Source organism: Gigantopelta aegis, chromosome 3 (genome assembly GCF_016097555.1).
Source record: "Gigantopelta aegis isolate Gae_Host chromosome 3, Gae_host_genome, whole genome shotgun sequence".
NCBI lineage: Eukaryota > Metazoa > Mollusca > Gastropoda > Neomphalida > Peltospiridae > Gigantopelta > Gigantopelta aegis.
In genome coordinates, this window is record NC_054701.1 from 4,251,498 (window position 1) to 4,323,586 (window position 72,089).

The 72,089-nt window shown below is 36.0% G+C and overlaps 2 protein-coding genes across 4 annotated transcripts; one reads left to right on the plus strand and one right to left on the minus strand.

The window, feature by feature from the left end:
• Positions 1-5,720: 5,720 nt before the first annotated feature.
• Positions 5,721-30,191, minus strand: LOC121367411 (zinc finger protein 250-like). Of its 3 annotated transcripts, XR_005957378.1 has the most exons (5): positions 29,898-30,191; positions 28,614-28,718; positions 26,857-27,402; positions 16,376-19,107; positions 15,372-15,873 (listed from the first exon to the last, which is right to left on the minus strand). XR_005957378.1 is itself a non-coding variant. In XM_041491566.1 (4 exons), the coding sequence occupies exons 1-4, from the start codon at positions 30,092-30,094 to the stop codon at positions 6,021-6,023; spliced, it is 1,473 nt and encodes a 490-aa protein (XP_041347500.1). In that variant the 5' UTR covers positions 30,095-30,191; the 3' UTR covers positions 5,721-6,020. The 3 variants fall into 3 exon arrangements, 2 of the variants coding, with proteins under 2 accessions (XP_041347500.1, XP_041347501.1); XM_041491566.1 differs by lacking the exons at positions 15,372-15,873; positions 16,376-19,107 and adding an exon at positions 5,721-6,645; XM_041491567.1 differs by lacking the exons at positions 15,372-15,873; positions 16,376-19,107 and adding an exon at positions 10,319-12,306.
• A 5,786-nt stretch (positions 30,192-35,977) lies between these two features.
• Positions 35,978-54,649, plus strand: LOC121367413 (protein pelota-like). The gene is made up of 12 exons (XM_041491568.1): positions 35,978-36,127; positions 38,347-38,439; positions 39,338-39,488; positions 41,153-41,243; positions 42,139-42,302; positions 43,897-43,957; positions 46,117-46,157; positions 46,634-46,754; positions 48,209-48,329; positions 50,524-50,595; positions 51,561-51,667; positions 52,707-54,649. Exons 1-12 carry the CDS (start codon positions 36,087-36,089, stop codon positions 52,781-52,783), a joined length of 1,140 nt encoding a protein of 379 aa, XP_041347502.1. The 5' UTR covers positions 35,978-36,086; the 3' UTR covers positions 52,784-54,649.
• The last annotated feature ends 17,440 nt before the right edge of the window (positions 54,650-72,089 follow it).

Sequence of the window (72,089 nt, forward strand, 5' to 3'; positions counted from 1 at the left end):
CTCCTACTGTAGTGCGTTTTCCAGTTCTCTAAGGTTATTCATTTGTGGACGACGTGAGATGTGTTGACCAAGGTAATCCCAAAGGGTCTCTATTGGCGATAAATCAGGTGACAGTGCTGGCCATTCAAGCAAAGGGACATTATTGTTCACTAGATACTGTGTTGTAACATGTGCTGTGTACACTCAGGCGTTGTCTTGCTGAAATGTGTGCATATCCCGATGATGATGAAAGAAGGGAATGACATGATTTTGCAAGACGTTATCCCAGTAGTAAATGGCATTCATTCTGCAAGGGCAAACATGAAGTGCTGTTCGGTGATGATAACTGATCCCGTCCCACACCATGACACTCCCTCCACCCCATCGATCCGTCTGCACAAGGCAGTCATTGTGGTAACATTCTTCGCGCCTACGCCACACTCACAACCGACCATCAGCATTCCTTAAATGGAAATGAGATTCGTTAGAGAATACGGCGACGCACAGTGTCTGCGCTGATTTAACCCTTCGTCGACCTTGAACAGTTGGTGCAGTCCTGGCAGCTGGCAGCGTTCGATCACGAATATGGAGGCGAACAATATAGCGATGTTGTTGTGTCGTAACACGTCGTTGGCCTGGACGTGGATGGCCCCTGTCTGCTGGTATCTACTGTGGAGTCTAATAGTGGCATCCAAACTGCTGTGTGATGACTACTTTAAATGCTGACTTGGAAGCATGCCTAAGGCACGTTCATGTTCCTCAGCTGTCAACCTTGTCATCACTTGTTTAACATTCCCTTAAAGAAAGAAAGAAATGTTTTATTTAACGACGCACTCAACACATTTTATTTACGGTTATATGGCATCAGACATATGGTTAAGGACCACACAGATATATAGAGAGGAAACCCGCTGTCGCCATTACATGGGCTACTCTTTCCGATTAGCAGCAAGGGATCTTTTATTTGCACTTCCCACAGACAGGATAGCACAAACCATGGCCTTTATTGAACCAGTTATGGATCACTGGTCAGTGCAAGTGGTTTACACCTACCCATTGAGCCTTGCGGAGCACTTGCTCAGGGTTTGGAGTCGGTATCTGGATTAAAAATCCCATGCCTCGACTGGGATCCGAACCCAGCACCTACCAGCCTGTAGACCGATGGCCTAACCACTACACCACCGAGGCCGGTCAACATTCCCTTAAAGACTACATCTTTTATAGCCCCAATCAGAATGATTTGCACATTCAATTTACGTTTTTCATGTTATGAATGCAGTGTTGTTTTGGTGTTGTTTTTCATGGAGTGTTCAGGCAATCGTGGTCATGCATGGTCTATAAGGTAGTTCATTGATATTTTTAATGCTGATATACGCCCCATTCACATTTGTTATCAACTGGTGGTGTATTTTCATTGCTGTTCAGTATATTATGGGTTGTGTTGGTTTTATGAGTTGTGGTATGATGGGTATTGCTAGTCGAGTGATGGGTTGTGGTGTCTGCATGGTGGGTTGTGATGGCTATACAATAGGTTGTTGTGGTCGTGTGAGGAATTGTGATGTCTCAATAATGGGTATTGGTAGTTGTGTCATGGGTTGTGGTGGCTGTGTGATGGCTGTGATGGCTGCGATATGGGTTGTGATGTCTCTATAATGGGTATTGGTAGTTGTGTCATGGGTTGTGGCTATGTAATGGCTGTGATGGCTCCATGCTGGGTATTGGTACTTGTATGATAGGTTGTGATAGGGGTTGTGATGTCTCCATGTGTATTGGTAGTTATGTGATAGGTTATGGTGGCTGTATGATGGGCATTGATGGATTGTGGTGGCTGCATGATGGGTATTGGTGGTTGTTTGATGGATTGTGGTGGCTGCATGATGGGTATTGGTGGTTGTTTGATGGATTGTGGTGGCTGCATGATGGGTATTGGTGGTTGTGGTGGCTGTGTGATGGTGATATGGAGGTGAACAGTGATGCTGTTCACATCAGTTTCATTCATTTTACCCGAGTTGGAGCAGAATTTACCCCATAGTCGAGTTCTCACTTCAAGTACTATGGGTCACAGGATTAATCACCCATGATGCCACTTGTGTTCCTTTCTCTAGAACCAACCAATACAGACACAACAGGTATATGAAACGTTGTGGTATGTTCTGTCTTATCTATGGGAATATGTGCTCAAAAAAGTTCCCTTCCTAATTTTTGAATAGGTCTAACCTGTGTGGAATCAGAAAGTTTTCTCTCAACTTTGGCCAAAATGTTGAAATAACCAGATAGACACACACCAAATAGCCAGTTTAAAATATGCCAACATATCTATAAACAAATATTCCTTTCCTTTCTTGAAGGACCATCAAACTAAGATACCACTGCTAGATCTGACACATTATGAGCACCATGACAGCACCTTCCATAAGTAACCTGGGAGGCAGACCGACCCAGATACTATAGTGGATATGTTACTGACACCAGTCACAGATATGATGTGTTTTTAGCACCAAGAAGAGACTTGGAAACAGTTTAGTTTGTTGATCTTATAGTGGATGTGTTACCGACACCAGTCACAGATATGATGTTTTTTAGCACCAAGAAGAGACTTGGAAACAGTTTAGTTTGTTGATCTTATAGTGGATGTGTTACCGACACCAGTCACAGATATGATGTGTTTTTAGCACCAAGAAGAGACTTGGAAACAGTTTAGTTTGTTGATCTTATAGTGGATGTGTTACCGACACCAGTCACAGATATGATGTTTTTTAGCACCAAGAAGAGACTTGGAAACAGTTTAGTTTGTTGATCTTATAGTGGATGTGTTACCGACACCAGTCACAGATATGATGTTTTTTAGCACCAAGAAGAGACTTGGAAACAGTTTAGTTTGTTGATCTTATAGTGGATGTGTTACCGACACCAGTCACAGATATGATGTTTTTTTAGCACCAAGAAGAGACTTGGAAACAGTTTAGTTTGTTGATCTTATAGTGGATGTGTTACCGACACCAGTCACAGATATGATGTTTTTTAGCACCAAGAAGAGACTTGGAAACAGTTTAGTTTGTTGATCTTATAGTGGATGTGTTACCGACACCAGTCACAGATATGATGTTTTTTAGCACCAAGAAGAGACTTGGAAACAGTTTAGTTTGTTGATCTTATAGTGGATGTGTTACCGACACCAGTCACAGATATGATGTTTTTTAGCACCAAGAAGAGACTTGGAAACAGTTTAGTTTGTTGATCTTATAGTGGATGTGTTACCGACACCAGTCACAGATATGATGTTTTTTAGCACCAAGAAGAGACTTGGAAACAGTTTAGTTTGTTGATCTTATAGTGGATGTGTTACCGACACCAGTCACAGATATGATGTTTTTTAGCACCAAGAAGAGACTTGGAAACAGTTTAGTTTGTTGATCTTATAGTGGATGTGTTACCGACACCAGTCACAGATATGATGTGTTTTTAGCACCAAGAATAGACTTGGAAACAGTTTAGTTTGTTGATCTTATAGTGGATGTGTTACCGACACCAGTCACAGATATGATGTTTTTTAGCACCAAGAAGAGACTTGGAAACAGTTTAGTTTGTTGATCTTATAGTGGATGTGTTACCGACACCAGTCACAGATATGATGTGTTTTTAGCACCAAGAAGAGACTTGGAAACAGTTTAGTTTGTTGATCTTATAAAGGATTCTTCATTCAACAGGGGGCGGGACGTAGCCCAGTGGTACAGTGTTCGCTTGATGCACGGTTGGTCCAGGATCGATCCGTTGGTGAACCCACTGGGCTATTTCTCGTTCCAACCAGTGCACCACGACTGGTATATCACAGACTGTGGTATGTGCTATCCTGTCTGTGGGATGGTGCATATAAAAGATCCCTTGCTACTAATGGAAAAATGTAGCGGGTTTCCTCTCCATGACTCTTATGTCAGAATTACCAAGTGTTTGACATCCAATAGCCAATGATTAATAAATCAATGTGATCTAGTGCAACTTTTTTTCCCCCACTGCAAAACATGATGGTATGTCCTGCTGCATTTTAGGATCAGAAAATCATAACATAATTTTTACAAAGTCAATTTTTAAGGTAGCCGTATACCAAATAGTATCCGAGTGGGTCAAAGTTTGAGCTGCACCCCAACTGTTCATCCTACAGTTGAGGAGACTGCCAGTCCTGCCTTTGGTGATAAACGATAGTTTATTGTGATAAAAGGTTGTTTCATCTGGCCAGTAAATTCTTGCAATTGAATTGCCAAGTGTCAATGTACCAACTACCAATACCAACTAAAAATAGCATGACAATTTTTGTGTAAAACTAGGGTAGTCATAGACTCTACCCGTTATGTCTGAAATGAGCAACTTAATCCCAATTTTTGTTCTGATTTACTCAAAGGGTAAAGGGTGGTAGGCCTATTTATATGCATGGTATATTGACTGTAGGAGTTTTAGCCACATGTTACTATTGTTTGCTTTGCTTTACCATCATACATGTAGTACATGTAACTTGTTCTTTCATACAACATGACTCTTTTTGTTTGTATACTTACATATTGCTTTACAGTAACCTAGCCTCGTAAAACCATGAATTTCACCAACTTGGAATAAAGCTGTCATCATGGTTCTCACTTAGGAAGGTGAAAATGCAAGTGTTTGATTGGTGATTATTATCTGTTCCCTATTTTGAATGCCTTCCTTTATAGTACCATATTTGACCAAAATTAGCCTTTGAATAAGCCCCTATTTTTTGACAGTATTTAAGAAATTAGGCCCTTATTCATAAATAAGCCCGATGTCTATTTCTGAAACCACACTGGGGCCACTGTTAATGCTAATTAGGCAAATACTTTATTCTGATTGGCTACAGACAATTGCAATGACCTAGATTGACAACTGTAGCTAGCTGTAAGCTGTCTGTCTGTGTCAGAAACAAAACATGTATACAATAATGCCAGTTTGCGGTTAATTGCTGTTGTTGTAAGTCTTCTCAGCATTAAATTTTGAATGTAAATAAACAGCACTGGTAAGTAACTGTAACAAAGAAGGTGTGTTTCTGATAATTAGATATTAGTAAAAAAAAAAAAAAAAAATTATTATTATTTATTAATAACAAATGAAACACTGTAATTAATAGATGTGGTACTGAATGTTTTTTCTTTTTAAGATTCCTGGTTCATTTAATTATTATTCGTTATTATTTGTTTTTTAATTATTTTTTTTTTAATAAATGAAACATAATGTAGATACATTTGGTCTGCTATTGCTTTCAGTACCTTGTTCTACAAATTTGTACCAGGTTATTGTCTACTATAACAAAACACAGAATTATGAGCTGCTTTAAATAACTCTTACAAAATAACTATGTCCATTTCTCAGTTTCATGGTTTTGGTGTACCTATTTTCCATTTTCCATCTCACTAGCATTTCTCAGTTTGGTAAAGGTAGTCTATATCAAAATGTCTGCCGATTTTCATAACTCTATCTTGTAAACGTTTCCAATAGGAGGCATCTGAAAATAGATTCAGGATGTGATTTTTGGTGCTCTACCACGTCAAACAAGCCCAGATTTGTTTCAAAGAAGCTACTTAAAATTTAAGTAATTCTTACATGTCAACATTTTATCTTTGGTTGATTTGACATCAAATGACCATTTAAAATTACCTTGGTTACTGCATAGATTAATTTTAATTAAGTATTGTGTCGAACGAATAAACTTAACATACAAACTTGAAACAGTCTTGTGTGGTATCACAAAGGTACAGATTCAATTTAATTTTTATTGAAGTATTGCTTCAAACAAATAAACTTAACATACAGGCTTAACATGATGCCATATGATATCTCATTAATGCAATTACAAATTGATGTTCATGTCAAACAAATAAAATTAACATACAGGCATCACACAGTCTCATGTGGTATCACAGAGTCATTTCAGTGAAGTAAAGTATCACAGAAATAAAATTAACATACACGCTTAACATGATCTCATGTGGTGTCACACACATGCAGGTACAGATTAATTTGAGTAATGTTATGAGTCACACAAATAAAATTAACATGCAGGCTTGACACGATCTCATGTGGTATCTGAGAGAGGTGCGGTAGGTGAACAGTTTCCCACAGCCGTGACACTTGAATGCTGGAGGTTTGTGAAGCAACTCGTGCTGATCGAGCAGTCTTCTCGTCTTGAACGCCTTGCCACAGGACCCACACTTGAACGTGAACCCTTCTCGGGCCTTCAGTCTCTTCACACAGACGTTCATCTCGTGGAACTGCAGGCTCTTCCGGAATCGAAACTCCGCTCCACACCTGCTACACAGAAAAGACTTCACACAGTGATTCAACTTATGTCCACAGAGTCCATTGTGGTCTTTGAAACTGGCCTTGCAGTGATTACAGTGGAAGTCTTTTGTGCCGGCGTGAGATTGTCTGAAGTGTCGTTTCAGAGACTTGGCCCAGTTGAAGCTCTTGCCACACACGGTACAGAGGAAGCAGTCGGTGTGGGATTCAATGTGCTGCTGCAGCTCCCAGCGAGCAAAGAACTTCTTAAAGCAGACGTGACACTCCAACTTGGCGCCCTCGTGATGTTTCACATGTCTCGTCAGTGATTTCTTGTTGTGGTACGATTTCGGACATAGATGGCAAAACCACGGCTGCTCTGGTCTGAAAAACAAAATAAAATATTGTTAAATATACTGCAGTTTTTTTTATTGTTTATTTTTATTTCTATTATTATTTTTTGTTTTTGTTAAGTTTTTCATTCTAGGAAGCTGTTCACAATTTTGAACTTCACTGAATTACATGTAGTTGAATAGCTCTGCATTGATCAACAGCTGTTCTGAATAGCATTTGTTAAACAATATTGTTTGGTTTGAGGATGCAATGAAAGTTGAATGAGTTTCTATTGAGGTCACTCTGTCACCTTCTTGGACAGGATGTAGCCCAGTGGTAAAGCACTCGCTTGATGCATGGTCAGTCTGGGATCGATCTCCGTCAGTTGGCCCATTGGGGTATTTATTGTTCAAGCCAGCACTCCAACTGGTGTAACAAAGGCCCATGGTATGTACTATCCTGTCTGTGGGATATAGAGGATACTCCCTGAGTGTCTTGTGATATAATTTATCAGCACGAGTTGATAAAAGTATAAAATCCGAGGCTTACCATGAAGTTTTATACTTTTATCAACGAGTGCTGATAAATTATAATATCACAAGACACAAGGGGCTATTCTTTTAATCATCCATTATCTTTCTTTTCATTTGCGACAATTGTAAACAATGTCAGTAATGTGGGTTGAATGTCACTATATTCGACGGCAGTCGACTCGTTAACTAGCAGAACGACAGTGGCATCACTAATGATAGATTTAGAGCTAAAACATACACAGTGATGTAACAGAAGAAGCGATATCTCCTAGGAGAATATCGCAGGAGATATTGCCAATTATAGTGCCAGCGATATCTCCTACAAAAGCCTTTAATGGATGATAAACAGCATATATAAAAAATCCTTTACTGCTAATCAGAGAGAGTAACCCATTGCATAGAGGTACTGGGTATCCTTTCTCATTAACCGTGTGGTCCGTAACCATACATGTGTATGTTTGACGTCATATAATCATAATTAAAATGTGTTGGGTGTGTGCGTCATTAAATAAAACCTTCCTTCCTTTCTACCTCTGTCACTTTCTAGTGAGACATTCGTTTGGTATGAGCATGCAATTAATACTGAATAAAGCTGGGATTCCATGTGCATGATTACAGCAAGCTTATGCGGCATGCATGGTATACAGTAAGCTAAGTATTTTTATATTCATTTTGTGCCAAGTTCTAAACATGGCTCCAAACGTGTTCAAGTTGTAAATGGATCAATATTGTTATTTGAGCAAGCATTAATCATTATAGCCACTGCATATAAAGTATTACAGCTCACGCACCAATTTTATTAACTTTTCCACCTCTGCAGGTGAAGATTGTAATTCCAGCTCTATTTTGTTTTACCTCGTAAGGAAACGAATGAATGAATATAAAATTTTACAACCATTGTTTTTCTTTTCTTTGCCTATATGATGACATGAGCATGCGATGCATGTGCTTATCCGACATGAATCCCTACAGGGTACGATCAAACTTTCCGCATGAGCAACGTTACCATGTAAGTCTCTGAACATATCCATCTATTTCAAATATTTAATTTTTTTTCGACATTATGTGTAAGTCTGCCACACAAGTTTGCTGTACTCATGCTTTAGTTGATAGTCTTGTCACTCTGTCTAGGAGGATTGTGCAGGGTTCATACAGGCTTGAGAAAATAAAATTCAAGGACTTTCAAGGACTTTTTAAAGTACTTAAATTAATTTTTTACGAACACAAAAACATGTTTTAAATAAATTTACCTAGTAATAAAAAGTAGACTGTCAATGCACATATAATTATACACCGCTTCAAGCCTTAATTTAACACAGAAGTCCTTTTGAATACAGGGGGTAAGTACATTTATTGACGATATTTAAGATATTTATAACAGATGTCACAGATACTAATAGTGTATTACAAATGATGCACTACTTATTTCATACAAACCAATTTTACAGCTTTGCCCTCCAGTTTTAATTCTAAAAACGATATTTTAATGCTTAGGTGTGCCGGTTTACCGGACATCACCGTATACATATCGAGCTCGGCTTGTCTGCATCTTGAGCGCAGGCATCGCTGAACTAATCTGTGACGTCATTTCCCCCAAGAGCGCTATGGCTGTTTGCCTATTATAGCTCACCAGTAAACCCCAGTCACAAAATGTATCAAGTTGCAAAATACTAACGCACATCATTAAATATGTTAAACTTGCCTGAGAAACAAAACAAAGTACACACCTGATCATTTATTCAAACTACAGACAGACTTCGTAACGCTGCCTCGCCCATGCTTGCTACACTGAATGCTTTAGAGCATAGTCTGCATCACGCTTTGTGTCCATCATCGGGCACACACAAAAGCCAGTCCTTGTAATCCTCAGTTTGCAACCAGGTATCGTTTAATTTACACTTGCCTGGCATGTTAAAGATTTCACGGTCCATTTAACAATCAAACAATGGCGTCTTCCAATGATGCATGTCCGCATGTGCAAATACTTTGACCCAATCAGAGAGCACTATTTGTGAATATTTAATTTCCATGGACAGCCGAAGCACATATTTGGCGGGAATGACAAAGAAGTTTTGGATTGACGCGTAAATAAACCTACGGAAGCGATTCAATTTTTTTTACTGAAGCTAGGAAAGGCATGTTTTCTATTTTTTCAGGAGGGGAAAATAAAATTCAAGGACTTTTCAAAGATTTTTCAAGGTTTTCAAGGCCTTGAAAATACATTAACAAAATTCAAGTACTTTCAAGCACTTTAAGTACCTGTGCGAACCCTGATTGTGTAAACCTGCAGAACACTCACCCTAGGTGCAGTGATTAAAGCTATATCTTTCTTGGTGACGGCATTATATTTAGTTAGAGCCTCACAACAGATATTAGAGCTGGGCAGTATTGAAATTTGAAGTTCGGTACCGATATCGATATTTTGGGCGTTTTTTACCTCGATATCGGTACAGTATTCAGTATTGACTCAATATCAATACTGATATCAAACAGTATTTTCGGTATACTCGGCTTTAAATGCATGTCTGAGTTAAGGCTCACCCACTAATTTCATCTAAATAAAATTAAATTCCAGACACAAGGCTCTCGTCCGATTTATACCCAACCCATTTTGTGTTCATTACATATATTGTTAGTGCTTTACCTAAATGGCATGAAAAAAATGTCAATATCGAAATTTTTGTATTTTTAAATTTGCTTGGTACGGTAAATCAGTATTGTCATGATACTGGTACCGAAAGGTATATACCGTATACTGCCCAGCTCTAACAGATGATGTAAAAGGCAGGGGTATATGCTCTCCTGTCTGTTGGAAAGTGTATATAAAAGATAACTTTCTGCCATTAGGTAGGGATAGCCAGTGTCACAGAAACCACACATTTATGTCAAACACCAAACAATTTTTAAAATATGCTGAGATGTCAACAACCACAAAATCATTGTTTCGATCTGCTCTTCGGTTATCACAGTTACATGATCTTCGTGTCAACATGTAAAGCTAGCAGGGAATATATAGTTTTCAAAATCTTCATTTGTCATATTTCTAGTCAACTGAAAATTGATTAATGTCTTAAATTGTGTAGCGATTTCTGAAACTTGTGTAGTAAATCGGGACGAGATACTGAACAAAATGCTCCCTGGCTAGCATATTAATTTGTAATAAATCGAGAATTTATTTGGTTAACGCTTTCTGTTTGCATGTACTGTTTAATACATGTATATCATTACATATAATACATTTTCATACAAATGTTAAAAAATGTTTCTTGTAAAGAGAGAAGACTAAATGTTAATAAATATCAACACAAAACATAGGTGAATGAAAATACATCAACAAATACTCAAATGCTTCACTTAAAAGTAACAATGTTCCAAAAAAGGCTGGATAGCTCTGAATGATACTGTTAAATATACTTAAATTACAATGCTAAAAAAAGCATTTTATGACAATGTAAATGATAGCTGAAGGTTATGTATCAGCCACCACCAGTAGAAAGGCAAATTAATGTATAAACTGCTGGAAAACAAACAAGAATCACAAAAATAGTAACACTCAACAATAATGTCAAGAAGTTAGCCTGTACGTGTTACTAAATAACATTACATTCAATCCCACATTACTGACAATAAATCTCTTTCTTACACATCCATTTAAGAGATGACCTGTTATAGATCTACATACAGCAAAATAACCTTTCAGTCGAGCTTATTTACTGCAAAAGTCTTTTTAAAAATATTGCTGTGGACAGGCTTTAAATTGGTGTCGGTGGCTGCTTCACCCACGCCAAGTTTGTGTTTAAATTGCTGTGGGAGACAAATGCATAAATTCAATCCCTACAGCAATCATTCAAATCTGTTCATGATTCTGTTCATACTGAGAATTCAAAACAGTGTATGGAGTAGATGGATAAACACAATGCATTTATAATAGGTTTAAAGCTGTGATCGTGTACAAGTTACAAACATATAGTGAAATCATTTCACTTAATGGTTAATGTTATAATAAAATTATGAACCATGAGTTATATAGCTTAAATTTATTTTACTGCATGTATACTTTGAATACAAAATAATGAGTAAAACATGTTATTCCTATTTGAGCTTTCTTGTAAGTTTAGTTTTGACGACTCATTTTGTGTTTGGTAACCAGTTTATCACGTGAACACAACAAACACATAAATAATTGTTTGCATATATAATGTGTGTACCAAAATCAAAGGTTTTGACTATGGTATCTGCAACAAATCTACTTTTGGAGATTTTACACAGCTTCATGGTATCTGCCATGCTTCTACTTTTGGAGATTTCTGCACAGCTCCATAGTATTTGCAACACATCTACTTTTGGAGATTTTACACCACTCCACGGTATCTGCAACACATCTACTTTTGGAGATTTTTGGACAGGTCCAGGGTATCTGCAACACATCTACTTTTGGAGATTTTTGCACAGGTCCATGGTATCTGCAACACATCTACTTTTGGAGATTTTTGCACAGGTCCATGGTATCTGCAACACATCTACTTTTGGAGATTTTTGCACATGTCCATGGTATCTGCAACACATCTACTTTTGGAGATTTTACACAGCGATGTGCACTGGGAGTCGCCTTTACTGTGTCAGACTTATGCACAAAATGGAAAAATTCCAAATGGCCAAACTATATTTATGTATGTACTGCAGTATGTACTGCACGTTCCAGTATTCTGTGACTCTGAAACATCCTACATTGCTCAACTGCTGTTACTTGTGCATCTGCCAACGTTTATGATTCCACTTGACGAACATGAGTTCCTGTCGAATGGCACGATTGATTGTCGGTTGAGATACCTCGACATTCAAATCCTGCTTCAGTCTCCGCTTTATTTCCATTTCCGTTATGTTAGGATTGCCCGTCCTCAGCCCAGCGATGAACTCGAGCTCAGGCTTAGAGATTTTCTTCTTCATCCTCGACCGGGCCCTCATCTGGCTGCTGGCAGACAAGCTTCTTGAATACACAAATTTGTACCACAGATCCTCAATGACTCGAGGTGACTCATTCATGTGGCTGCCCACACGGCCAAATGTTCCCTGCGGGACCAGCCCAGAGTACACATCCCCGCCACTGTTAATAATCTCCTCCATTATCAAGTGTTTGAAACCTTCACTCATAGCACTCGGAGAGGCCGTGCACAATTTTCTGTTGTAGAAAATAAAAAATAGACACTGTTACCATCAACAATTACATGTACTGCATCATCTGAATATGGTACTGAAGATTAACCTATGATTTTTTTAAAATAAATTACATGGAACTAATACATGAATATCCTATTTGGGAGGTTTCAAAACCAATTTGATAATCAGTTTATTTGATAATCAGTTTATCCAATTTCCTTTTAGAATGTTGATTCCTGCAGCTTTCAGTTCCATACATGATATATTCCCTTGTTTTTCAAAGCTGATGATTACCTTGCTTTCATACCTGATGAACATGTATCTGTGTATCCATACACCTGGTAAGAATGTTTACTGTTATTATTTTGTTTTATATTGCAGCTCTAGACTTTTGATTCAAAACACTGCACATGTGTATCTAACAAAAAGAAAGGAAAGGAATGTTTAATGACACATTAGTATATATATATTATCAGAGTTTCCTCCAGAGGGTAAAATGGGTATGGCGCCATACCCAAATGTTTTGGCAGATATTTCTTTTTAAGTTAACCTTTTGATAAAATGAATTACTCTTTATCATTACTGTATGATTTTCTTAACCCTAACCCTAATCGTAACCCATTTTCTTTCTGGAGGAAGCTCCCCATGCCCCATTGACTTTGGTTGCATTCAGTTCCATAGCGCCATACCCAAAAATTTCTTTCTGACAGAAACATTGTTATACAATGTATATCTTTACATACTATAAAAACAGAAAGGAATCTTTCATATGTGCAGAAGAGTGCACACCATAGTGTTTGGCATGCTAGTCATGGAGCACTAGCTGGGATAGAGGGAATATATCAGTCCACCAAGGACTGTGGATCCTGCAACTCTGGTGAGGCTCTACCACTTGCCTACATCCCACTTCTGTACCTAACGACAAACAACTGTACCTAACGACAAACAACTGTACCTAACGACAAACAACTGTACCTATTACAGCCAATATTGCTGTATGGTCGTGTAAGTTATGTAATAAATAAGCACTGTTTTACGCTTTAGATAAAAGCCAACATTATATGAACTTTAGACTATGGTCAATGATACTCTTATTTAAATTTACTCCCTACGAAAGCAGGCCTTCACTAAATGTGTGTGTTTTGGGTCAATTACTAGTACATGTATTTCATTTTGGCTTGAGGTAAAAAGAAACGGAAAAGTGTTTTGGAAATAACAAAAAAGTTCAGTTTGTATATGCATATGCAAACAATTGGGTCAAGATGTAAATTAACCGGTAGTACTCAGCTGAGGAATATCATCTGATCATGGATTTTGAAATTATATTTCCTTCACTAAATCATTATTTGATTATTCTTTTGTTAATTATGTTTCTCTATTTGCTCGAGATCCATTTTGTATATGTGTAAGATATAAAAATGGAGAAAGAATAATTTTGAAGTCCATAAGTAGACAATATTCTTCACTATACATGTAGGTTAGGTGAGAATTGTTGTTACATTAAAAACCATTTTTTTATATCTTGACCAATGTTTTAAAAAATTGCACCAAAAAAATACACGTAAAACATTTTTGTTATTTCCAAAATAGTTTTCCTTTCTTTTAGGAAACCGACCCGGAGTTCTACATGTATGAATGAGCTGAGTAGCAAGTGTTTAACAAGGTGTGTTTGGTAACACGGTGTGTTTGGTAACAAGGTGTGTTTGGTAATACGGTGTGTTTGGTAACACGGTGTGTTTGGTAACACGGTGTGTTTGGTAACAAGGTGTGTTTGTTAACACAGTGTGTTTGTTAACACGGTGTGTTTGTTAACATGGTGTGTGTTTGGTAACATGGTGTGTTTGTTAACAAGGTGTGTTTGTTAACAAGGTGTGTTTGTTAACAAGGTGTGTTTATTAACACGGTGTGTTTATTAACACGGTGTGTTTGTTAACAAGGTGTGTTTGTTAACAAGGTGTGTTTGTTAACAAGGTGTGTTTGTTAACAAGGTGTGTTTATTAACACGGTGTGTTTGTTAACAAGGTGTGTTTGTTAACACGGTGTGTTTATTAACACGGTGTGTTTATTAACACGGTGTGTTTGTTAACAAGGTGTGTTTGTTAACAAGGTGTGTTTGTTAACAAGGTGTGTTTGTTAACACGGTGTGTTTGTTAACACGGTGTGTTTGTTAACACGGTGTGTTTGTTAACAAGGTGTGTTTGTTAACAAGGTGTGTTTGTTAACAAGGTGTGTTTGTTAACAAGGTGTGTTTGTTAACAAGGTGTGTTTGTTAACAAGGTGTGTTTGTTAACACGGTGTGTTTGTTAACAAGGTGTGTTTGTTAACAAGGTGTGTTTGTTAACAAGGTGTGTTTGTTAACACGGTGTGTTTGTTAACACGGTGTGTTTGTTAACAAGGTGTGTTTGTTAACACGGTGTGTTTGTTAACAAGGTGTGTTTGTTAACAAGGTGTGTTTGTTAACACGGTGTGTTTGTTAACAAGGTGTGTTTGACAGTGGTCCATCCACAAATCATCATGACTGACACCAGAGAAGAAATTCAAAGTAAAACAAGATTTGGACAAATACTAAATCCAAGGGCTCCACCAAGAAATGAATAATATCATAAAACTGTAGAAAAGATGTCAAAAAGAAGATTAAGTAGATGTTGAAAATGTAGATACACATATTAGTATCACTACATATAGTAGTATGTAAAGTACTAAAGGAATAAAAACAAAACTAAAAATATTTTATTGAATTCATAAATTTAACAAATTTATGTCTTTAATGGGAAAACACCAATGCCATATAACCGTTAAATAAAACATTTCCTTCCTTAATGGGAAAACACCAATGCCATATAACCGTTAAATAAAACAGTTCCTTCCTTAATGGGAAAACACCAATGCCATATAACCGTTAAATAAAACAGTTCCTTCCTTAATGGGAAAACACCAATGCCATATAACCGTTAAATAAAACATTTCCTTCCTTAATGGGAAAACACCAATGCCATATAACCGTTAAATAAAACAGTTCCTTCCTTAATGGGAAAACAATGGAAAGCAGGCACAAGACGTACATGTATTATAAAGACAAACACAAAATACAAACTTTTAATTTAATACAAATTAAGAATATAGAACTACTAGAAGCCATATTTCATTATATATGTACAATTACATAAATCAATATGATCCCATCATCCATCCATTTTCAGGAAATGTAAAAACACAGCTAGCCAAATAACTGGGTGAAATGTCCACAAATGAGGGAGATCCACAAGAGATTAGTTGATGGACAACACTCTCTGGCCACAGAATAAACATCATACTTTGCTGCTACCTTACTGACTCGACAAACATAGGCCAAAATAAAAGCTTTTGAACATGTTGAATATACATAATTAAATTTTAATGTAATTATAAATATAGAAAACTATATTTGTACATGCCAGTTGTTTCACATGTTATTTATTGTATGGGTTTATAGCGTGCAAGAATATGATACCTTGAGACCGTGTGTAGCAGTTGAGGTACAGTGGAACCTCGTTAGTCCGGACAGTATGGTTATTAAAAAAAACGTCCGGATTAACGAATTTCCGGATTACTGAAATGTACGTGATGAGTAATCTCCCTTGATTCACAAACAAACTAAAAACGACACATTTGATTTTTTGAACCAGACATTTCTTCAACCAGTTTTGTGTCTACTATTCAGTAGTGTACTGCCAGGTGCTTGTCTTAAACTTAGAAAATGCGATTAAATAAAATGAAATACTATTTAAGACATGTTACATTATTGATACTAAATGTTTGATTACTAGCGACAACAAGTTTTTAATTTTATTAGTCGTACCGGTTAATGTTGTAAATCTAGGCCACGTGGTTGAGTTCATTTCCACGAAGTGGGTACGTTGTTGAGGAATGCATATTGTTTCTCACTTGTATACAATCATTATTAGTTTAAAGTTTTTACGTTTACAGATTATATTTTAAACATATAAAATGGCGAAATTATAATTCATTTCTGCTATATCTACTGATATAATACTAGCGCTGACATGATACATCCCTCCGCCCCTAGCACAGAAATATAACTCTCTCAAAACCGGTGTGAAACTGAATGAGCATTGTTCCACTTGCGAGTCGCGAGCCTGTGTTTTGATAGCAATAACATATAAAGATGTTTCCTTTGTCTTTATTTTGGGTGACTGGCAATACTCTTGAGTTGGACACCAAAACAATTATGAACAGTATTCAGTAATAAATCATACAGGTAAGTTAGGAGGGTAGTTACAAAACGAGGTCATGGGGTACCATAGGGTATGATCAAGAGTTACCCACTTTTAAAAATAAAATACTCTTCTTTTTTTTCATAAAATAAAACAGCCAGTCTGGTCACAGATCAAAGAAATTATATTTAAAAAAACATCAAACACTTGTGAACACTTGTGCTCTATCTGACTAACACTAAACAGACACAGGTGAATGGTTAAATAAACTGCGGTGTGAAATCCTGTGCAGCCATTTTATCTCTGTCGATTCCTTAAGCGTTAATTGGCGGATTACTTTTATGTTCAATCAGCGGCGACCGGTCAAACGAAGCAATTTGCCTTTACTTTTTACATTTGGTTCAGAATTATGACCATCCGGTTCCGGAAGCTGAATATCCGGATTAACGAATAACTTTACTGGGTAGTCGTTTCGTTTTGTGATAAAACCGTCCGTAAGGTGAGGTTTCCGGAGTAATGGAGTCCGGACTAACGAGGTTCCACTGTACATGTATAAATCTTATGCATTATAAACAAGTGCAATAAATAACATACAAAAACAAATGGTATGTGGTTTTGTATTTATTACATACCACTTTCATATATTATGATTAACAAAAGTTTAATTAAATAACATCACTTACATTCTTTGGAAAGTTGGTTGAATTTTGTGGAATTGACAGAACACAGAGTATCCTAGCTACAGATTTTTGAAGCTATTTTAGTGCTATGATATTGTAAAATCAGAGACTGATACGTTATAGCCTACGATGGTTTTAGGATATTGTATGGCTAAAACTGAAAAAAAATATGGGCATCACTAGGGGCATGGGCTATGTATGCGAGATTTTGTATTACACATATATTCAATAAATTTTTGTATTGCACTGTTGGAATGGTCTTTATTATTATCAGGGATTTATTCAGGATTTTTCACCAGGATCTCAGGTCTGATGTGATTGGGAAAACTAGCATAATTTAATCATTATTGGTATGTTTGTTAACACTGTTAAATTAATTTATTAGAGCAGACATAACTACACAAATATTCACATCAAATTGGGAATTTTCAGTGCCACTTGCTTTTGGGAAGGGGCCTATGTTCGGTACCAAAGAATGCCTGGATTAAACCCCGACTATAGTAAGATTAAATGGGTGTGTAATAAACCCTATAAATTATCCTATTCACTTGTAGGTAGCTACTTTTTACCATAAAATATTATTCATTTCATTAGATCAATTAAATTGGTTTTGTGGAGCATAGTTTTCCTGGGTAACAGCCACCTAAATGTACTTTCAACAAAAAACAAATAAACAAAGCATTACTGTTTTTATAAAAGTTCATGTTACAGTGAGAATTCACATGAGCCATGTGAAGATAAGTTACCACTGTTTTTCTTCAATTTTTAAAGATTTTGTTAGCCAAAGTGGAAGGATTTTGTCGATTTATTTTGCTTTCTGTGGAGTTCTGTCACATTTCTTCAAGAAGTACATTGGTTAACAGGGCTCGAAACGGACTGTGGCCAGGTCACTAAATGCAAGCAATATCCTGTTTGGGCAACTTAAATATTAAAAAAATAATGGCGTTAGTCGCCCAAATAATATTATCTTTTTTAGAGCTGTAACACATGAGTCACTATTAATATTTGTATTCCACATTAACATCTTGCTCGTGGATCGCTTACCATAATTTGCCAACATGTATTATTATTTCTTGGGCCACCATATTTTTTGGTGAGTTTTGAACCCTGGGCTAACAGACAGCATGCAATAATGAATCATAGCAGCTTAAAACACACATGTATACAGACTTTTAGACAGTTTGGTCTACAAATAACAAATTAATATATGAAATGTCTTAATTAACCTACACAAATATTGCATGTATACAATTTTTCTTGTGACGATTTAATGAATATGCATAAGAGAACACCTTCCCACAGTTGCACAAAAAATCATCAGTACGGAAGTGTTTGAGTTTCAAATGTTTCGCCAGATATCTTTTTTCTCTGAAGAAAACCATACACTGGTCGCAGGAGAACTTCCTGACTCTTCCCCCCGGACATTTGAGCACATGTGACGCCATATTCTTGAACGTCTGTGAGCACTTGGGACAAGCTGATTTGTGTTGGTCGTGTTTCTTCATGTGTCTCGACAAGGAGTACTGGTCTCTGCAGGCATACCCACAAGTAGTGCACACGACGGCCCTGTGTTTGTGTTTGAAACGCTGGTGATTGGACAGGGTGTTGTGGGACTTGAAGTGCAGCCCACAGTCGTGACACAGCAGCGAAGGAGTGTCCGTGTGTTTGGCCTTGACGTGCTCCTTCAGGTAGCGTTTTTCACGGAACTCCTTGCCGCAGTGCACACACTGAAAGCTCTTGTTGGAGTCTTGGTGCTGAGATAGATGTCTCCGCAGAGAGTTTTCATGTCGGTACTCATTGCCACACAAATGACAGATGTACACACGCTTCTTGGTCTCTTTCTTGTCTGTTGATGCACTATTGTCCTTGTCGAAGGAAGCCAATGTTGTCAAAAGACAAGAATATTTCTTGCTTGGTCCAAGATGGTTGCTAAAAAGAAAACAGTAGATACAGGTAAACAGACATGTTACTGAACTTTTGCGACAGAAACATGAATTAGGGCTTGAATTACTGTATTACTGGCCACAGCTCTGTGGTAAATTACTCTTTGGATCTTCATACAGACAAATATAATTTTCAATCCCCATGGTGAACTGATTGGGCCACATGAATTTTCCCATTCCAACCAGTGTTCTGTGACCCATAATGTGCTGTCCTATGAACACTGACATAAACCATCTTTTACTGTCTGCAAACCATCAGGAGTAGGAGGTAGCACCAGATGGTTTTATTTTCTACATCTTATTCTAGATCAAATGACACAATTAAGTATTTGCCTGACATTTAATAGCCACTAAATATACATGTAGCTGGGTTCAAATTTTGATATGCAAATATAATGATTTCTTCTTTAAAACTTATTGTCAATAAATAAACACTGTGTGATATGAAATATTCATCTCTAAGTTGAGATTTCCCATTTAATTAAAAACCCTGAATAACACCAGACTCATCAAGTCATTTCAGCACTTGGGAATACATGTACATACACAGAGTTTGTGCCACAAAGAAATGTCTGGGTATGGCGCTATGGATTTGAATGCAACCACAGTCAACAGAGGGTATGCAAGCCTAGCCCAGAAAGAAAATGGGTTAAGTTTAGTGTTAGGGTTAAGAAAATCATACAGTAACGATAAGAGTAATTAATTTTGTCAAAAGGTTAACTTAAACAAAAACAAAGCAAACATTTCTGGGTATGGTGCCATACCCATTTTACCCTCAGGCAGAAACCCTGAATTACAGTGGCTGGACTATAAATACTACATAATGCACCGGTACCTTCAGATATCTCACACTTAACACAAAGACAGATGTTGTAGCATAGATCAACCAATTTAAATTATTACGACACGGTTTTAAAGCAACATACATGCACTTGCAAGTCACTGCCTGTAACAAATTTATATTTTCTAAAATACAGAAATTTTCAAATATACATGTATATACACACTTGTAAATATACCTTAGCAGCGCTAGCTCTGGGTAAGCAAAACAGTTCGCCAAATTGTCTATTAAACTTCAAAAACTGCAGAAATAGACAGTTATTTTGAAGAAAAAAGTCAATTATTACATTAAATTGTTTTGCCAAATGCTTTCAAAATTCACAACTGGCAAATGTGGTGAGTGCCAGAGCTAGCCCTGCTTAGTGACAGTGAAGTACGCATGTATCAGAGCTAGCCCTGCTTAGTGACAGTGAAGTACGCATGTATCAGAGCTAGCCCTGCTTAGTGACAGTGAAGTACACATGTATCAGAGCTAGCCCTGCTTAGTGACAGTGAAGTACGCATGTATCAGAGCTAGCCCTGCTTAGTGACAGTGAAGTACGCATGTATCAGAGCTAGCCCAGCTTAGTGACAGTGAAGTACACATGTATCAGAGCTAGCCCAGCTTAGTGACAGTGAAGTACGCATGTATCAGAGCTAGCCCAGCTTAGTGACAGTGAAGTACGCATGTATCAGAGCTAGCCCTGCTTAGTGACAGTGAAGTACGCATGTATCAGAGCTAGCCCTGCTTAGTGACAGTGAAGTACGCATGTATCAGAGCTAGCCCTGCTTAGTGACAGTGAAGTACGCATGTATCAGAGCTAGCCCTGCTTAGTGACAGTGAAGTACGCATGTATCAGAGCTAGCCCTGCTTAGTGACAGTGAAGTACGCATGTATCAGAGCTAGCCCTGCTTAGTGACAGTGAAGTACGCATGTATCAGAGCTAGCCCTGCTTAGTGACAGTGAAGTACGCATGTATCAGAGCTAGCCCAGCTTAGTGACAGTGAAGTACACATGTATCAGAGCTAGCCCAGCTTAGTGACAGTGAAGTACACATGTATCAGAGCTAGCCCAGCTTAGTGACAGTGAAGTACGAATGTATCAGAGCTAGCCCAGCTTAGTGACAGTGAAGTACGAATGTATCAGAGCTAGCCCTGCTTAGTGACAGTGAAGTACGCATGTATCAGAGCTAGCCCTGCTTAGTGACAGTGAAGTACGCATGTATCAGAGCTAGCCCTGCTTAGTGACAGTGAAGTACGCATGTATCAGAGCTAGCCCTGCTTAGTGACAGTGAAGTACGCATGTATCAGAGCTAGCCCTGCTTAGTGACAGTGAAGTACGCATGTATCAGAGCTAGCCCAGCTTAGTGACAGTGAAGTACGCATGTATCAGAGCTAGCCCAGCTTAGTGACAGTGAAGTACGCATGTATCAGAGCTAGCCCTGCTTAGTGACAGTGAAGTACGCATGTATCAGAGCTAGCCCTGCTTAGTGACAGTGAAGTACGCATGTATCAGAGCTAGCCCTGCTTAGTGACAGTGAAGTACGCATGTATCAGAGCTAGCCCTGCTTAGTGACAGTGAAGTACACATGTATCAGAGCTAGCCCAGCTTAGTGACAGTGAAGTACGCATGTATCAGAGCTAGCCCTGCTTAGTGACAGTGAAGTACGCATGTATCAGAGCTAGCCCTGCTTAGTGACAGTGAAGTACGCATGTATCAGAGCTAGCCCTGCTTAGTGACAGTGAAGTACGCATGTATCAGAGCTAGCCCTGCTTAGTGACAGTGAAGTACGCATGTATCAGAGCTAGCCCTGCTTAGTGACAGTGAAGTACGCATGTATCAGAGCTAGCCCTGCTTAGTGACAGTGAAGTACGCATGTATCAGAGCTAGCCCAGCTTAGTGACAGTGAAGTGCGCATGTATCAGAGCTAGCCCTGCTTAGTGACAGTGAAGTGCGCATGTATCAGAGCTAGCCCTGCTTAGTGACAGTGAAGTACGCATGTATCAGAGCTAGCCCTGCTTAGTGACAGTGAAGTACACATGTATCGGAGCTAGCCCTGCTTAGTGACAGAGAAGTACGCATGTATCAGAGCTAGCCCTGCTTAGTGACAGTGAAGTGCGCATGTATCAGAGCTAGCCCTGCTTAGTGACAGTGAAGTACGCATGTATCAGAGCTAGCCCAGCTTAGTGACAGTGAAGTACGCATGTATCAGAGCTAGCCCAGCTTAGTGACAGTGAAGTACGCATGTATCAGAGCTAGCCCTGCTTAGTGACAGTGAAGTACGCATGTATCAGAGCTAGCCCTGCTTAGTGACAGTGAAGTACGCATGTATCAGAGCTAGCCCTGCTTAGTGACAGTGAAGTACGCATGTATCAGAGCTAGCCCTGCTTAGTGACAGTGAAGTACGCATGTATCAGAGCTAGCCCTGCTTAGTGACAGTGAAGTACACATGTATTCAGTTTACGTTATGATGAAGAAATAACCCAGCTTAGTGACAGTGAAGTACACATGTATCAGAGCTAGCCCTGCTTAGTGACAGTGAAGTACACATGTATTCAGTTTACGTTATGATGAAGAAATAACCCAGCTTAGTGACAGTGAAGTACACATGTATTCATTTTACATTATGATGAAGAAATAACCCAGCTTAGTGACAGTGAAGTACACATGTATCAGAGCTAGCCCTGCTTAGTGACAGTGAAGTACACATGTATTCATTTTACGTTATGATGAAGAAATAACCCAGCTTAGTGACAGTGAAGTACACATGTATTCATTTTACGTTATGATGAAGAAATAACCCAGCTTAGTGACAGTGAAGTACACATGTATCAGAGCTAGCCCTGCTTAGTGACAGTGAAGTACACATGTATTCAGTTTACGTTATGATGAAGAAATAACCCAGCTTAGTGACAGTGAAGTACACATGTATTCATTTTACGTTATGATGAAGAAATAACCCAGCTTAGTGACAGTGAAGTACACATGTATTCATTTTACGTTATGATGAAGAAATAACCCAGCTTAGTGACAGTGAAGTACACATGTATTCATTTTACGTTATGATGAAGAAATAACCAAGCTTTATATGATAAACCTTTTACATGCTTAATCATAAAATATTTAAAGGTTTATCATATAAAGCTTGGTTATTTCTTCATCATAACTTAAAATGTATTTCTTTTTAAAAACATGTACATTTACAAAAGTAAAATATTCCTTACCTTGCAAGTTTTGTCGCTTGAAAACCGTAACCCGAAATGCCACATGCAGTACATGTAGCCTTCCCCTGACTTGTGGGGATGTACTCTGTATATAGTTAGAGCACAGCTGAATTTCTAGTCCAATGGGAGCTTCATATTTGGTCACGTGAAGTACATTTATATCCCGATAAAGTACTTCAGACATTCACTTTATAAGCGGTATTGCTGCACGTGCAGTCATAACGACTTTGGCTCTGCTCTAAGACAGTTAGAGGACCAGTAACAATACTTTATCGGCGTATAAAGGTAGTGTCGCACGAGAAAACGCTCGGCTAACGCCTCGCCTTTGTCTCGTGCGACACTACCTTTATACGCCGATAAAGTATCGTTACTCGTCCTCTAACTATTACTAGGCAGACATAGCTCTTCAAAACAACTGTCCACTTTTCATTAAACTAAACAAACTACCGTACTGTAGCTGTCAAACATTGCACACATGTTCAATCTACAATCTGAGTTTCAGTTATCTTATATAACCAAACCAGAATACACCATCCATGTTATTTCACTGTTACAAAGTATCAAAAACACAAGACACTTGCATGTTGTATGAATGTAGCCAGCAAACACATGTTTATTAAAACTGTACTTGTTTTTGTATTTTGCATTAGTTAATGATGTTATATAACATGGCGAGGTGAGATCAAATGTATTAAAACTGTACGTGTGTTTGTATTTTGCATTAGTTAATGATGTTACATAATATGGTGAGGTGAGATCGAATTTATAAAACTGTATGTGTGTTTGTATTTTGCATTAGTTAATGATGTTATATAATATGGTGAGGTGAGATCGAGTTCATTAAAACTACTTGTGTTTGTATTTTGCATTAGTTAATGATGTTATATGATATGGTGAGGTGAGATCGAGTTTATTAAAACTACTTGTGTTTGTATTTTGCATTAGTTAATGATGTTATATGATATGGTGAGGTGAGATCGAGTTTATTAAAACTGTACTTGTGTTTGTATTTTTCTTGGACAACCAAATGAATAAATTTCTGATACCACTTATTTCCTATTTGTATATATTCCTGGCTGGGTGTTGTCTACCACATACATAAACTACTCTAGTACTCATTACAAAACAGAAAAATACACATAAAATGTAGTCTATAGATGTATAATTATGGGTTAACGTTCAAAATTAATAGTATTTTAAAGCAGTTGACCATAGTTTGTGAGGTATGTACCTTTGTTATTTTGTATAAATTATCATAACTAAGAATTAAACATAACGTTTAGTCTGTTTGCTTCAAAATGGAACCAATGAACTGACCTGTAACTGTTATAGTGAATTTGAAGTTAAAATTCATATAAAAAGTGTTTACATATTATTAAATTTTAAATCCACACCAACTCCAGTAAAAAAAAAAAAAAAAATTTAGGGTAAATAAAAGTTTGTTTACAAATTATCATCAAATTGGATATAGGTTAAATGTTATTTTGCAGTACAGGTATGAACACATCTGATGGAAAAGGCACTGTAAAGCAAACACTATTCCACCTTTAGTCATGTGTATTGCATTGTCAATTACTTTGATAAAAAATGCATCTAAGGCTGTCCTAGCATTATGTCTTCACCTGTATTAAAATAATTAAATTAATCTATATAATTTGAAGATAATTTATTAAGAAACTTTCTTATTTACATAGAAAGTTTTAGTAAAAAATATATTTTTTGAGTTGGTATGGGTTTAAAACTCAGTAAAACAGTCATACAGAGTTATGCAATAGCCAGAAGTATTTTACACTGCCTAACAACTAGGGTCAGTGGTTTTCACTCATCAAGTGGTTTTATACTTTTAATGTAAAGCTCAATATACATGAAGTCTATATATTTACAAACACATTACACTATTTCAATATGCGACAGTACACTATATCATTATACCACGGTGTTTTTCAATAAATACTTTTGTGTACCTGGAATTATATACTGAATATAAAAGAAAATAACAAACAAAAATAGCCAAGTAATAAATAGAATATTAAACTCAGTACCAATTATTATCAAATTTATTACCCACATAAATAATTTACAAGTTTATTATTTATATTTTTGCCTTTAACATCTGGCATAATTACGGTATCCAGCATTTGTATTATTAATAGAGATTACTATACGAGTGGCCAATAGAAATAGATACCATTTATCTTACAACATGTTATTACAAATGATATCTAATAAGCAAAAATGAACACATAAATTTGTTTTAAAAAAAAAAAGGATAGAAATCTCCAGTAAAGGATCTCCTCATGAGTGGCTGTCCTCCTATAGAATATGCACATTAGAGATTAATGGAATCAACCACTATTTTGCCAAATGTCCATTCAAATTTGCATTGTACATAGATACAGTCCGGACCATGTATTAGTTTTATTTATCAGATTTAATATGTTTTAATTTTTAACAAGTTGCAAGATAAATGGTATATATCGGACATGAATGTAGTAAATATTCTATTTCTTACATATCCCCAAAAGCAGGTTGAAAACAAATTGAAACATCTTTTTCAACTAAAACTTAGTTATAGTGCTTGTTATTGCAGTTAACTAATTATGCATTGTAGGTCACAGAACAATCATTTTGATTGTGCTTATTTCATTGAAAGGTACAGCTGTGGCGACCTAGGAGTAGCCAGTTGCAGGCATCGAAATAAGCATTGTGTCTGATAACCCATTTACAGGTTACCACAAAATATAGCCTGGTAACCCATAGGTTAGCACAACTATATGAAAGTTAGAACTGAATTCCTATTACTACTACTTTTAACGCCCTTGTATGTGTGCCAGATGATTATTGTAGTATACATGTATTTATGATTCATTCTTTATCTTATCACTGTTCTTAATGTATTACATATAATTCTTTACAAGTATGTGACTCATATTTAATAACTGAACAAATGAATAAATAAATTGATGAAAATAAAAATGTTCTGTTTTCTATTTTCTCGTATTTTTATCATACAACAATGAAAGATAATAATAATTCTGAAATTGTATCGGTATGCGCGAACGTCGGTACGAGAAATGAAATCCGGAAGTAAATTTATCTAGTGGGCGCTGCTTAAACGCGGAAACAGAAACTGATATGTATTAACTTGCTCATATACAACTGATGTTTTGAGCATGTCTGTCGCGGGTCCGGTCTCTAGATAGCCAGTGGCCTGACCCGCGACAGAAGCTTAATCGTGGATTGCCGAAACTGCTTGCAATTGCACAAGTGCGCACAAACATCGGTGCAATTTCGTACGAGAAAACTAAACGCGGAAGTAAATTCATCTAGTGGACGCTGCTTAAACTATAATTGCTTGCGGACATCGATGCAATTCCTTTACGAGAATATGAAACGCAGAAGACCGGAATACACTGTCTGGTTTACGTTCAGAAACTAAACTAACGTTAACGCTGAAATTTTTGTCGAGAACGAAACACCGTTCTCGACTTTTCTTACATGTGGTAACCTCCCGGTAACCTGAACGACCGTTCTCGACTTATTTCGATGCCTGCAGTTGTACATCTTTAAATCAATTTGCCATGTGATACAATAAATAACGAATGATGTTCTCATCAAAGGTTGTGTAAGAAAACTTAATAATAACTGGAACCTCATTTATTATCCTCTATCTTCACAAACTGGGTCATACCTGTCAGTTGTAAGCTGTTGTCTTTGTAAATTATGTCCTGGCGTTTCTCCCGCACTGGTTGTCATTCCTGGAATATGACTTACTCTAGGGACATCATCAGACTCATCCGGTTCAGAATCAATAGCAATTGGTTCAGCTTTGACACGCAAATCACTGTCAGCTGGTCTGTATAAAGTAGCCAATGCACTATCCGATTGTTCAGGCATATTTTCAGATTGGAATACATAAGCAGGCTGTGTAGGTGCATGAGGACTCCCAATGGATACTGATATGATGGGAGAATAGCCTGATGTTTGGGGACTGGTGAGTTTATCTGGAAGTACAGAATGCTCCCGTGGCGGTAGTGTTGGTTCATTGACGTATGCCTCGTTGACTGGTGGAGATGACGAGTCATCAAACGTGTCACGTGGTCTGCTCAGTGTCTCTACTTTAGACTCATGCTGCTGGTCAGACGACCGGTTGCCTGGATCAACACTATTACTGACATCACTGGTTTCCTGTTTCTGGGAAAAGCCAGGTGTATCAGGGGTGCTGCTGTTTGAAAATCTGTAACAACAAGAAGAAGAATATGAAAATAAAGTTTTAATTCAAAACAAAATTCTACCTAAAAATAATGATGCTTATATGCAGTGACATTATTTTCCTTAATAATGCAGTGCATAAATTTGTAACCCCACAATTAAGAACTTAAAACCCTTAGCAAATAAAGCATTTTATTTTCAGCGAGCTAATTTGCAATGTTCAAAGTAACATTATTTCCAAGTCAACCTCCTATAGTTTTGTGTTCCTGATGAAAGAATAGTACATATATATGCCATTTTAAGCCCATTAAAACAACTAAAATTTTAATCGAAGGAGTGGGGAGCAAAACAATGCACGTTTACTAATTCTCCTTATAATTATATAGTGATGGAAAGAAATAAAGACACTGGCTGCAACCAAAACCTTCATCCACGGTATCATGAAGTAAACCGTGTTGTAAGTTAGTGGCAATCAATCCCACAGTACCGACATTCAATCCCACAGTACCGACATTCAATCCCACAGTACCGACATCCAATCCCACTGTACTGACATTCAACGCACAGTACTGACATTCAATCACAGATTATATCTGTGTATTTTACATAGAGATAACACTCTAGTAGTGAATTCAATTTGGTCTCAAATACCAAGTGTTCCCTTATTTCTTTCCATCACTACAAGCCCCAATCTAGCCAGTGAAATGAATGTTTTATTCACAGAAATTCAGCTCAAGTCGCCAAGTTATGAGCAGTAGTGAGAAGTCGAAGCCTCATAATATTTTGTACCTAATCTGATTTCAAAAACAAAATCACACAACAGACATCAAGACTCTGATTTGGCACCTTGTCGGTACGTGTTTTTGCTTTGGCATCAGACTGTACATTGACGCATGTCGCGCAATTTGCAATGACCAGACAAGCGTTGTTAATTCTCAGACACATTAATTTCAGTAATGTCAGAAAATACTAATTATTAAGTATTAATATTTAACTTGAATAAATGTTACGAAATGTACCAATGAATGTTCACTTCGCCTATTTTTATTAAACTTCCCTTTTTTCACTTCTCATATTTTTTCAATTCTATGTTAGTACAGGTCTGCACAATACCGGTATATATCATTTTAAAATGAAAATACTATATGCAAACTGTGCAACCTAGTTTTACAAAAAATGCTCAATTGAACTTTAATTACCAACATACATGTATGATTATTGTGTATATGTTTTAACCTGTCTATAACTTCATCTGTTTCTTGTGAATGCTTGGAATACTCAGACACATCATATGAACCAACCAGATCACCATCTCGAACTGTGGATTCAGATTCTTCAAATCTGCAAATACACAGGCATACATGTGATACACATGAATTCAGTTATGTATTTTACATGATTTCAGTTATATATTTCACATTTTAAAATACTATGTAATAGGAATGACTAGTGAATTCTTCTGGGTCAAGCTTAAATGGTAGCAATGTTCCAATGATCGATTATATTATAATAAAAAAATTATAAGTTTAGCTCTATCAATGTGATAATGGATAATAAATATCCATAATCCACTGAAGAAAAAAAAAGTCACAAGCACACAGCAAATTTATAAGTGAGAATCTTTCCAAATTGATGTTAAAAAGTTTGTTTCTTTTGTTTAATGACACCACTGGAGAACATTGATTAATTAATCATCGGCTATTGGATGTTATACATTTGGTAAATATGACTCGTAGTCAACAGAGGAAACCTGCTACATTTTTCCCAATGCAGCAAGGGATCTTTTATACGCACCATCCCACAGACAGGATGGCACTGCCTGGGACGAGAAATAGCCCAATGGGTCCACCAACAGGGATCGATCACAAACCAACTGCACAGCAAGTGAGCATGTTACAAATGGGCTATGTCCCTCCTCCCCTGAATTAATGCCGAACATAATGAAACATTACAATATGTACTCATTATAAATGTTCACCTTGCCTAGATTTGTTTTATCTAACTTCTCTTTCTCTTTTAGTTCTAGATTAGTCTGTATATCATAGTCACTACTATATATCAGTTTTCGTCAACAAAATCCAATTCTTAGTTCTTACCAGGGCTCACACTTGTACAAATTTCGGTTTATCCAATTTTCTGATATATGGAATATTTCCTTGAAAACTATTAAAAAGTGGTTAATTTAAGGAATATTTTATTAGTCAAACACAAAATGTTGTAGTTCATCAAGATTAACGTTGATTGTATGTCAGTGTCATGTTAATCTTGATGAACTAAAAATGTTGTAGCCACAATGTATAAAAAATAACAAATGGTTAATTTGGCAATGGATTGGGTGAGTAGAATGCTGGTCAACTTGCCCCCTACAAACTCGAGTTGACCTGCTCCCTGTTCATAACACTTTCTAAATTATTCAATTTATTCAATGCAATAAATATAATTATATCCATATTTTTACCAACATCATGAACATGTTGGGGAGGACGACTTGTTGCTAAAGGAATACAGATGATGACTTACCGACAAAAGCAATACTGATCATGAATTTCCATCAAATGAAATGCCAAACCAGGATCTGTGTCTGCCCTTTTGTCTCGAAGAGATTTCCAACTCTCAAAAATCACTCCAAGATCAACCTTCCTTTGATGCAGCCATTTGTCTGCGGCGTGTCCCGCATGTCGGACATACTGCAATTTCCTCATCTGCCGTGACTGCATTGTTGGACTAACTGTACAGCATTAGAATAATCCAAAAATAATATAAACTAGATTTCAAACAAATAATTCAATGCAAATATGTTGACAGGTAGACATCTTTTTTATTCTCTGTTCATGTTTCCACCAATAATAAAAAGCGCCTCACTTGATTACCCCCTCCCCCTCTTTTGTATTGAACAACAAACTGTCCTCCTGAGTCAAAACTGTATGCATTTATTCATATATGAACATGGAAATAAAGTTATTGTATTGTATTGTATTGTATTTTATTGTATTGTATTGTATTCACAGTATTGTATCTCTGCACAAGGTAGTCGAAAGATATTTCGGTAAAGTCGCGATTGCAACAATGAATCACTACCTGGTCACCGTGGCAGCCTGGTATAGTCTATGACTATGACTGCAACTCCCCAGATGCTTTGCATCATTCTTGTAGAAGGACTGCCAGTTCAAGATTCAATAAATTAAAGTTTGCATAGGACGGGATTCAGTGGAGTGTGTGTAATACTATTGACTTGTGGATATTTGTATATAATTATTGTTTTATATTAATGCATTGGTCCTATTTGTTTTCATGTAATTCATCATTTTATTTCCACAAACAGGTAATGAATTATAACAGAGTGTGTACCTTTAATTATTTTATTCTAGTAATATAATAATGACAGGCTGATTACTATTTTCAGGTAAATTGCACAAGCATGTATGACACCTTGCACAACTTAGCAACAATAGCACTATCACCCATGTCTGTCCTATTGTTTCCAGCTTGGGTACATGTGCATTGTAAGCTGATGTTGTTTTAGTTTTTTGTCTGAAGTGATAGCTTACGGTATGCGGTCAAAACGGCCCCATGATGAAACGGCCCGTCAGAACGGCCAATAGGTACTATCACGTTAAATTAATTCCCATTAGTAATAATTAGTAATCAATATAGCCTATATCACAGGCAGTTCAAAAATATGTATAAAAACAACCAAAACAAAGGAATCACTGGTAACAATTTATTAGCCTACACAACGCAATTTACTATTGTAATTAAGACCACCAATTAACATTTTATTTAACAACACTGATAGACCGACCCGGCCGTGCCCCCCGGACGAGTTCCATGGGGCGCTACTCGTCGGGGTGTCGTGCGTGCCTGCTCTATAATTCATTATTTTAATAATTCAATCTCAGAAAGGGAAGGGTTGGGGTGGGTGGGTGGGTTGGGGGTTCGTGGACCATCTAGGCTTTCCGGGTGAGTGCGTATCGTCTGAACGAGTTCCTAGTGGCGCTGCTCACCCGGGGACCACAACGGGCCTGTTCCCCAATATACTAATATAATTAAGACCACCAATTGACCTTGTATTTGAAAAGACCGATAGACCGATCTTTGATACCGTCATGATCAACACACATCCTTATTTTGAAGGACGCATTAAGACTCTCCTGCATTTCTCGACACTTGTGTAGATGAAATACATGTTTAAAGCATTATATCTAAGGCCGTCTTGATTTTTTTCAAGGGCTATTATGACGTTTTAACTTTGGCCGTTTTGACTTTTGTTAAGGGCCGTTTTGACTTTTTCACTTTGGCCGTTTTGACTTTTTTAGGGCCGTTTTGACCAATTATTGTTAAGGTCGTTTAGTACTGGGGCCGTTATGACTACGATCCATAGCTTACTATAGTTCACTGTTTGCTCAAATACTGGTGTACGTCGGGTGTTGTGTTCCATATCATACATTGCTCTTCTAGAGTTATGATAAAATATTGGGTTTTCTAGAATTAACACTTCATGTTTGCCTGATTAATTGAACATATCCCGAGAGAAGATTTAAGATACGTCAATCCTTTAAGTGTCGACCAGTTCCATTACTGCTTAAGTAGTTTATTATTTGCCAAAAAATATACATTTTATAGGCATACAAACATATTTACAATAAAATAATACATTGTACACATTGCGGGGAATGGTGAGGTCTACAGGATAGACCTATTAAAAGTTATCACAGTCGATAGTAAAATGCAGTAATGAAATAAATACATAAATAAAAACATACTCATAAATCATGGTTGTCTGTTCTATGTGTGGTAGCAGTTATCAAGTATTTACACAGTTTAATTAACTCTCTTGAGTTATCGGTGGACAGTAGTTGTGTTAATTTCAGAGTTGATGGTTTATTATAATAATAAGTTTTAATATATTTATCTCTTATAGTATAGTAGAACGGACAAACTAGAACAAAGTGATATTCGTCTTCTAGTACATTCATGTTGCAGAGATTACATATCCTATTGCTTCTATCGATATGATGGTATCTGCCCGTTTCTATGGAGAGAATATGTGCAGAAAGTCTGAATTTACTCAAAATACGTTTATATTTCAGGGCGATAGGTTTCTGAAGGTAAGGTCGTAGACAAAAATTATTAACAATGAATTTGTATAGGAGACACTTTGGAGAATTATTAAATACAGCAAACATAGCCTGAATAAATTGATCTGTCATTCTCTGCTTGAATAATGCTATTTTCTACATTTTGATTGTACCATATATGGCCAAAACCATTAGTGAGAAGGAGGTCTCGTACTTGACTAACCCAGTTGATGGTACGTGGTTTTCTTATGCACTCGTCACTCTTTTAAAATACAGTTATCTGTATTCAACAACTTTATCCAATATTTTACAATTCGTATATTCCTACTTATATACAGAGGTGATCGGCCTAATTCATAATACACCATCATATTAGTAGTGCTCCGTTTCACGCCTAAAATACGTTTACAAAATTGCAAATGTAATTAAACCCTGGTGTCACATACTTGGGTGAAAAAAATGGAAACTATTATTAGCTATTAAAGAGCCATTTGACCCGAAACATTGATGTTGTTGTCAATCATTCAGAACGATGATGCAACTACATGTGTCTAAGTGTGTGTGTGTGTATGTGTGTGTGTGTGTGTGTGTGTGTGTGTGTGGGGGGGGGGGGGGGTTGCTGGGATCGCATCCACCCTTTTAAAGTTCAAAATCGTAAAGAACCTCTTTATCCAATGGCACGTACATAAAGTAACAGTAACAGTAAAATTCAAACTCGTGCTTGAGATACTTCCTGCGTGTAGGAAAGTATACTCACAACGCGGCTGTAAACGGTGATATTGGGTGGACTCGTTTAATGGTGTCTCGGTGGAAAGCTGTATTGGCTGGCTGGGTCAGTGGAGAAGCTGGACAGCTGATTGGGTCAGTGAAAGGTTGGTTAATATGAATAATGACATATTGAATAGAAACGTTTTTATCTTGGCTGAAAAAAAGCAATCACGTCAATGTAAAAACTCTATTTACTCACCTATAAATAGTCCAGTACCTATTCCATTTGTTACCAATGTTTTAGATAGGTAGGTCTATGCTAGTCATCTGAATGTTTCTTAGACTAATAGCATTGCTAATAATGTTGGAGAATAACGTACTTATCGCTTGTTTAAAAATGTATATAGCACAGAACATTATGTTAATATAAATATTTAAAATAATTGCAGGAGTGCTTTTACAAAATTTAGATGCGGTGTTGCCCCGATACATATCAAAACGGGGCGTTATGAGAACCTTCATGCTGAGCTGGGAATCTGCCTTATGTGCAGTAATATATATGTGTCGAATATGAAGTCCATGTTTTAATCAAATGCGTAATAAATACTGACTTACTTTTTAATTTAACATGTTCAGCAGGGTTGGGGTTTTTTAAACAGAAGATATGTTTTAAACACTGTTCAAAAATTAGTTTTTTAATGCCTAGTTTGTAATACTGCTAAACCCTAACACGTCGCCGAACACTTTTATACTCTTAATTCACGTGGTGTTATGCGTCCTTTAATTTTTTTTGTAATTTATTATTATTTATAATACAAATTTGATGATAATAGTTTGAAACTTTTATGTATATGTATCTTTTACGTGTGTTATGTATATATATGTAGTACATTAATTTTTATATTTTTATTTTCTATGTGGCTTTAATCCTACGGGACATTTACAAATTCAATAGCATCAAAACCAGCCCTCGCCCGCTACCAACCCTCGCCCGCTACCAACCCTGGCCGGGCTGCTGCACATACCAGGGCGGGCGACGCCCTCTCCTACCCACCCAAAACCGTTTCCTGTCCTGGACGGAGGAGCCTGCGAAAGTCGACACCTGCGTAAATTGTCAATTTTCTGTAAATTTATTATGAATACTTTTAAATGGCGGCTAAAATGAATATGTATTTTATGTATGTATTTTATATATTTTTTGTATGTATGTATGTATGTATGTATGTATGTGTATGTATGTATGTATGTATGTATGTATGTATGTATGTATGTATTTCTTTGTTTCTTTCTTTCTTTATTTATGTGAAATATTTCTACGTTTGCCATCATATATGATGTAAAAATATATGTATAAATGTATTGTGAACCTCATATGCCATGGTTTAGGTCAGGTCAGGTCATAGGGATTTTCGTGCACATTCAGAACAAGCTGTTGTAGCGCACGCCTGTCATGGGCTCCTCCGTCCATGACAGGAAAGGTGGGGGGGGGGGGCCGCAAGGGAGCAGCAGCAGCCCGACCAAGGCCGGTAGCAGGCGGTGTGTGTGTGTGTGTGTGTGTGTGTGTGTGTGTGTGTGTGTGTGTGTGTGTGTGTGTGTGTGTGCGTGTGCGCTATGGAATTTTGAATGGAGCAATTAATATGCCAAAGAGAAAAGGTGCGCAATTTTGATTGAGGAAATTTGGCGCAATATTGAACGGTCGGTCAAAAAGTAAATGGCACCATGGTTTAAGGCCTGAGAGTAAATAAAGTCCAGTTCAGTTCAGCCCATGATAGGTGTGTGCTACAACAGCTTATTCTTAATGTGTGCGTTTAAACCTATGATCTGACCTGATAAATGGTCATAGATGAAGCATATAGGTCTGACAGGGATTCATATTGTTTTGAGATATTTTATTGATCAAAAAAGAATCAAAAGGATTGCACAACAGGCAGAGCCTATATAAGTCTCTCCTAAACAAGATGGACATCAGACAATATTCATAATAACTGCTGAACCAATTAAGAAGATTATCACAGATACCATATTTCATTAGTTTAAAAATTAAACCTTTATGCCATAACCTATCAAAGGCTTTAGTAATATCACAGAATACAAATCTTATGTCCTTGCCATTATATAGGTTTTTTCATTATAGTATCATAAATAATTAGTAGCTGATTAGTTGTAGAATCTTTTTATCTGAAGCCTGATTGATTATTAGTAAGAATATAATGATCATTGATATAATTATGAAGGTTTTTAAATATATTTTTTTCTAAAATTTTGCCAAAGCAATTTGTTACAGAAATTGGTCTATAATTTGAGGGTCTCTTAATATCACCTTTACCTTTATATATGGCTGTAACATTGGCACACTTCCAGTCCCGTGGCACACAACCTAGTGAGAGAGATTTAAAAAAACTTTTAGTGGTGTTACAAGGGACTGACAAATGGGTTTTATTAACTTAGGTGACATATTGTCAGGTCCCGGCGGTTTGTCGACATTAAGGGTTTTAATCTGATCAAAAACATCTTGTTCTGAGATTACAATATTAGATAATTTATATGGGGACAGTAGATTGATGTTGGGTAGATTTGGTTCGTTTTCGATTCTTGATGTGGAGGCAAAATAATCATTTAGCGCATTTGCTTTATCTCTTGGATTCATCTGTGCTAGCTGTAAAGATTATGTTAAAGCATGATTTTACTTTATATTTTGCGAAAAGTCTCAGTTTTTATATTTCTGTTTTTAGCCACTTGACTAATGGTAAGTACTGTAGATGATAGAGGAATTTAGAAAACAAAACAAAAAATTTGGAGAAGATAACTCTAGAATGGAAGGTGATGACGAAATTACATTGCGCATTTGTTGTAACATATTTCCTCGAAGAAACGACAGAAAAGATCCAGGAATTCTTAATTATTTAAAATATATAGCACAAAAATGAAGCTAGTAAATAGAGAAATTGACAAAAACGGCACTGGGTAAGTTGATCTTTAATAGTTTTTCGAGGTGATGAGTACTTACCTCCCTTAGGCTTAGCTTCATCGATTTCAGTAAAACACCTCCCGATCAACCCCACTAACCCTCACCCCCCTCCCCTTATTAAAAGATTCAAAACGCCTCTTGTCAAAAAGTATATATTTTAAATTATTATTCAAACATCACATTTTATTTAGCAATTAAAGATAAACAGATTGAGGTGCTTCCATCTTAGGATCGAACCACCTTACTGTCCTCAGGCTCAGGGGACTCATTCTCTGATTTGGTTTTTCCTCGTAACAACCGGTGTACCACAACTGGTATATCAAAGGTTGTGGTATGTGCCATCCTGTGTGTGGGAAAGTGCATATATATATATATATATATATATATATATATATATATATATATATATATATATATATATATATATATATATATATATAAAAGATCCCTTGCTATTAATGTAAAAATGTAAGTACTAACAGGTTTCCTCTAAGACTACTCTGAACCAAAATGTTAACAACTCCATAAATTGGTCTGCCACCTTTATTTTTTGTTAACTTTTACCCACAATTTGTCCAGACAGAAATCTTGAAAAAACCATTTAATCCATTACAATGACACATATTCCACATACTAGATGATAACTATGTCACCTATATCAACTTTGCTGAGATCTAATAGGGCAAAAATCACGTAATTTTGTGCAGGCTGCCATTTTGTCCTTTTATGGAATACTCTCCAAGAGGGGTGAAAGGATATGACTTCATCTAACAACAGGTGCAGGCAGAATATGAAAGTGGGGCAGTAAAACGCAATAGCAGGGCAGCCTGCCTCGCTTAAATGAATGAGCAAGAACACTGATATATTAACATATTAAACAATTTAGTCTGATTTTGTAGCTGTATACAGTTTTCTCCCATCCCTAACCATGCAAGACAGACCCATTCTATGACGTCTTGCAAGGGCTATGACTGATTGAATTTAACACAGCGTTAGTAATATATGACATATCAATGCGAGTTGGTTAGTTTTAGATTGATATATTGTTATTAAAACCTTCATTATATATAGGTATCTTGTAAATTTGTAGTTGTAAAGTAAAAAAAATAACACATGAAACAGACACAGCAAATATGATGTAGTTTATTTATGATAAAACGGTCAAATAAAGAAGTTACTTTTTTAGCCATCTTTGTTTGTTCGTGTAAAATAATGGTTTATTTATCGAATGGATGGGAGAAAAAGACTCCCATCATATGCAGTCATGTGGGATAGAAAAGGTACACCCTTGGTGGTTGAAATTTCAACCCTGGGACTCGGCAAGCCTCGTCCCGGGTTGAAATTTCCAACACCTCGGGTATACCTTTTCTATCCCACATGACCTCATATGATGGAGTCTATTAGTACAATTTGCATGTTGCCACATCCATAACAGACACAATATTGTAGATATCTATGTCCATAATTATTTACAATATAAAAGAAATGATTCAATACATCAAGTACCACTATTACTAACTTTTATATAAACAATGAAATTTATAAAGTTCCATCATCATTATGACTTTATTATCAAAGCAGAGTTTTAGATATGTGTTACATTTGGGTCAGAACATTCCATAGCATCCCACATCCATAAAATTATTACTAACAAATCATATTCAGTACTTATTAATTAGTATGTACAGTAATGAAATAAACTAATATTTTGTGCAAAGTGCAAAATCCATAATGCAGGAATTACCCATAAATGTTTTGATTATTTTCATTGTCAGTGTTCTCATACAAGTACAGCTAGTCCTGTTTGAACTTTTACGTTGTGTAGTGGTTTTGGATACATGTGTTCTTAGAATTTGTGAAACTTCACAGTATGTAACTTGGGTAACATTAACTTTTGTGCATCATTTCCATCTTTGAGCCAGGCAAGAATCCTACCTCTATCTTCTGATGTCATGTTTGAGGCATACAGAATTTTAAACTTGTATCAAGCTAATGTGTTAACCATATATTGAGTGACAGATGTGCACAATAATAAAATATATTGTATTAGCAAAAGCTATGGGTTAGAATCTAGGCCACAAATGGAGGGGTGTAGGTAAAAAAAATTTCTTTCAGTAGTCTTATGGCTTGGTGATCATGAAGTTTTTGTGTATAAGAGACAGTGTTTTTTTTTTTATTCTTCAGTAATATGTACATGTATGTATTCTACTTGTAGGTCTGTTACCTTGATAGCAGAGGAAGCTGAAGACATGTGGCATGCCTACAATTTGGTCCAAGTAGGAGACGCTCTAAAATCTACCACCATAAGGTACAGTACACATGTATGTGTATCCTAAACTTCAGAAAACTTACCCAGCAAAAATGGTTACAGGAAAATTTGTCTTTGTGTTATTTTACTCATTCCTACCCCAAAACACAAGAAGAAAAAAGTATTTTATGTTTATGGTTACACAAAGTTAATTATATATCATGCACATGTACATTGTACAGATTCGCAATTTCATATACACTAGTATGTACATGTGTATGTATATATGTAGATCAAGATCACGTACCACAATATTTGTGCAGTGTAAAGATTGACATATCAAGGTAAAATACTGCCAGGGACAGAACTTGAATAGTTCTCTCTAACAAACAGATGAGCACAGAAACTTATTTTGATATGGTCAAATAATGTCTTATAACGATAGATATATTATGAAAACAAATCTGAAGGTATCTGCAGTTTTTGAAGTTTCATAGATAGTTTGTCAAAATATTCTACTCACCCCGAGGTAGCCGTAAGCTACATACACTCTCATCTCTCATTATAACGTTATTCATTAAATATTGGAATATATGAGTACAACAGTTAGGAATATTTGAGTACCAGCAAACATTAATTTATAAAGCAATACTATTGACCAATTGTTTAAAAAATTTTTTTAGCAAATTTATAAATGTTATATGTAGAGCCATCACTGTAGCGGTTTTGTTTTACCAACAATATGAATATAAACACCTTTATAATGTCTTGAATAAATATCTAAATATTACAGTGGACATGTAGTGTTAATGCTAAAATGTAGTCTTACAACCTGGGAAAAACCCTGAACACTACAATGTTGTATTAAGAAAAAAGTGATTAAATCTGTGCATATAATGCAAACTCATTGCATTTGCACGTTGATAGGGCAATATTGATGATGATGATACTATTTCAGGAAGGTACAGAATGAGACTGCAACTGGCAGCGTGAGTGTTCATAAAGTTCGGACCACACTCACCATTCGGGTGGAAACCATCGACTACGACACACAGGCCTGTGTTCTCCGGGTCAAAGGTCGAAACATCCGAGAGAATCAGTATGTGAAGGTATGTGTGCTTGTTCACACATCTGTAGCTATAAGAACTGACTTTATAATTAAATATTTCAAGTCTTGGGAGGGAGATATGCATGGATGGATGGATAGATGTGTAATTTGTAATTTGTGTGTTTTTAACCATTGTACAAGGGTGGATCCATGGAATATGTTACAGGGAGGACTAACAGAATAAGAACACACGCACTAACTCATCAGAAGGGCATCCCAATGGGGGAAAAAAAATCATAAACGGGGAAAACAGGGCACTTCAATATGTTTGGGGGGGTCCACCCTTGGCGCCTCTATTGTACAATGTGTGTGTAACTATGTATAAGTACTTTGTACAGGCTGACACTGATAATTCCATACTCATCATCCCATGACATCACTTCAAATTGTATTATGTGAGCCTCTGGTGAACATAATACATTATTTGTATCCCTAATATGTGATATTGACGAAAACAAAACACACGAGGGTAATAATCTCTTTATCATATAACCTCAAGCTAATTACAATGCATTTTTGTAAACTATACACGCAACTTTAATTCCAGTCTACTATTACTAGATATTCAAAATGACGTAAGAATATGTGGCGCAGTGTCTTTTTAAATGGAAATGACGTCAAACTCGAATGACATAATTTTGGATGTCCTTTCATCAAAATAAACTAGTGCATAAAATTTTTCTTTTCTGAATGCTGGACAGCTTTCAGTGTAAAATTTCTATTGAAATGTTTTTGATGACTATGAATGCATACGTCAATTATGGAGTGTCACTCTATTACGTTTGCTTAAATGTCAATAAACCTAGTGCCGTGACCTCGATTAATTTACATCTAATTTGCAAGGTTATCAAATTCTTAAAATATGTGATCTGAAAAATGTCACATATTTTGATTGCACTGAAAATGTAAGATATTATATGATAAACTGTATTATTACCATATGGTTAAAAAGATCTTGGTACATGTCGAACTGATTGGCATACTACAGTCTTACAGGACTGTCAACCAAATGAGTTGAGTGATATAAATGATATAAATTAAGATTGATTATGGGTAATAAATAGGATATCAAAGTCGTTACTATTTCATATCATGTTTATCTCCCTCATGAAATAATTTTCATTGTCACTCACTAAAGTTCATGACAACAGAACATTATTTCACTCGGGACATAAACATGATACGAAATGGAAGCTTGTTTAATATCCTATAAATATGTAAATTGTAGGTTCCAGGTGAGATCTACTCTGAGAAAATTGTATCAGTTGGAGTAAAGTGTGTTCATTAATTGTGTGTTAGTGTGTATGTTACACAGGTCTAACAAAGTATAGGTGTTTGTGTATTTTACCCAATTGACATTTTTTACAACCTGTTAAAAAACAAATCAAGTATGATACACAAAATACATTTTTTGAACAGTTGAGACTGAAAGAGAGAGAAAGAGAGATTGCCATCGAAAGCCCAGGAGATGGCTGGTTTTCGGCTAACCTTGCAACATACATTATTTTGTACCAAAAATAGTATGATCAAAACTGTTGTACTTATGTTACACTGAGCTCAGATATGATACACTACTCTCGGTTTGTCTACTCTCACTTCAGGCTAGGGGTTGGCAGGTATGGTGTATGTATGTATTTGTTATATAGTGTTTGTTTTTATGTTTAGATGGGGGCGTATCATACACTTGACTTGGAGCAGAACCGTCCATTTACCCTTGGAAAACACGAGTGGGACAGCGTGTGTCTGGAAAGAATTGGTAATCATGTTGATCTATGTTATTATTAATATTAACTTCTTTGTTAATATTTTTACTTATTCAAATAACTTAGTTTTAAAATGCTTGTTTTATACAATTATGTAGTTGAATAAAGTATAACCTACAAGCCGGTCTCGGTGGTGTAGTGGTTATGCCATCAGACTTCTGGCTGGTAGGTACTGGGTTCGTATCCCACCTGAGGCAGTGGGGGATTTTTCATGCCAGTACCGGCTCCAACCCAGAGTGAGTGCACAGCTAGGCTCAGTGGGCAGGTGTAAGGCCACATACACCGAGTTTCACCCACTTCACGGGTGCAATTATGGGTGTGTCTCCCAAGTGTATGACCCCACATGGGGAATGATTACCCGGCATGCACTGCAGGTTCCATGTACCCCGGGCTCGGGTGATACCGAGATAGCTCAACTGACAGCAAGCTTGGAGCACGAACCTGTCAAGTAGTCCCATACCGAATTGGAAATACTGCGGCTTCACCATTCATCTCATGTCCAAAATACCAAAAAAAATGTCTTTGTCTCTGTGTTAAATGTTTGTGGCATTTTAAAAAAAAAAAGAAAAAAAAAGTGTAACCTACATATAGACCTAATTATATAAGTATGTGTTTACTGTCATTTTTATTTCTGGAATTTATGTCGTGGACGTAGCTCACCTGATGCGCAGTCAGTCGGGGATTGATCCCTGTCGGTGGACCCATGGGGGTATTTCTAATTCGAGCCAGTGCATGGTGTATCAAACACAGTATAATGTGCTATCATGTGTGGCGTGGTGGTTATTATTTTATACCTGGTGGGTCTTGTCTTATTTATATACATTCTTAGTTTGAACCACATGTGCATATGATTTTATTAACGACAGCGTTTGAATGTTTGATCTTCAGATAATGCATGTGATGTGACACAGCACGCCGACGTGGCTGCGGTCGTGATGCAGGAGGGGATCGCTCACGTGTGTCTCGTCACGTCAAGCATGACCCTAGTCCGGGCCAAGATCGAAACCAACATTCCGAGGAAACGCAAGGGCATGTGTGATCAACACATGAAGGTAATACTGATACCTGATGTTTAATCATATTTTACAACTCACTGTGGCCTCTACACAGATGTTAGATGCATGATATGTTGAAAAACACGAACTGTCCTTGCTATACAGGAAGTTTATATATTTTAAACATCAAAAGAAACAAAAATATATTTTTTAGTTGTAACATTATTTTTATTTTTTTCAGAATGGATCAACTCATTGAGATTCAGTAGTATTACAGGTTGATACGCAGTTTATCATTTCACAGAAGGGAGCATTTATGATCAAGTAAAGCTATTCTAATTTGGGAATATTGTAAACTGATGGCGAGTGTCTTCTGTATTGTGATTGGTTAATTACATTCTTTTTCCGGGATCAAATGGAAATAACACCTGGAAAGTTAATGATGTCATTAGCAATTGGAACAGGCCAAGTTGATGGTTCAAGGGTCTCCAGTTAGATTGTAGCCAGGTATTATTTTCAAGAAAAACCAAATATACAGTTAGTTCTATAGAAAAACAATTCAGTTTACAATGGACATACTGTAGATCCTGAAATTAATGCGATCATAATGCAAGTTCACAATATTCGCATTAATAATATTACATTTTTATTTGTATGTTTTGTATAGGTGTCCCACGTTATTAAAAAAAAAAAAAAAAAATTCTAATATATTTATAAAACAGAACTGGAAAACAATTCATTGTAGGCAAGACAGACTAATTGTTGAATAGTCCAGCAAGTTGTGTGTCCCACACTATTCAAAAAAAGATTAAAATTCTAATACATTTATAAAACAACTGGAGCACAATTCATCGTAGAGGAGACATACTAATTGTCAAACAGTCTGGCAAGATGCCAGCTACATGGTCTTTGGCCACCCTGTCAAAAGCTGACACGATCCATCGTGCATCATACTTGAATGGGTTTTAGCACGCTAATATTATGGTCGAATGTTTCTTTGTCTTTACTGTTCAAATTCCCTGCAACTTCATTGGCATGCAGTTGTAATGGTACATGTATTCTGGTGTTTAGCCAGATGTAGATAACTATACACGTTACGTAAATGATTGCTGCAAAAATATGCTATGAGTTGATCTCATTAAAAACAATAGGGACTAAACAGGTTAATTGATATGTATACAGACATGTTAGTGAGTTGATCTCATTGAAGATGCCTGTAACTCATATTTAACTAAAAAGTACACAGGCGTGTGTTATTAGGAAAGTAATATTTCATAGGGAGGCCACACTCATTAATTTCATGTCGCATTTTAGTCTGCCCACTGTCACTCACATTAATTTAGGGATGCATTAATTTCAGGATCTATAGTAACCGTATGGAGTTTTTAGATTTGCGGGTGTTATTGTCTATTTGATGCCCACAAATGACATTTGCAGGATCAAATAGACAATAGCATCCACAAATCTAAAAACTCCATATGGTTATCTCCTAATTAACTCTGTATTTCATTGTTAACTACAAAGATATATCACAACATTTAGATTTTGGGACAGGTCCTTAAATTATGCTAATCTTTTGAACTGGATGTATTTGAATTAACTGTTAAGAATTAAAATGACTTATTTATATATGTATGTTTTTATTTTCCAGGGACTGCATAGGTTTTATGATCAGATTATTCAAGCTATTTTGCGGCATGTTAATTTTGACAGTAAGTTGGCTTTTCTTTTGATTACACTAATAATAGTGAAGTATATTATAATTAGTCATTCTTGCCTTTTGATTACAGTAAATAATAGTGAAGTATATTATAATTAGTCATTCTTGCCTTTTGATTACAGTAAATAATAGTGAAGTATATTATAATTAGTCATTCTTGCCTTTTGATTACAGTAAATAATAGTGAAGTATATTATAATTAGTCATTCTTGCCTTTCTTTTGATTACAGTAAATAATAGTGAAGTATATTATAATTAGTCATTCTTGCCTTTTGATTACAGTAAATAATAGTGAAGTATATTATAATTAGTCATTCTTGCCTTTCTTTTGATTACAGTAAATAATAGTGAAGTATATTATAATTAGTCATTCTTGCCTTTTGATTACAGTAAATAATAGTGAAGTATATTATAATTAGTCATTCTTGCCTTTTGATTACAGTAAATAATAGTGAAGTATATTATAATTAGTCATTCTTGCCTTTCTTTTGATTACAGTAAATAATAGTGAAGTATATTATAATTAGTCATTCTTGCCTTTCTTTTGATTACAGTAAATAATAGTGAAGTATATTATAATTAGTCATTCTTGCCTTTTGATTACAGTAAATAATAGTGAAGTATATTATAATTAGTCATTCTTGCCTTTCTTTTGATTACAGTAAATAATAGTGAAGTATATTATTATTAGTCATTCTTGCCTTTTGATTATAGTAAATAATAGTGAAGTATATTATAATTAGTCATTCTTGCCTTTCTTTTTATTCTGCGTAATTCTTTAGTTACTTTTTTTTGACGCAGACTAACTGCCATATTTAATCCAGGAATTTTACTTTGACAGTTGCTCAGGTTACTTGGTGATCAACACATTTGTACATGTTCTGTATTAATCAAGGAGTCTTACTTTGACAATTGCTCAGGTTACTTGGTGATCAACACATTTGTACATGTTCTGTATTGATCCAGGAGTCTTCCTTTGACAGTTGCTCAGGTTACTTGGTGATCAACACATTTGTACATGTTCTGTATTGATCCAGGAGTCTTACTTTGACAGTTGCTCAGGTTACTTGGTGATCAACACATTTGTACATGTTCTGTATTGATCCAGGAGTCTTACTTTGACAGTTGCTCAGGTTACTTGGTGATCAACACATTTGTACATGTTCTGTATTGATCCAGGAGTCTTACTTTGACAGTTGCTCAGGTTACTTGGTGATCAACACATTTGTACATGTTCTGTATTGATCCAGGAGTCTTACTTTGACAGTTGCTCAGGTTACTTGGTGATCAACACATTTGTACATGTTCTGTATTGATCCAGGAGTCTTACTTTGACAGTTGCTCAGGTTACTTGGTGATCAACACATTTGTACATGTTCTGTATTGATCCAGGAGTCTTACTTTGACAGTTGCTCAGGTTACTTGGTGATCAACACATTTGTACATGTTCTGTATTGATCCAGGAGTCTTACTTTGACAGTTGCTCAGGTTACTTGGTGATCAACACATTTGTACATGTTCTGTATTGATCCAGGAGTCTTACTTTGACAGTTGCTCAGGTTACTTGGTGATCAACACATTTGTACATGTTCTGTATTGATCCAGGAGTCTTACTTTGACAGTTGCTCAGGTTACTTGGTGATCAACACATTTGTACATGTTCTGTATTGATCCAGGAGTCTTACTTTGACAGTTGCTCAGGTTACTTGGTGATCAACACATTTGTACATGTTCTGTATTGATCAAGGAGTCTTACTTTGACAGTTGCTCAGGTTACTTGGTGATCAACACATTTGTACATGTTCTGTATTGATCCAGGAGTCTTACTTTGACAGTTGCTCAGGTTACTTGGTGATCAACACATTTGTACATGTTCTGTATTAATCAAGGAGTCTTACTTTGACAGTTGCTCTGGTTACTTGGTGATCAACACATTTGTACATGTTCTGTATTGATCCAGGAGTCTTACTTTGACAGTTGCTCAGGTTACTTGGTGATCAACACATTTGTACATGTTCTGTATTATCCAGGAGTCTTACTTTGACAGTTGCTCAGGTTACTTGGTGATCAACACATTTGTACATGTTCTGTATTAATGCTTTGAGCTTCCCCATTTGATTTACAAATTAATAACAAGAATTAATTTTTCAGTTGTCAAGTGTGCAATTATTGCAAGTCCTGGATTTGTGAAGGTAAGTTTTTTGTTATATCAATTCTTGACAACTTGAGATAATAAATAACACTTTTAAATACACGATAAAGTCATATTAATATTAAAGTATATGCAATAAATCTTTTACACACTGTTTTGCAAATTGTTATTGGTTTTATCTATCTGTATAGTTTTGGCTTATTTCTAAAATGTCTTCTTTACCCCAAATGAATTTTAATATTTTTTTTAAACATGACTATTCTGTTAATAAAATAGAATTTATCTCTGTTAGGGTGTTATTACATTTCCTATAGGGTGTTCTTGTTAAGGGTTTTTTAATGGGTTTTTTTATGTTTGTTTAATTTGTGGGTCCTTTGTTTAATTTGTGGGTCCTTTGTTGATGTTTGTTTAATTTGTGGGTCCTTTGTTGATGTTTGTTTAATTTGTGGGTCCTTTGTTGATGTTTGTTTAATTTGTGGGTCCTTTGTTGATGTTTGTTTAATTTGTCTCCTGTAGGATCAGTTTGCAGACTACATGTTTCAACAGGCTGTGAAACTTGATCAGAAAATGCTCACGGACAACAGGTCAAAGTTCATTCTTGTCCATTCATCGTCAGGATTTAAACACTCGCTGAAAGGTACACTCAACGTTGTGTCTTTGTATTTTCTCATTGTAGACAAAAAAAGAAGAAAGAAATAAGTGTTTTATTTAACGACGCACTCAACACATTTTATTTACGGTTATATGGCGTCAGACATATGGTTAAGGACCACACCAATTTTTTTAGAGGAAACCCGCTGTCGCCACATAGGCTACTCTTTTACGACAGGCAGCAAGGGATCTTTTATTTGCGCTTCCCACAGGCAGGATAGCACAAACCATGGCCTTTGTTGAACCAGTTATGGATCACTGGTCGGTGCAAGTGGTTTTTACACCTACCCATTGAGCCTTGCGGAGCACTCACTCAGGGTTTGGAGTCGGTATCTGGATTAAAAATTCCATGCCTCGACTGGGATCCGAACCCAGTACCTACCAGCCTGTAGACTGATGGCCTGCCATGACGCCACAGAGGCCGGTTCATTGTAGACAAGGTTACATAGGTAGCATAATTATGTTTTTGGGAGTACTCCACTCGCTATTCGACAGTACTGTTTTTCTTGGGAGTACTCCACTCGCTATTCGACAGTACTGTTTTTCTTGGGAGTACTCCACTCGCTATTCGACAGAACTGTTTTTCTTGGGAGTACTCCACTCGCTATTCGACAGAACTGTTTTTCTTGGGAGTACTCCACTCGCTATTCGACAGTACTGTTTTTCTTGGGAGTACTCCACTCGCTATTCGACAGTACTGTTTTTCTTGGGAGTACTCCACTCGCTATTCGACAGTACTGTTTTTCTTGGGAGTACTCCACTCGCTATTCGACAGTACTGTTTTTCTTGCATTTGTGAATTGATTTTGTCCTTCACTCAAAGGTTTGTGAAGGACAAGAACCTTTGACTCATACAATAAAAAAAATATTGCTTGGTATGAGTTGGTTGTTGAGTGTTCTATAAAAAAAAATTTTTTTTATTTATTCATTATGCTTTACCTTATTTTTAGTTCCAAAACAAATTCTAAGCATAACAATCTTCCTTTGAAATTGGACCTTTTTATTTGCTTGCAAATTTCATGGACATGGACAGACCTTTTGATAAGGACAATAAGCATAAGACAGACCTTTTGATTAGGACAATAAGCATAAGACAGACCTTTTAATTAGGGCAGGCAGTATAACCATTTTCTTTTCAACTTAATTTGACTACTTAATAAAACATTTATTAAATTTAAGTTATAATTAATTCAATTTGTGAAAATACATGTAGAACTAAACTAGTCGTTAATTTTACATCACATTTAAAAAAAAACCTACCATATAATTAAGTAAAATCAAATGTGTTTGGTTGTTAACATGCCTTGAGAAAATCATCTATTGGTGCAGATATGAATTAGATCAAAACTATTTATTGTAGGCAATGTATTTAAAGTCCACACATTTCTTGTAGGTTTTTGTTGTTATAATATAATTTCAAGTCTACTTCATCAAATTTCAGAGGTTTTATGTGATCCATCTCTGACGTCGAAACTAGCGGACACTAAAGCTGCTGGGGAAGTTAAAGCTCTTGATGATTTCTATCAGATGCTACAGTTTGACCCTGATAGGGCATATTATGGGTAGGTATATGGTATTATGGGTAGTCATATGTTGTGTCTTGTTTACTTTGTCTTCTATCAGGTACTGCAGTTTGATCCTGACAGGGTATTATGGGTAGTCATATGTTGTTTCTTGTTTACTTTGTCTTCTGTCAGGTACTGCAGTTTGATCCTGACAGGGTATTATGGGTAGTCATATGTTGTGTCTTGTTTACTTTGTCTTCTATCAGGTACTGCAGTTTGATCCTGACAGGGTATTATGGGTAGTCATATGTTGTGTCTTGTTTACTTTGTCTTCTGTCAGGTACTGCAGTTTGATCCTGACAGGGTATTATGGGTAGTCATATGTTGTGTCTTGTTTACTTTGTCTTCTATCAGGTACTGCAGTTTGATCCTGGCAGGGTATTATGGGTAGTCATATTTAGTTTTTAATAAATGTTTAGCTCTGACAGACCTTATTATGGCTAGTTATAGTTTGTGTTTAGCTCAGACAGAGCATATTATTAGTAGTTACATTTTGTGTGTCTTGTTTTCTTAAATGTTGAGCATCAACTGATCATCACAAGTTAGTGCTTACTCTGTGTATGATTCAGATACTGAACATTTTGTTGATTATTTGCTGATGTTAAGAATCCAGTATTACTAGGTTTTTGGATCTTAAGCCTGATAAACCAGTATTTAATATTATTGAAATTTGAGAAAATTAAATGTTGTTATAACTTCACAAGTTCAGGGCGACCAACCTAATGGAAATATTTTTCTGGAATTTTCGGATATTTTAATTTTTATGTGCACGAACGCCCTTTTCAAAACAATAATTTAAAGAGCGCGAAAACGTTCATTTTCATGAAAGTAATTTTAAACAGTGCGAAAAATATTTGCAAAATGATAATACAAATGAGTATATCATTATTTATATGTGAATTGAAACTTCCTCATAAAGAAACACAGCCCCCCCCCCCCCCCCACACCCACACCTACACCAAAAATCATCAACAAGTTCACACTAAAAAAACCCACTTTATTAGCAGATATTCTATTACAGTTTAAGACTCCCACCTACAGATTAGCAATAAAGTGACAAACAAAATTAGGACCAATGTTATTTTTATGTAGGTACATTGCCACATATGCACTATTTCACCATATGCATGTAATGGGATCGAACTGATTTTTGGCGAACTGGTTTGGGGACTGGCTGCCATTTTGAATTACGCTCACATTATTATTACAGTAACACCTTTGGAGAGCCAGTGTCCAGAAAAAAACTTTGCGTTATTGTTTAACTTTCTTGAATAAAATAATATTGGTAGGTGTATTAATGTCATGGAGTCGTCATATAATAGATTAGTGGTGACCAAATATTATTTAGTCAAATGTTACATGTGAAAGCCAGTGGAAAGAAGACAATTGTCGGTTCATTTTTTAATTTTTTTTACGATCATAGTATTCTTCTGTTGTATATTCATGCTTTCATCCACGGTGGCAAAACTGTAAACATCACCATAGAACCGATGCCTGTCCTGCAGGAATATAATTCTGTGTATTTAAAATATCTTTAAAATGAATACATAAACTATTCTAGTATAAAAATAAGAAAGAAAATTTTCATATATGGCTTCAGTTTAATTGACATTTTCATTGGTTGGCTGTTGACAATAATTGATAATGGCACAACACTAGACAAAACGGAGCTCAGGTTAAAATGAGTAATAAAGATAGGCCTATTTAATTCTAAGAATGTAGAATGTAATAACAATTAGTTGCTTAAAAATACAATTCGAATGAATTTGAAAAAAATCCCGGATATTGGGAATCAATTCCGGAATTCCGAGTACGTGATGAAAATTCTGGATTTTTCGGAAGATTCTGGAAAGTTAGTCGGCCTGCAAGTTATCAAATAGCCAGCAGAGGATGTTTTAAAATGGGTTATTTGTTATTAATATGTAGAAAAGTATGATTTTGAGAAAATGTTTCTTAAACTCATTTTATGACTATTGTAGATTTATTTTCTGTTAATGAAATAAAGAATATTTTAGTTTTGTGAAATTATTGAAATTATTTCCATTTGCTGATATTTCCAGTAGTTGAAATGTAATTTAAATTTCGTAAAGTTATTAATACAAATTCCCATCCATTAAAGAGTGCATTTGATTGTTTTTTGTGTAAAAGGGTTGTGAGATATGATATAACAGTATTTTATATTACCTTTCAGCGTGAGACATGTTGAAAAAGCTGCTGAACTTCAGGCCATTGTCACGTTACTAATATCCGATGAACTTTTTAGGTAATGTTTTGTTTTAAGCTGCAATTTGTTTTTATAAACTAAAATATTCTTCTTTATAATGTACATGTAATAGCTAGCGTATCCAGTGTAATCAAAGTATGTGATATTTTTCAGATCACATGCTTTCAGAATTAGATGTAATTTAATCAAGGTCACAGTTTATTGACATTTAAGTAAATGTACTACGTTGACACTCCATAACTGATGTATGCATTCATAGTCATCAAGGGGCGGGTTGTAACTTAGTGGTACAGCCCTCACTTGATGCGTGGTAGGTCTGGGATCAATCCCTGTTGGTGGGCCCATTGGGCTATTTCTCGCTTCAGCCAGGGCACCATGTCTGGTATGTCAAAGGCCGTGGTATGTGTTATCCTGTCTATGGGATGGTGCATATAAAATATCCCTTACTGCTAATTGAAAAGAGTAGCACATGAAGTGGCGACAGTGGGTTTCCTCTCTCAATATCTGTGTGGTTGTTAACCATATGTCTGATGCCACATAACTGTAAATAAAATGTGTTAGTGTGTCGTTAAATAAAACATATCCTTCCTTCATAGTCATCAAACAAAAACATTTCAGGAGCAACTTTTCACTGGAAGCCGTCCAATGTTCAAAAAACAAAAAACATTTAGCACTACTTTATTTTTATGTAAGGATATCCAAAATGATGCCATTCAGGTTTGACATCATTTCCATTCAAAAAGACACTGCGTCACATATTCTCACATGTTACCAATATTGGAATTAAAGTTGTTTATACAGTTTATCAAAACACATTGAATTAAGCATGTGATTATATGATAAAGAGATTATCGTTGTGTGTTTCGGTATCGTCAATATAAAAATATAAGTGTACATGTGTATGTACACGTGACTTGTTTTTTCTTTTTTTTAAATCTAAATGTACGTGTGATTCTTTCTGTTTTACAAAACCTAAATATATGTGTGATTATGATTGTTTTAAGATCGAAAGACCTGACAGAAAGAAAGAGGTATGTTCGATTGGTGGACACAGTTCGAGAGAATGGTGGCGATGTTAAGATATTTTCCAGTCTGCACGTATCGGGAGAACGTAAGTTAACACCTTATTTAACTTCAGAATGAATTAACTTGCAGTTGTTAGGGGACACAACTCTGTTACACCTGTAGACATTTCCAGTTGACTGTTGACTTTCATTGATATAAAACTGCAGCAGAGCAAAATGTTATTAATATCAGCACTCTTATTCTAGCCGTGGCTTAGTCATGTCTCCATAGATGTTTAAGCAAAATATTTAATTGTTTCTAATACTACAAACTGAGTTACTCAAGACGTGTTTTTGTTGCTTACAGTTGACAAGATACCTACAATTGGTGGAGCATTTCTGCATTAAATACTTAAGAACAGGGTTTCTTACATAACAAAATATTTATTATTCTGAAAGTTTTTTTTTTTTTTTTTTATTAGATTTATAAGTTGAATATTTCAGGGCTCGAACGTACACATTTTTTGCCTTTGGCAATGTTTAAAAACATTGCCATCGGTCAAACAGTCCGCCGACAGCAATTTTTAAAGTGCCTTTTGCAGCGAATCAAAATGACTTATAGGTTATTTTGCTGTTTGTAGACATATTTCAAAAGCCCAAATGTTAAATACTGGCAGATAATATTTTCCAGGTATATATGAAGAGTTTAGGCACAAAACGCAATATATCCATTTTTCATTTTCAGTAAAAATTACTTTTTTAATTGGCGTTTTGATAAAAAAAAAAAAAGGGATTTACCCAATACAATTTCATAAGGATCAATCTCGTTTTGCAGCAAATCGGCCCTTACTGACATACAATAATGGCTTTAACTAAAAACTAGAAAGAAAATGGTTTATATTGCGTTTTGCACCTGAACTCTTCATATAGAGTTTGCCATCATTGGAGGAGGTTTACCAGTGGTAGAAAAGTGACCTTTGGTGACGCTCCTGACCTACAGCAATTTACATCTCAATGATAGCAATTGCTGTCGGTGCCATCGTTAAGTTCGAGCCCTGATATTTGACAGTTACTGACTTAGTTTGTAAGCATGATGTTCCTGATTAGGACCTGTGTAAAGTTTACATACTGTTTGTGATTTGACAGAGCTGGGTCAGTTGTCTGGTGTGTGCGCCATCCTGCGGTTCCCCATGCAAGATACCGAGGACTCGGATGAAGACTGAGTTGACGAATATAATGGAAGTATTTAAACACCTTCAGGGACAAATCCATTCAGAACTTGGTAAACCATGTCTGAACTATTAAACGATGCCAAACAACATTTTATCTCTCAAGCGACATCCAGTGACAGCAATACGTAACGTGGAGTAGTAGACCTCAATGTAAACAGAATGAAGGGATGATTACTTGGTGTCCTAGCTCAGACTATGTAGAGCATTGAAGATGTTACGTATTGAGCATTGGCATTTAATCCTTTTGTAGTACTCTTTTCACTTTACAGACAGACAGACAACAGTTTATTAATCTCATATTATGTACACAATAATAAAATGTAATTTAAAATACAGCATAAAAGTACGTACGCCATTCTTTACAGGAACTACAAGACTATCAATAAATAAAAATATAAAAATGAAAGTTAAGAAATACAAATTGCAGTTGAATTGAAAGTGTATAAATATATTTTTGAAAACTGTTAAAATATTTGTGGACCTATGGCTATCATGGACTATTTTATATCTACAAAATTAATAAAGGCTGATTTAAGAAATTTATTAAACTGAATAATACAGTTAAAAAATTTCAAAATGTGTTTTGTGAACTATGAAAACATTTTGAATTGATTTCAATCCCCAGCTGTGTTCAGAGTATGGTGTACAAACTGTGCTGTATTCTAATATTGTGCAGGAATACTTTGGCATCCAAAGAGGCATTAAAACAAGAATACATTGTTGAACGTGCGTTTAGATTACGCAGATGACAGAAGTGATGATGAGCATGAACTGATCTGAATCCAGTTTTATTTGCTACTATATTCATACAACATTTAAACAAAGTCAAATGCTGCTAATGAAAAACAATGTAGCAAAAAGTAACAAATGTTTGACATCCATTTGCCGATGATTAATAAATCAAACTTTAACTGTTTCTCCAACCACATCTCACAATCACATGACACAATTTATTACATACAACATTCTCATAACACAGTGTCACCATGAGTTGCAGTTGGATTGGGAAATATTTCTGCATGCAACTACAGCCTTGTATTATGGCTCCTTGATGCAGTGTAGCATGACGTGTGTATTTATTACAAAGTGATTTTGTCAGTGGATGAGTGTTAATAATTGTTACGTTTGTTGACAGTGATAAATGATGTTTTAATGTGCAATGATTCATTTATTTATTGATAACTAGGTGTCTTAAGCATCATATTGTTATATAACATTTGAAATAAATATGTTTTTGCATGTGGAAGCTTAGATTAGTGTTTGGAGGCTACATAACAAAAATGCCAAGACAGAAAAACAAATCAAAACAGGTCTGCATTCTGCGTAAAAAATAGTAAATAAATAAATTAATAAACAAATTGGTACTGGTGTACCAAATATAATTCTGACTGAAATCTGCATGAGCTGTTTAAATACATGTATAATTTGGGCAAATCCCCAGGAGCTAATTTCCCAATTTGTACACAAACCTCTTTAAATAATTGATTAATTATTTTATGTTGAAGCAGGGAATATAAATTTGGTGTTTAATAGTTAAAGTGCCTTAATTTAACTTTCATAATCCCTTGACATATGTATCACTGTATGTTTCTCTTTTTAAAAAATGTTTTTATTGAATTGCTCATGTAGATTTGAGTTTTTATAAATGTGATCAATGCTAATGGATTATTACAATGCACAGTTGACTTGTGAATAATTCACTGAATAGGCATGTTGGTTAATAGTATACCTGCACGCAGACACACACACAAATATGCTCGCCCAACATCAATCTAATTAAAATTAGCTCCACTATTACATGTGGATCTAACAGCAGCCGGTTGGAGCTCATGTCCAGTTGACCTTTCATTCGACCAATCAAAACCTTACTTGCAAAATCATGCCAGTGACTTGAAAAGAATTTGAAAACATTCGGGATTATGCCGAGGGTATATGAAATAAATTGGGTGAATTACGAAGTATGCCGGAAACTAATTGCAATATAAAATTTTATATAAAATTTGTTTCAAGACAAAAAAATAAACCGTGATGGTATAGCCATAAAATCTGTTTATACTAGTATACAATCCAAAGTTTATTACTGCACTTTTCCCCTGTTTTTTCAATGTTGAAATAGACCAACAAGTTCGCCTATTGCATAAATAGTCTCGCCCGATATTTCTAGAATTTGTATGCTCCCGAATAACGCTATAAAAGGTGAAGTGTAATTGGTCGATATTTAAATTGTTATTTCTAGATGAAATGTCACCTGGACATGGGAGTCCACGCAATGCTGTTAGATCTACTGGCTAGACCCAGTAGAGCTAATTTTAATTGTTATTTCTAGATGAAATGTCACCTGGACATGGGAGTCCACGCAATGCTGTTAGATCTACTGGCTAGACCCAGTAGAGCTAATTTTAATCAGATTGGCACAACAGCACTCAAACTTACAAATTTGTTACCTATGGCAATTTTGAAATGTTTTTTTATCGTAGGCAAGATGCTTACTGCTGTCAATTTTAAACCAGTAACTTTGGCAACAAATATAAAAATCAAGAAACAGACCCTTCAACCGGCACCAATAATTTTTTATCCATCGACAAAAAAATCGTCATCGGTCAATCCCCTGATGGGGAATATTTTGTTTTCAAAATTTTGATTAGATATATTTCTAGTCAACCGAAAATTGATTAGCAATTACTGTTTAATGTTTTAAAATTGTGTAGTGATCTCTGAAACTTGCCTAGCAAATTGCGACGCAACACTGAACAAAATGTTCTCTGCCTGACCAACAGCAATTCATATCGCAACAACTGCATTGGCAGTCGGTGTCGTCATTAAGTTTGAGCTCTGGCACACACAGGCACACACAGGCACCAGTGCATAAGTGTCCTGGTTACTGTAACTCGGAACAAATGTATATGACTGGTGAATTTGTCATGTTTAAGTGGCACCCTCATTGTAAAATATTAGACAAATCACAACTTGGCTAATGTTTATTTTACAAAGTCTGTTTACGGAACATCACAGCTACAAGTATTTTTTGTATGTAACTGCAAAAGTAACCTACCTAAAGCAGTTTCTTTTAGAAACATCAAATGTATAGTTACATATATGAGTTTTAATTTATTTGTTATTAAATAACAAAATCAGTGTTATCATTTGTGTTTTATGAATGTGTGTGTGTGTGTGTGTCTATATTATCGAAATTAAATGACAAATATATTATTGCTGAAAGTGTAAAATATCAAGCTTACAAATAAAGAAAGAAGAACAATGTTGTGTTTGTTCCTCCTCAGTGTGAATATTGTCAGTGTACACTGACTGTGCACCATATTTTGGTGGAGTGTGATCATCTCAAGCCAACAAGAAATGATATATTTGGCAACAGAAATGTTTTGGAATCTTTTAAATTCCATCCAAATTTAATTGTACAGTTTTTAAAATTTTTGACATATATACAAAGTTTTAAAATATACTTACGTTGATTTTGTATATTGTATTATACCCCCCCCCCCCCCCCCCCCCCCCAGCTCCTTACACTGGTTTTAACATAAATATATATATATAATATTTTCATATACTTAACATTTGTGACACCCAATAGCCGATGTATATTTTTGTGCTGGGGTGTCGTTAAACATTCATTCATTCATTCATTAATACTGGTGAATATGTTGGCTTTGATTTAAATTGAACATTCACTATCAACACTGCTGTGTTGTTTATAATAGGTGCTCTGTTTAAAGTGAACATTCACTATCAACTCTGCTGTGTTGTTTATAATAGGTGCTCTGTTTAAAGTGAACATTCACTATCAACACTGCTGTGTTGTTTATAATAGGTGCTCTGTTTAAATTGAACATTCACTATCAACACTGCAGTGTTGTTTATAATATGTGCTCTGTTTAAAGTGAACATTCACTATCAACTGCAGTGTTGTTTATAATAGGTGCTCTGTTTAAGTGAACATTCACTATCAACTGCTGTGTTTATAATAGGTGCTCTGTTTAAAGTGAACATTCACTATCAACTCTGCTGTGTTGTTTATAATAGGTGCTCTGTTTAAAGTGAACATTCACTATCAACACTGCAGTGTTGTTTATAATATGTGCTCTGTTTAAAGAGAACATTCACTATCAACACTGCTGTGTTGTTTATAATATGTGCTCTGTTTAAAGTGAACATTCACTATCAACTCTGCAGTGTTGTTTATAATAGGTGCTTTGTTTTAAATTGAACATTCACTATCAACTCTGCTGTGTTGTTTATAATAGGTGCTTTGTTTAAAGTGAACGTTCACTATCAACACTGCTGTGTTGTTTATAATAGGTGCTCTGTTTAAAGTGAACATTCACTATCAACACTGCTGTGTTGTTTATAATAGGTGCTTTGTTTTTAAGTTGAACATTCACTATCAACACTGCTGTGTTGTTTATAATAGGTGCTTTGTTTTTAAGTTGAACATTCACTATCAACACTGCTGTGTTGTTTATAATAGGTGCTCTGGTATCTTATTTGCACACAAATTGTTACGAGTTTACATGCGCATCGGTGTCACCATTTTTCTATAGGATATTTGTGGATTACTAAAATTAATGTCTAGTATTAAAAGTATTGGAAGACTCCGTTAGAACACATCCGGGGGTGGGGTGGAGGGGTGGGTCTGGTCCTGCATCTTCGTTCTGACTGACCCCGACATTCTACAGAAAGTACACTAATCTCAAAAGCCGTATTTTTCAGACATTCAACATTTAAATAGTTGGGGGATGGGGTGGGGGAGTAAGCCCTATTAATCTCTAGTATTAAATGCTTTCTGTGCATACAAATCTAATCTTTACTCCATAAAAATAAGATATGATAAACTTTACTGCATATAAACATTCCACATATGGAACTGGATGCAAAACGTATGCTATTCACAACATATACTCGACAACGAAAGTTTAGCTAATGTTAAAAGAAATAGCATAACATTTATAAATTAACCTATTTTTCTTAATTAGTATTCACATCTGAAATGTTTACGATTTACAAACAACATAAATTCGTCAACCTTTGCCTTAACACAACGGGAGGACCTGGTTTTATTTTAAGTTTATTCAACCATGGCAAATGTTGACGTCATAAAAGATATTTGCTAAACTTTCGTTGTTGAGTATATATTGTACAAGCATGGCACAGACAAACAGGAAAATAAACTAATGGTAATAGTAACTAATTATTGATTAATACATGTATAGTCATAAACAGGTTTACACACTGCACCTGCACAAGCAGGATCCAGGTTTATAAAATGTTCATGCATAGACATTATTATCATGTAAATAGATAATAATATATGAGTGGCTGTTCGATACCATTTATCTCACAACGAGTTGTTTTAAAATGTTTCTTAATACGAGCGAAAGCGAGTTGGATACGTGTTTAAACAACGAGTTGTAAGATAAATGGTATCTAACGGATACGAATGTATTATTCTATTTCTTACATATCCTCAAAAATATGGTTTTACGCTAATTAAAAAAAAAAAAAAATCGACTAAAAGTTATTTACAGCCCTCACGCTTGTAGCTAACTTACGCGTCAGAGACAAATGAATCTCGGGTTAACTTTACGTCACTGTCGTCGATTTCGACCGTGCTGTTATTTCATTGGATGTATGGCATTGGTGACCTGTTCATCACCTAGGAGCAGCCAGTCGTATGTCTTGATATTGTTAACAAACGTAATGTGTTAACTAGTATGTGTTATCAAAAATAACGAATGATGTTCTCATCAACGTGTGTAAGAAAGTTAAATATTCATATAATTTAAATATAAATGCGGTTAAATACGAAACGCGTACATTTTGGATCTTATATCTTGTCTAAAGGTTTGTAATAGTAGACAATATATTCATCCAATTTGTTAAAAAAAGAGAGTCTTTTATAGTGATGAAACAAACAGATTATCGATTTTTAAATTTTATTTTGTCAACCACGTACACGTAGTGTTATTACAACACCTGCGGCAACAACTGGATCAGCCTTAGCTTGAAATAACGAGTCGAGGGCTGGTTTTTCATCTCACCTAATCACGCCACTAATAGATTTTCTCAAAATATAACTTCCAGTTTCTGTCTGCAAAACTGCCACGGAGTTTAACATTCATGTTATTCTGGTTCTAGTTTGCCCTAAGCCATCCACTCGGAAACTGTAAATTCGCCTAAGTCTTTGAGAGCAAAAGTTCAAAATCATTATCTCCGTCTTTGCCTTTTTCTGCATAAATTCAGCATATAAAGCTCGTACAAAACTCACGCGGCCAAACACGGCTGTAAGAAAATTAAATTAAAGGTTCTATGGCTTGTTTCAGGTGTCTCGTACTGTAGCATCAATCCATTATTCTGATAGATAACACAAAAGAAAGAAACAAAAGAACTACGTTTTGTAGAGATCGCTAAAAAAGGTGTGTTTTTTTGTTTTTGTTTTTTTCTTCTTTTTCTCCTTTTTTAAAATGCTTGACACAGACCAAACGCAGTGAACCTCTGACCCCAAAAGTTAATACGTCACAGAATCGACCCGCTTCCGGAAGATGAATTTATAGGTCCGTTGGAGAGATCATTAAAGAAGGGATGAGAGCACATTGTTTTAAACATTTGGTAATTTTGAGCTGAAACCCACTATATTTTCTCATTAATAGCAAAGGATCTTTTATATGCACCATCCCACAGACAGGAGAGCCCACACCTAGGCCATTGATATACCAGTCGTGGTGAACTGACTGGAACGAGAAATAGCCCAATGGGCCCACCGAACTCTTTACCGCTGGGCTACGTCCCTCACCAGGTGCCGCTAATACCTGTATTAGGATGACAGAATGTGGAAAGGTATTGGTAAAACCGTAACGGAAAACTCCTTCCTCCCACACACCATTTTCTGTGATTTCAGGCTATGGCGTTGTGTTTGTATCTATAGTGTTCATGTTAATTAAATGCCGACACGTACAAGTTTAGCTACATTAATTAATAAATCTATGTGCTCTAGTGGTGTTGTTAAACAAAACAAACTTTTTAGCTACACTATGCTGTTATTGTCGAGTGCAGGATTTCATTTGTGAAATACTTCACAACCAGCGTGCATGTACCGCGTCTCCTGCTGATTCCACACTGTGCTGCGATGCTGATACACACATTCCTTTCCTCCCAATCATTTGGCTTCGATTCCAGATTAAATAACGCTATGTGCAAGGGCAGCAGGTTATCTGGAGACAAAGTTGCGAAAAGCACGCATCTGTCCATCACATATTTATTTAGAACAAACAAAGACGGGCCAGATTGTCTTTTAATTCAATTCCAAACGTCTGAGAAGCCAGCGAATGGAAGGCGATCTCGCTGGGTTCAGTAATGGCGCTGCTAACTGGCAGTGTGTCAATCAAAATCAAAGTTCGTCGGTGCTAACCAAATGTTATAGGCCTATTATAACGAAGATTGTTCACTGAACGAATTCCCCCCTTCCCCACATTTTTCATTTTAAAAATGGTTGTAATAACTTTCGCAATGCATAATGTCAGCAGATTGGAGTTCTCGAACAAACCTAAATTTAGAACAAATAATAACTACTTTTGAGTGATCCAGGGCCCCGGAAGCGATCTTAGCACTAACATCATCTTAGTGCATAAGGTAGGTATGCACTTATGGTGATCTTAGGACTAAGATCGCTTCGTGGAACGGGGTCCTGGCCAGTTCTCAAACAACCCTAAATTTAAAACAAATAATAACTACATTTGAGTGGTTCAGTTCTCGAAGAACCCTAATTTAAAATAAATAAAAACCACGTTCACGGTTTCACAATTGTTAACTGTCATCTTTGCATTCGCCGTTGTCAGGTTATTGGTCGCCCTAGTGTTTAGAGATATGGTAGAGGTCTGGTATTTGATGGGTTTTTTTTTCTTTTTTTCTTTTCTTTTTTTTTGTCGTTATTGTTGTTTATGTGTGCGTGTGTTGTTTTTAGGTATTATTATTATTATTATTATTATTATTATTATTTGTTTTGTTTTGCTTTGATGGTATTTGTTTTGTTTTGTTTTGTCTTCATGTGTATCTTTAAAAGTTAGAACACAGACATGTTCCGTATCGACTGTTTGGATAGACAAGTTCAGGAAATAGTACTGGGTGAACTGATTCTAATTGTGTTATTAGTTTAATGAAAGTGAGTTATTATAGACCTGACCAAGGCACTTCTTTCAAGAGTGACTCGTAATACTTGACTTGTTTACGACAGTGGCCCATGGAGAGAATTTTGAAGCGAGAGGCCCATATATAAAAATGACCCACGGATAATGACACCAAAAGGCTTAGACCCAGATTATAGGAGCTGGGATAGCGTGACACGCAACAGGTCAAGTCAGAGAGTTTAACGTGCACATTCAGAGCAAGCTGTTGTAGCGCACGTCTGTCCTGGGTGCAGGTGTCGGCCTCAGCCGGTTCCTCCGTCCAGGACAGGGAAGGGGTGGGGAGGGTGAAGTGGGGGGGGGGGGGGGCGCCTGCACTGTCAGGTGCAAGGGAGCACCTGCAGTCCGACCGTGATCGGTAACAGGCGGAGGGGTGGTTTGGTGCTATGGAATTTTGAGTCCCGAAGGATGAGTCCAAAGAGAAATGGTGCGCATTTATGAGAAGGAAATTAGGCGCATTTTTGAACGGTCCGCCGAAATAGTAAACCTGTGTGCAATCATATGTCCCCTCATTTTGACTCTTGATCCTAGTAGGGGACCCCTAGGGGAATAACAAAAACTTGGGTGGACATCGCAGATCATGGGCAGAAGGGGATAAATTCAAGATGGCCGCCATATCATTAAATCAGATTCCGTGTGGTGTGGTAGAGAAAGTGTGTTTGACGAAAGGTATCCTCAGATACCGAAGTTGCGAAATGCAGAGTCTGTTCCAGATTCTATATTTCATGGTCAACAATGGAAAACGCAGGACGCCGCTCCATTTATTGTGTGCTGAAGGTGTCCATGCTACATGCAAAAGCAAAACCCTTATTTATAACATTTCTTGTTCACATGATACACAAACAGATCATGATCAACCCTTTCTAGTTTCTCTGAAACAATGTCCTTTCGAATATTTGCGGCTTCTATGATCTTCGTCTGCGATTCTGGATTTCTGTATGTTGGTTCACCTGTGTCTTTTTGACAAATGATGCACTTATTCACATCAAAGTCCTCACGAAGTTTAGACCGGCGCCTCTTCAGTAAAATCCTACAAAGATCATCGGAATCCTGTAAAACAGGGAGAGTGTCATACGGGCTTTGAAATAGCGAATTGTTACCAGCATAAATGAGTCGTATGGGAAGATTACATATAAGTGTAAAAGTGCTGCAACTGAACACACAGCTTCCACGGCCTGCACTCTACAGCCCTCAGTGCAGTACACACAGGATCAGTTCAACCAGTGTCTAGGTCAACCTGATTAATAGTGTTATAGGAGCCTACTTGTACTTACCATTGGATTTCGCCAACTTGTAATAATGTCTTGGGATTAGGAATGGTCTCAATGGATTCCTTGTTCTTGAAAAACTAAGTAAAGACAAAAATTAACAATTTCAGTGTAACATGTGAAAAGTTATAAGGGAATAATGATGTGGCGGCCATATTGGATTTCGCCATCTTGTAATAATGTCTTGGGTTTAGGAATGGTCTCAATCGAGATTCCTTGACCCACAAAACATAAGTAAAATCACAAAAAAATTCAATTTAGTCTAAGTATGTGAAAAGTTACAAAAAGCGAACTATGACGCGGCTGCCATATTGGCAGCCATATTGGATTTTGCCATTTTGTAATAATGTCTGGGGATTAGGAGTGGTCTCAGTGGATTCCTTGTTCCTGAAAATCTAAGTAAAGACACAAAAATAATCAATTTCAGTGTAACATGTGAAAGGTTACAAGAGAACAATGACGTGGCGGCCGTATTGTCAGCCATATTGGACTTCGCCATTATGTTATAATGGCTCGGGGTTGAAAATAGTTTAAGTGGATTCCTTGACCCAGAAAACCTAGGTAAAGACACCAAAATTATCCATCTAGCTCAATTCCCTAGCAAGTTATACCTGATTTAATGATATGGTGGCCATCTTGAATTTAACCCCTTCTGCCCATGATCTGCGATGTCCACCCAAGTTTTTTGTACTCTCCTAGGGGTCCTCTACTAAGATCAAGAGTGAAAATGAGGGGACATATGATTGCACACAGGACTCCCCTCAGCCCCTGGACTATTACACGCAACACGCAGATGCTTTTATTTATATTGGAGACATTTAATTGTAAGCTTAAAGGGACAGACCCTAGTTTCAACCCGTGAAAATTAACACTAAGTTTATTTAATCTAGAAACCTATAACACATTTGGATAAAGTTACAATTGACTGAAACACGAGTCTGTGACTTTGAAATGGTGAAATACCCTCTAAAAATAGACTAAAACTCAACTCCATAACTGTTACTTCTCAGATGCACGTGCGTTTTTAAAAATATGATAAATGCATTTTGTGATATTTAAAACACCATGAAGAACAAAAACATTTTCGCATGTACGGAAATTGATAACTAAACCATAAAATCTAAGTAAAGCATGATTTCAGTTACCAAAAACAGCTATAATAGTCAAAAATATGCCTTAGTGTTTAAAAACTAGGGTATGTCCCTTTAAGGGTTTTGTGAATTTAAAACTTTAACACAATATAATTCCCGTTTGGCATGTTGTAAACAGAAATGGAAAAGTGTTCTTGAAATAACAAAAATGTACCATTTTATGTGCAATTTGTAAAAGATTTAGTCGATATATAAATAAATCTGACCGACAAAACCGTATTCCGATATAAAACGGTAGCACTCATAGTGAATAATGTCGACTGCTCATGGACTGAAATGATCTGTTCCTGATTAGTAAACGCTATATTTGATTTTTCTTCTGTCAATGCATCTTTACTATTTGGAGATTCATTTAACTTTGTCTGCGAGTAGGATAATGATATATGGATTTTAAACTCCACGAGCAGACGACGTTCAGTATGGGTGGTCACGTCAAACATAGGTTTAACGTGCACATTCAGAACAAGCTGTTGTATCGCACGCCTGTCCTGGGCGCAGGTGTCGGCCTCAGCCGGCTCCTCCATTCAGGACAGGAAAAGGGTTGGGGTGGGTGGGAGAAGGGATCGCCCACGCTGGTAAGTGCAAGGGAGCACCAGCAGCCCGACCGGAATCGGGCGGGGGAGTATGGGTGAGAATTGCTGTTTTATTTATATCTTGACCAATAGTTTCCCACTTTGAACATAGCAATAGGACATTTTAATATATTTCCAAAATAGTTTTATTTTTACTTTTTATAACAAGTCAAAATTATTTAACACCGAGCAAATAAAAAGACGAATAGTTACCTTTTTTGACACCCAATAGCCAATGTGTGTTTTTGTGCTGGGGCGGTCGTTAAACATTCATTCATTTATTCAAAAGGAAGAAGAAAAGAATAACCACACCACCACCACCAACAATGTTTAAAGGTTTACTGGTATCGATTCCTGACTATGACGTATAAAATCACGTATTGTGGTAGCGCAGGCGCGGTAAATACATGTTCATTGGAAAAGACGTTTATAAACGTATCTTTTTAAACTTGATTTTTTAAGAATTATCAATATATGAGACACGTAATACAAAATGTCAGATACAAATTATCTTAAAACTTGTTTAAACGGCTTAAAAGATAAATGGTATCTGACAACCACTCGTGTGCTTGTCAAAACATTATTATTGAAGCAAAACACACACTAAACAGCAACAACAAACACGCACACGCACACTAAACAACACACACACTAAATAAACGCACACACATACATACAAACACACGCACATACATACACACACACACACACACACACACACACACACACATAGACACACACACACACAAATACATGGGAAATCGGCCCTAGAATCCGATACTGTTTACAATAATAATAATAATAATAATAATAATAATAATAAATGTTGTTTTCTAAAATGCCCATATCTGTTAAGGAAGGGTGGAGGTTGTGTATACTATACAGTACGGTATCGATAAGGGCTTTTTGTTTCATTGTAGTCCTTGTGTAATTTAAATGCCCATATCTGTTGAGGAAGGGTGGAGGTTGTGTATACTATACAGTACGGTATCGATAAGGGCTTTTTGTTTCATTGTAGTCCTTGTGTAATTTAAATGCCCATATCTGTTGAGGAAGTGTGGAGGTTGTGTATACTATACAGTACGGTATCGATAAGGGCTTTTTGTTTCATTATAGTCCTTGTGTAATTTAAATGCCCATATCTGTTGAGGAAGTGTGGAGGTTGTGTATACTATACAGTACGGTATCGATAAGGGCTTTTTGTTTCATTATAGTCCTTGTGTAATTTAAATGCCCATATCTGTTGAGGAAGGGTGGAGGTTGTGTATACTATACAGTACGGTATCGATAAGGGCTTTTTGTTTCATTATAGTCCTTGTGTAATTTAAATGCCCATATCTGTTGAGGAAGGGTGGAGGTTGTGTATACTATACAGTACGGTATCGATAAGGGCTTTTTGTTTCATTGTAGTCCTTGTGTAATTTAAATGTTAGTGTGATGGAGATTAGACAACAATAACAAAAACCGTAATAATATTGGTTCCGTAGTGTGTGTAAACACAAGTGTCTTGTTAATACATACCGATTTTCTGTTTACTCGTCTCTGTTTTGTCTAACAAACAAGTAGACGGTAAAAATAATGTCAATCCATTTTACTGCATACAGTATTATGAGTATACATAAACATAAACAAAATGATTGGGAACAAGTTGTCCAACAAACGGGGCCCTCTCCTATCTGCAGTATATTAAAACAATGTCGGCGACTGCATCTAGTATCAAGAATACAGACGTTCAAAACAAAGTAAATACATAGGGGGAAAAAGTGGGAATGAAAGCGACAGTGGAAAGAAGGACAAAGGAAAGAAAGTAGGTAACTTTTGCCCAACATTGATTATAATACATATTTACTTATAGACGGGTTCCGTACAACTACGTAATTGTCATTGGATCAAACTGTTTTATTTCTCAAATCGTTGTGTTAGTTTAATGTAATTTTGAACATAGTAAAATTTCTTTGTAGCATCGTCATTTAATGTGCACTGGCGTAGGAAGCGGGGGGGGTGGGGGGGTGGTGGTGGTTAAGGCCCCCCACTTTGTAGCAGCAGCGATGGTTTTTATATATTTATACATGTATTTATATGTGTATATATATATATATATATATATATATATATATATGTGTGTGTGTGTGTGTGTGTGTGTGTGTGTGTATGTTTGTGCCTCTCCCCCCACCCCCACACTTTTTGCACCTCCCTACGCCCGTACAAAAATATTACAAGAATCTAAAAGAAGTTGTCTGATTATTCAGTTCACATTTAAAGAAATAATAGTAGCTACTCTCATAACAATACCCACAATTACAAAGCGGGGTACATAACAAGTCCGCCGTGGCCTAAGTGTGCATTTAAATTATTACAAGTGTGCAAGCTGCAGCACACAATGCGCATAATGAGTATCTGGTAATCGACGGATTTAACGTTGGAATGGTTTCAAATAATATTCTCCAGATTGATTGATGGAAGAAAATCGGATACGTGCTAGCTGGCAATCATCGATGCCAGAGTCAGTTTGATACGCTAATTGCTTTTACTGAACCTTTTTCCTAACGAGTGAAAAACGTGATGGCCATTTTATTTAATTATTTCAACAAGTAGGTTTTTTTTCTAAAAGCACAATATTACTACAGAATCCGTTTTTTGTAATGAACTAAGAATGTGATGCTGATTTTTATTTAGCTATCTTCAACACGTAAACTCTTATGGTGACTTTTATCCAATTATTTCCAACAAATTGGTTCCTTTTTTACCATCATGAAGGATACATTAATATTTATCGCCTATATTTACATTTAAAGCTAAAAGGTAATAGTTTTTTTTAAAACAACAATCTCGTATATAAGATCATGATATTTAAAAACAAACAAAAAACAAACCAAATCTGCAATTATTTGTTATATAAATATGTATAGAGTACATGTGTTTGTTCGAGAAAAAAGATTAACGTAAAGGCTTAAAATGTGTTTTGGAAACACCTACACATTAATAATAATAAATGGAAAAGGAAAATAATACATTGAAAAGAATGAGGGTTGTCCTTTTTTTATAGGTAAGGCCGGGTTTTCAGAAACATCGTTTTCATACCTAATATATTTCTTACCCATTGGTGAGAACACCGTGTGTTATTTTTGGTAGCACATGGTTGTTTACACACGTACGTGTGTTAACAATTTCAAAACATACGATTGGCTGCTCCTATGGCAGATCACCAATGCGATACGTCAAATAAAAAACCAACGCGATGAAAATCGATATATAGATTTTTTTACTTCAGCAAAAAAGTAGCATGAAATTACAACTAAAATCCGAGTTGGACAAGATCATCTTCGATATTATATTGATCACAACGAGATATATGCTCACCAGCGGGAGTGTGATGGGTCGTGAGATCTATACCCCTCTAAGTTCTGTAGATCAAGAATGTTGTTGTATCAATGTTCCGCGACGGCTATATAAAAAGACTTTGGTATGTACTGTCAGCGGATATCTACTCTATTACTACAAATCAAGTTTTATAAAGTAATAAATAAATAAATAATTTTTTTAATTCAAAAAGGTTTTCGTAAATCTAAGACGCTTATTAAACAGTGCTCTGAGAAGTCTTTACACAAGAATTCAATTTCTTTGACATTTGGCCTTAGTCTTCTCCATTTGACATCACGGGACCGCTTGGACAGACAAAGTGGAGACCATATGGTACTGAGACTTATACAGATATTTCGTTAGACAAGCGCCCAACAAGTTATGGCGACTGATCGCAACACAGTATCGTTAAAATGTTTACACACTCGCTAGTACGATTCGGTGAGTTGCCACCGCATCACGTTAGTCAGGTTGTAGTCTCCAGTACATCTTTATTATTTAACTATCGAGTACATGACTCCCCGCGGTACGCCATTCTCTGCTATCCATTGATGACAGATCTATGCATTTACAAATATCAACGACTTGTAAATGGCTTTTAGATTCCGCCGATTTTGTTACTAATCAATTAATTCGCCAGTAAGCTTAAATCGTGGAATTCGTTTGTCACTGTTCAGACATACATCACCTGTTTAGGAAATAGTTCCTGCTATTACTTTTTGAAATATTTCTTTGATGGTTACAAGTAGTATTGGAATAACTTTCATTTTACTTCGTTACTTTTTATATAACCGCAATCTAATTAAAATTAGCTCCACTATTACATGTGGATCTAACACCAGCCAGTTGGAGCTCATGTCGACCAATCAAAACGTTACTTGCAGAATCCTGCCAGTGATTTAAAAATAATTTGAAAACATTCCGAATTATCCTGAGGGAAAACGACATGTTTTGTGTGAATTACGAATGCCTTAAAACATGTTTTATTTTATAAAATAAATAATTTGTAATGTAAAACTGAAGACTGATTTAGTTAGTTTTTTTTATATAAATAAATAAATAATTTTTAATGTAAAATTGAAGACTGATAACCCACCCCGTACGTATTGGTATGGTTCGCTGTACTGCGGCCACTAAAATAGACTCGCCCGATATTTTTAGAATTTGTATGCTCCCAAATAACGTTATAAAAGGCGAAGTGTGATTGGTCAATATTTAAATTATTATTTACAGACGACATGTTACCTGGACATTGGAGACTACGCAGTGTTGTTAGCAATCCAATTAAAATTAGTTCTACTGGTCTAAATAAGGAATTCGTAATTCACATGAAACATATCATATACCCTCAGGATAATTCGGAATGTTTTCAAATTATTTTTAAATCACTGGCAGGATTCTGCAAGTAAGGTTTTGATTGGTGGACATGAGCTCCAACTGGCTGGTGTTAGATCCACATGCAATAGTGGAGCTAATTTTAATTAGATTGATATAACCGATAACAACTGTATTGCTACTTGTATAACAGCAAAATGAGAGGAGCATTTTGAAATAATTGAACCAAGTAAACATTTTCATGGTCAACCTATGTTGATTTGTTTGCAATATTTGTCATATGTCACTAGTAATCACGTAGACTTCTCAATATTGTTATATTTTACAGAATATAGTCTGCCATAGAAATTGTATAGAGTTTCAAAGAGTAATTAATGAAATATAGTCTGCCATAGAAATTGTATAGAGTTTCATAGAGTAATTAATGAAATATAGTCTGCCATAGAAATTGTATAGAGTTTCATAGAGTAATTAATGAAATATATTCTGCCATAGAAATTGTATCGAGTTTCATAGAGTAATTAATGAAATATAGTCTGCCATAGAAATTGTATAGAGTTTCATAGAGTAATTAATGAAATATATTCTGCCATAGAAATTGTATCGAGTTTCATAGAGTAATTAATGAAATATATTCTGCCATAGAAATTGTATAGAGTTTCATAGAGTAATTAATGAAATATAGTCTGCCATAGAAATTGTATAGAGTTTCAAAGAGTAATTAATGAAATATAGTCTGCCATAGAAATTGTATAGAGTTTCATAGAGTAATTAATGAAATATATTCTGCCATAGAAATTGTATCGAGTTTCATAGAGTAATTAATGAAATATATTCTGCCATAGAAATTGTATAGAGTTTCATAGAGTAATTAATGAAATATATTCTGCCATAGAAATTGTATAGAGTTTCAAAGAGTAATTAATGAAATATAGTCTGCCATAGAAATTGTAAGAGTTTATAGAGTTTCATAGAGTAATTAATGAAATATATTCTGCCATAGAAATTGTATAGAGTTTCATAGAGTAATTAATGAAATATATTCTGACATAGAAATTGTATAGAGTTTCATAGAGTAATTAATGAAATATATTCTGCCATAGAAATTGTATAGAGTTTCAAAGAGTAATTAATGAAATATATTCTGCCATAGAAATTGTATAGAGTTTCATAGAGTAATTAATGAAATATATTCTGCCATAGAAATTGTATAGAGTTTCAAAGAGTAATTAATGAAATATATTCTGCCATAGAAATTGTATAGAGTTTCATAGAGTAATTAATGAAATATATTCTGCCATAGAAATTGTATAGAGTTTCATAGAGTAATTAATGAAATATATTCTGCCATAGAAATTGTATAGAGTTTCATAGAGTAATTAATGAAATATATTCTGCCATAGAAATTGTATAGAGTTTCAAAGAGTAATTAATGAAATATATTCTGCCATAGAAATTGTATAGAGTTTCATAGAGTAATTAATGAAATATATTCTGCCATAGAAATTGTATAGAGTTTCAAAGAGTAATTAATGGGTGTGTGCAACATTCAGTGTAACGCTGTATTAAACATGACGGCACACTTGTCTGTGGTATGACGGCCACCGAACGTGAACGATGGTAGCAGAATATTCGAGTTTGTTCTAACTAGTCGTGTTTGTATTTGTATTAGGAAACATGAATAATAAAAGATGCGGGAGAGAGATTGCAATACTGTTTTCAGTGGACATGATACTTAGTTCGAATTTGCAATGTCCATACTAAAGTAGGTATCAAACAACCTGGGGCCTAATTCACAAAGGTCTCTTAGGCTCTGCTAGGCAACAAAGCATCCTCTTTGCAAGTCTTTTATCATTGCACTGTGAGATCGCAAAGTTACGAAAGTTTAGTAAATTAGGCCTGTGGTTGATAGTTATTGGTAGGCGCTGTGAAATAAATGCGGGTTCTTTGAAAGAAACCTGCACGATGATTTTCTCATCTTTCCATGTTCTACCTATTTCGTCTTCATCATCAGTGTCTCCTGTGATGTTGTAATAAATCTCAGAGTGAATGACATCTTAAAACTGACATTAAAATCGATACATTTACATCTCAGGCATTTTGAAGAAGCCGAGAGATAGTAGTCACCTCACTAGACTGGTGATTGTGTCTAACGTTAGATGAATGTGATATGATAGACGATGGTACACGTACCAGTCAAATTGTTCGCGAAAGTTCGGCCTTCAGAAGATGTTACCGTATGGTAAAGCGACCACCATGGTACAGACGTATAATATAAAACTTTGGAGTCTAGACTCAAATATGTAATCACGTAACAATGTGTATGTCGTTGCCATTAGTCTCATGACTAGACTATAAAGTTATATATGCACAGGCCAGGGGTACGATGCGATGCAGAACCCATACCGCTTCGTGGATCCCAGAACATATTTCCCGTTCCAGCCATTGACCCATGATCAGAGTATATGTCATATGTTCGTGGAAAAGGTAGCTATAATATTGTTTTGGTGCAGTCAACAAATGAGTTTCATATTCTTTTAGCGACTGACTTGACAATTGTAACGTCCTGGGACTGCAAGTACTGTAACCTCACCGTGGTACAGGGGTGAAACATTCTCTATAAGAATTGCAAATACAGTACAACTCCCCTTTTGGGGCACCTTGTTGGCCGTGAGGTGCATCCCGTAATGCTGGATAATGGGATCCTGGTGGTTGAGTTGGGGGCATATCTACGGATATGTTTTCTGGCAACACACCACTTTGGCCTGGATTTCAGCCAGACGGGTGGTCAGGGATGCCCGACCTGATCAATCGGCTAGTCACGCCAAGCTCTAGAGCAAACAAACATTTTTAAAATTATATTTGCCAAGAATAACCATTCCTTGAATGGCCATGTGCATTTGTTGCTCTTGGGACGGTGGCTAGGGTCAATCAGGTGCTTTCGTTTTTTTATTTATTGCCTGAGTATATTAACCATGTATTCCTGGCATCATTGTCTGGTGGTTATCCACAGCTTCATGTCCCCTTGTTGGACTCTGTGATGGGTGGGGGCATGGTTGATGAATTCATGACTCTACATTATGGGTAAAAACAACTCTCAAACTTCAGATGGGACCCTGAAAAGGGTCCACACCGAGGTTGCGGATTCTTCATCTTCTGAGGAATCCAGGACTAGTTTGAATTTGAAGAAGTAAAAAATTGTTACTTCTGAATCCTAGCCGAGGTTCCTGGTCATCAGTTCGTCTGTTGATGGGGCCTTCAGCAAATTATCTCCATTTGCTATTCAGAAGGGGCTTGTCGGCTTGGCTGGCGAGCCAAAGTCTGTTAAAAAACCTGAAATGTGGTTCATTACTAGTAGAATGTTTGACTGAGAGGCATTCATCGTGTCTTCTCAAGTCTACCTCATTGTGTAATGTGCC

What these genes read in the sequence shown, in the direction of transcription:
- LOC121367411 (XM_041491566.1), bottom strand. Translation starts at nt 30,094, where the DNA reads ATGCAGTCACGGCAGATGAGGAAATTGCAGTATGTCCGACATGCGGGA. An exon ending in GATCAGTATTGCTTTTGTCG is followed by an intron (nt 28,719 to 29,897) that starts GTAAGTCATCAT and finishes GTGTATTTGCAG; the next exon opens with ATTTGAAGAATCTGAATCCA. An exon ending in ACAGATGAAGTTATAGACAG is followed by an intron (nt 27,403 to 28,613) that starts GTTAAAACATAT and finishes TTGTTGTTACAG; the next exon opens with ATTTTCAAACAGCAGCACCC.
- LOC121367413 (XM_041491568.1), top strand. Translation starts at nt 36,087, where the DNA reads ATGAAGCTAGTAAATAGAGAAATTGACAAAAACGGCACTGG. An exon ending in GCGGCATGTTAATTTTGACA is followed by an intron (nt 43,958 to 46,116) that starts GTAAGTTGGCTT and finishes TTAATTTTTCAG; the next exon opens with TTGTCAAGTGTGCAATTATT. An exon ending in ATATCCGATGAACTTTTTAG is followed by an intron (nt 50,596 to 51,560) that starts GTAATGTTTTGT and finishes GATTGTTTTAAG; the next exon opens with ATCGAAAGACCTGACAGAAA.